Source organism: Perognathus longimembris, chromosome 8, assembly GCF_023159225.1.
Source record: "Perognathus longimembris pacificus isolate PPM17 chromosome 8, ASM2315922v1, whole genome shotgun sequence".
NCBI lineage: Eukaryota > Metazoa > Chordata > Mammalia > Rodentia > Heteromyidae > Perognathus > Perognathus longimembris.
In genome coordinates this window covers 16,711,988-16,784,076 of record NC_063168.1, presented here as the reverse complement: position 1 = coordinate 16,784,076, position 72,089 = coordinate 16,711,988, and positions in this window count along the sequence as shown.

The window sequence follows — 72,089 nt, the reverse complement described above, 5'->3', positions numbered from 1 at the left end:
TATTAGTACTATCTTTTTATTCTAAGTGTATACATCAGATCAGACATTGTTAAAAAATACCAGAATATATCTTTATGCTTACTAACTCATTTGTAAATTTTTTGGAATCATAAGGAGTAATTTATGGGAAGGTATTGCTGTTAGTATGGAAAATTCCCTTCACATATAAAGTGCTGCTAATGTTACCAGGCAAAATGATAATAATATCACTAATGATAAAATCAATAATACATGGTTTTTGTATTTAACCAAGAATTGCACTGTGTATTTTCTATCATGTTTAATATTTACAAAATCAAACTTTAGAGAACTCAGTTCACCAGGATCACAAAATAACAAGACCAGTAAACAAACTCAAGGAGTGTAATTATACAAAATTTATATCCAACATATTTCCTTCATGAAAATATAGCAGGTCAAACATTTGCCAAACTTGGGAAAATGTTGGATAGAGAAAAATTAAAGCATAACTGGGGCAACGAGTTTATGTTATCTATGGCATTTTAAGTTACATTTTGTAGTCAGAATTTGTTGTTGCTGTTGTCTTTAAAACTCTCAATTTTCAGTACTTTCACCATGGGCATGATTGCTGTGGAATGACAACTACTCATGTTGTTATTATTCTAAGGTCTGGAGGTACAGAGCGGATAGGATTCATAAGAATTATTTCTGGCTCTTACCGTTTCCCTGAGCTGGCAATTTTTTCCAAGTTTTTTTTTTTTTTTTTTTTTTTTTTTACTTTTTCCAATGTTTTTGTTATCTTTAAGCAGTTTTACAAAGGTGCTGCCATTCAACAAAGCAGTTAATGAAACTGCATCTTGGATCAATGTTGCCCCTTTCAACATTCCCACCCACTTCTCCCAAGCCACCTCTTTCCTCATTTTTCTTAAGTCTTAGGTTATGGGAATTTTTTGCCATTTAACAAAGCACCTTGATCTGTGGCAGTATCTTCACTTCCTTTGACCCACCTCTTCCTGCATATTTCTCAATCCTGTGGTCTATTTAATTTTAAAACACTGATAGAACCGATTGGGAAATTCTTGTCTCAATTATCCCCAGAAATCAATTAATCTCTTTCTTTCTATCTCTTCCTCTCTCTCTCTATCTCTCTCTCTGTCTCTCTGTGTCTCTGTGTCTCTTTGTCTCTATCTCTGTCTCTCTCTCCCCTCTCTCTTTTGATTGCTTTTTCACACACTATTTGATACCTGGAGACATTTGCTAGAGCACCCAGGAGCTGGTCAGAAGGACATCTTATAATTAAAAGGGTGGGAATTCTGTGGATTAAATAAATAAAACAAAATGTGTCAAACATTCAAGGACAACAGTGGTATTCAGGCACTTTTCGGATCAACAGTTCACCTGCTCTTCTTTTGGATGCCACTAGACAAAATCTGTGGAATTCTACAGGAGGTACCCACTAAACTTTATTCTTAGCCGTCTTATAAACTGTAAGATATTCCACAGTTTATGTGATTCCTTGTACTCCAGCTTCTCATGATGGATACACATGTGGATTCTGTAACTCGGGCCGATGGAGAAAATGAGATGAAGACTCACTTCCAAGTTTGTGAATCAAATTCAAAATTCTGCTTTTGCCAAGATACACAGTGCCTCCATGCGATGGTGCCATAGGGACTGTTTCTTCCCAAAGCCAGATAATAGATGGGAATCCAGCCTTAGCATCTGCAATTCAAATTATCCATTTAACACCATCTGGATAACATTCTATAATGTTCTCTGAGGCAAAAATATTCTTTTTTTTTTTCTTTGCCAGTCCTTGGCTTCAACTCAGGGCCTGAGCACTGCTTTTGGCTTCTTTTTGTTCAAGGCTAGCACTCTACCACTTAAGTGACATCACTAGTTGGCATTTTCTATATAGTGGTGCTGAGGAATCAAACATAAGGCTTCAAGTGTACAAGGCAAGAACTCTACCACTAGGTCATATTTCTAGCCTGCAAAATATTCTTATAAAATCATTTGTGTAAAAAAACAAACCCCAGCATTTCCTAGATGAAATGTCTTTTCTAGTGGAAGTTTGATCTCCTTCCCCCAAATAATAACGGTCAAACATTTTTGCTCTTTTTTCATTTAATTTATTTATGCTTATAATATTTTCATATTATATACACAGATGATATGTGTACATATATTTCATTTAAACACATTCATGCATTTTACCCCTTTACTCTACAAAATAGCATAGTATAATACATACATTTTTATCTAAATAATCATCTACCTCTTGGTCATCTTTTCCCCAAATAAGTCATAGAAAAAAATAGAAACATGTAATACCTTTAGAGAATTATTGAGGCTAAATGACCCTGATCATATAAGAGAAATTCAGGAACTCTCTACTGGAATGCACAGTGCAATTTTACCTGTTGCAAAATAGTCTTGCTTCATGTTTATCTTCATGTAGAAAATACAGAGAATACCAACTGGTAAAATTCTAAAAACTTAGCAACTATTTGAATAATGCCTTTATATTATATGGTGAAAAGTCAAATTCTGTTATCCCTAAGCCACATCCCTAAGCCATGTGTGTTTTGCTATTTTCACTGGATAAATATAAGTACTCTAAAAGAAAAACCTTGGGAAAAATTAACTGTTAAGCACTTTACTTTCTTGTCTCAAATCCAACAGCCTTTCAGATTTTGTTTCCATTTATTAGAACAGATTGAAATTGCTTATTGGAAATTCTTAGCATTCTTTTAAAAGCCCAGTGAGCAGTTATAATTGTGTTTTGTATATTAATTCTTCCAATGCCTGGAAAATATGCTAGAGTTACCAAATAACAGCAAACAGCCTGGTCATTTAATTATATCAAGTAAATCTAAGAAGTAAATCTAATAGAAGTAATCAATTTAAAATGAAATAACAAATCTTACAAGTAGGACAATCTATCCAATTAGTTAGATCTGCTTTTCCAAAACTCACATTTGACATTAATACACATAAATTCACCACCACCACATTCCAGTGATAGGCCTTATCAACATAATGTATGTTAACTTCAACATTACTAAAATTCTACCATGGTGTAAAATATCAGAGAATAAAGCATGACTATCCATTTAACATTAATGACAACTGTTTCCATCTGAAAAGGTAAATTATCCTGTTATTCTTTTTCACTTTCTCAAATGAGTAGTATCTAATCAATCATGAATAAACATCAGTGTAATACTTCATTTTTTTTCTTTTTTCCCTCCTTTACCAGTACTGTGGCTTTGAACTCAGAGCTATGCACTTGGCTTGCTCACTTATGGTTAGCACATTAACGCTTGAACCATGACTACATCCAATTTGTTCATTGTTAATTGAATGAAGTCTTGTATACTGTTCTGCCCTGGCTGGCTTAAAATCTTGATCTGGATCTCAGCATCTTGAGTAGCTAGGATTACAGATGGGAGCCACTGGAGTCTACTTAACATATCTTCACTACTGAGATGTCAATATATGTATTTACTTTCTCATGACTTGTTTCCTTTTACAGTAATAAAAGTAATGAAGAAAATATAAAAATATCTACTCACATACTACTTGTTGAATGGCAATTTCTCTTTACAATTTCATATATATTCTTATATGTATATATGCTCATATATAATTTACTGTTACATTAATATACTTGAATTTTAAAAAGCCATCATTTAAGTCAGGTGACATTCATAAACTCCCATCCACTTTATAGTCATCAGGATGAACATGATTGGTGGTTTGTTATACACAAAAATGACTATGTTTGTTGCTAAAACAAGCTATCAATTATACTAAACATAACTCTAAATGGAGTTACCAAGTTGTAGTTATTTTAGTTACTAGATGCTTTTATTAAAATCTAACAAGTGGTTTTCCTTAAAAAAAAGGTGGGGGAGGGGGGAAGCATTACACTCAATTTAACAAGCATATACCAATAAAACATTCAGCAACCAAGGCCACTACTAAAGTTGTTACCACACATCTATATCTATGAATCTATCTGTTCAATTAAATCAAAGTTAATTCATGAATGTGTAGTGTGTGTGTGTGTGTGTGTGTTTGTGTATCTGTGTGTGTATGTGTGTCTGTGGGGGGCATTTGAGTGAGTGTATTCTGCTTTCTTCATTGCTGATGTATAATCTACTTCTTATATATAATAGTGGTGTCTCTGAATTATACGTTTTTTGGAAGGGATGATGAACTGATAATCCTTTAATGTTAATATCTAAATGATGAGAAAAATCATTAAAAGATTACCAAGATATCTGATTAATAATTCATAGTTTAGGAATAGGTCTCTACATTGATGACAAAAAATGATTTTAAAAAAAGAACTACTGATCAATATGTTGAGCAAGATAAGCCTAGCTCAGAAAGACAACTGATATGTTTTATTACATGTAAAGAATCCAGAAATAATAGTCATGGCATCAGTGTAAAAAATGGGACTATTGGATTGGGTTAACTAGTGTAAGGAAAGAGGGTGAAGTGGAAGATGATAGAGGTGAATATGGTATAAGAATATATACATATAAATGTATATATGCATACATACAATAATCATTATACCATATTATATATTGTATTATATATAGGATATTATACATATATGCATTACATGTGCATAAAATATAATTACATGTATGTATAAAATGGTACATTGAAGCCCACTAAAAGTACAAATAAAGGGAGGAACTAGAAAGAGGAATAAGAGAATAATTGATTGGGTAAATTTGATCAAAGTAAATCCCAATATGTAAATGTTTAAAATATCACAATGAAACCCTTATATTAACATATGCTTATACCTAACAATTAACATATCCTGATGAAAACATCTTTTAAAAGAGTAGAAAATGATCAACAAATATGTTGATATAATTCTTCAAGAATTCCATTGGTTTCTATAAGCATTTGTATGCCACATTGCTGTCCAGGAAAAAAAATGGTTATCTTAGTATTTTTTCATTCGCACTAAGGAAAGATCAAGAGAAAGGTTTACAGCAATTGTGTATGCATGGTCACTATGATTATGAAGGTTAACTTCTGTAGCGTGAACAAAATTAAGAGTTACCTGAAGTCAGACTTTTGTTTGTCTATAGAGAAAAATAAGAGAAGTTCAGAAAATTTCTATTATTATTAATTTACTTGCCAGTCCTGGAGCGTGAACTTAGGGCCTGTGCACTGTCCCTGGCTTGTTTCTGCACAAGGCTAGTACTCTACCTCTTGAGCCACAGCACCCCTTCTAGCTTTTCCTATAAATGTGGTGCTGAGGAATAGAACTTGGGGCTTCATGTATATGAGGCAAGCACTCTACTGCTAGGCCATATTCCCAGCCCAAATTTCTATTATTTTGAAAATAGTTTATGACATAGGATGAGATAATGAGTGTATTCATCTTGGGATAGTTTATCTGTACCTTAATATTTTGTTTCTCTTTTGTGTGGGTAATGAGTTTAGCATTAAAATTTCATGTTGAAAGTGGAATAAAGAAAAATAATATGTATAAAACTAAGGGTAATTAGTTCAGTACTACACATGTTGGAGTTGAGATTCCAATTGGTGAGATACAGAATATACAATTGTGCATGTATTACTGGATCTCAGGGGAATATGCTATATCAGATTCAAGATTGTTAGTTATCATGAAATACATCTATTACAATGGACAAATCATTGAAATTTGTGCTTAGAAAACATATTTAAAATATAACTTTCAACTGCAGACAGTCCTGCAATTAGTAAGAAGTACTTTTATTGTCTATCATTATTCTCCATAAGGAAACCTTAGAAATCAGGCAGAAATTCAGTCAGTTGAAAAGAATGGCCCCAACACCAGGTTTCTATCTTTGAAGATTGTTGATGAATCTTCTACTTTAAGTTGTAGAAAAATAAAATAAGATCGATAAATTAAACTGTGGTGAACACAGTGTTACTTCCTAGAGTGCTGTTGAAAATGAAGAATTTATTTCTCTAGCAGATGGGATTGCTTCAGCAAGGCAGAATTCAGCTTTTCAATTTCTGCAAAGATTTCTCTGGTTGAACAAAATTCTTACTGAAACATTCCCTTTCTAAGATCTTTAGGCAATTACATACCTGTAGGATGAGGAGACCTAGACTGCTTTCATGAACTCAAGGTAATGGAGACCTGTCATTTTCAGTCATTCTACCGGGGCTGGCTGAGGAATCCAGTGAGCCTCCATCAGAAGCCAGTTTTTCAACATTCTTATTTTAAGTATCAACCAATCAGCTATCTATCTGTTATTAATCTATTGCAGGACTATGACATCAGGGCCTCACTGTTGTTTGGGACATAACCACATGAGCTTTGTTCCCTACTTTTATTTATTTATTTTTTTAGCTATTTTTCAAATAAGGTCTCACATTACTGGTATTTATTGAAATCCTCGTTACATTTCATTTTTACTTTAATTTTATTGTCAAGGTGATGTACAGAGGGGTTATGGTTACATATGTAAGGTAGTGAGTACATTTCTTGTCAAACATTTCTTACATAGGTAGAATGACTGGTAGATGCTACTACACTGATATTTTATTGGTTGAAGTAAAATCTCACCAACATTTTGCCTGGAGAGTCCTCTGCACATTTTCCTCTTAAGTAGCAAGTATTATAGGCTTGATCCACTTCCTCTAAATAGGGAAATCATAAGACAATATTTCTTTTTTTAAAGATGGTGTTAAAGCCATAGAATTCCCTTAAATCCTTGTAAGATTAATATTTTCAGTTGAGTATGATCACATTTGTTTCCTTATAAGTAGAAGAGAAAGTCTAACTTAAAATATATATATATCACAATATACAAAAGGATAAGAGAACTGTAACCATCAACAGGCACAACATTATCAACTCCAGAGAATTGTACAATGTAATTAATTAAGGTAGAACTATGGAAACAGTATACTAGAGAAAGAAGAAAATATAAACCTACAGTACTCTGTTTTCATCTAATATTTTCTCTGTAGAGAAGTAAGAGACAAAAGTTCAACAATCAGGGGACATGGAAAAGCTACAGTTGAGGTGATTATTTTTAGCTCTCCAGGATAGAATAAGACAAATATTTGTCCAAGTATGCAGTTTTAGTGCATGAGAGCACTGGAACTGCAGCGGACCCGGGAATAAGCTTGCTTCATATCCACTTGTGTGTTTAAGATCATAAAATAATGAAGGGCCTCAGGACTCAAAACAAATGAAAAGAAAGATATTCAGTGCTATAGGGAGGGAAATAAGTGAGATGGGATGAGGAAATAGGAGAATTTGAATATCTGAGGGCCAGCCAGATAATTGAGTCATGGCCTAAGCATAGAGAATTCGGGTGAGAACAGTATCTAGGGTATTTACATTTGTTGATCTAAATTCCCAGAGATAAATATGGTTCAGTACTGAAGGCTATAGTCTTACATATGTCAACTATCCTGAAATAATTCATGGAACAGGGTGAGAGTAGACATTAGAAAAATTGAGTTTGTTTTCAGTGATTTAAAATTATTTACTCATTTCTTTTTATTATTTAATAGTTGTACAAAGGAGTTTACATTCAACAAATTTGTTTATAAGTACAATGTGTCTTGATCAATATTATTCTTTTAATCATTCTTCCCTATCCCTCCCAATGTTACCTGTCCTCATTGTTCTTAATTTTGTAGGATATACATATTTTATGACAGTATTCTCTCCTTCTTTGTTTTATTCATCTGTCTCCCTATGCTAGAATCTACTCTACCCTACCTTATGAGTATACATTTCCTAGACTCATTTTATTGGACTGTGAGATAACCTTTCTAAGGATTTATGCCAACTGAAATCCTGCCTAAAAACACCATATTTTTGTTAATACATTTGTCTACACTTGCATACAGCCCCTAAGTATTTACTCGGTATTGATAAATTAGTTTTGGCTTCCACATATGAGAGAAAACATTCATTCTCTGTCTCTTTGGGCCTGTCTTACTTCACTTAACATGATTTTTCCCAGATCCATCCATTTCTTTGCAAATGATTGTGATATCATTCTTCCTCATGGGATGAATATACAGAATAGACAAGATAGGCTGATAGATTCCAGTGGTTAGTCATAGTCAGCCACACAAAAAGTTAGAAGCAGATATTATCATCAGCCTGTACATGCATACATGTACTACACATTCATAAATCCATACCTATAGCATTTTCAAACTAAAAAAACACACACACAACAACAAAATAGCTAATTCATGATCTGATCCAGAAGTACAGAGAGATAAGAAGTGTTTAAAATGACAGAACAGGCAGGAAATTTTTAAGTAAGACAAAATGAGAAAAACAATCTATTAAAAAGTTTAGAAATGAAATCTAACTTTAGTGTTGCAGACTAAAGATGAAGAAAATGAGAATAGCAAGAGGAAGCTGACATATGCGTAAAAGAAGCTATGAAAAACCCGATATTAGAAATACTTGTAAGGTACAACACTACTGGCTTGAATTTGAGTAATAATAAAAATAGTAGGTCTGTGATGCACAGTTTAGTTAACTGTCTTCCAAACATGGAATAGACCCTGGCATGACATTTATTATTCAAAAGTGTCAAAAATGAAGTGTATGGGCAATTATTGGAACCAGTACAGGAGAAATACCACTTAGATGGAAAACAGCAAGGCCAAAAGACAGGGGTGTCCAAGCTCACTGAAGCTCATATTATGACACTAATTTCCCAGATGCTGTGCATGGAGCTACTGGATTAATGTTTACCCTGCTGGGCTTCAATGTTGCTTAAGTTCCATCCTTCCTTCTTATTTTCCTGTTCCTGAAGGTAATATACTATTTACTTAAATTATTTAGTATCTGTCTCTGATGTTCTTTGAACACTTCTCTATTTCTATTCTTGACTTACTTTGGGTAAATTAATTATGAATTAATTGTTCTATATTCCCCTTGATCAATTAATTATTTACATGATTCTACTTTTTCTTTTAGTGTTTACCCTAAATATTAAAACAGTATACTTCATTTTTCAAGTGTAATACAAAGTGTCCCCTTACCCACTTTTCAAACAAAGAGGAAAGAAAATGTTTAAATCAGTCATTTGTCTGTTGATCTATATTCCATTATTGTCATGTACTTGCATTCTGTATATGTTCAGGACTCCCAGTAAATAATTCGTGTCCACATATCAATTGGACCCACATAGATAACCTTAATGTCTTTTTTTTAAATTTGATAAACATATAATGCTTGGGCAAATTAATGATGCTCAGTATGATAATTCAATATATGCATACAATCCCTATATACTTCTTACCTCTACTAATCAATATTCTACACTAAAGTAGAATTATTTTAGCTTCCACATATATGAAATTTGTATTCCTGCATCAAGTTAATTTCATTTAATATGAAGTCTCCAGGTCCATCCATTTTACTGGCAATAACAGGTTTTCATCCCTATTTATGATTGAGTGACATTTCATTCCTTTATCTGCTCATCTGTTAATAGACACATAGGCTGATTCTCTATGTTAGCACTTGTGAATGATGCCATGAGCAAAATGAGGATGCATATGTATCTTTGGTATGCTGATTTCATTCCTTTTGGATACATACTTAGAAATGGTACCGCTGGATGATATATTAGATCTGAATTTAGTGTTTTGAGATACCATCACATTGTTAATTATGAGTGTGCAAATTCACATCTCTCACCAGTTTTTACACTTTATTTATTTTTGCCAGTCCTGGGGCTTGAACTCAGGAACTGTGCACTGCCCCGGAGCTTCTTTGTGCTGAAGGCTAGCACTCTCCCACTTGAGCTCCTGTGACATTTCTGTATTTATCAGAGTAGTTTATTGAAGGTAATAGTCTCATGAACTTTTCTGTTTGGGCTGGCTTTGAACTACAATCCTCACAGCTCAGCCTCTTGATTAGCTAGGATTACAGGCATGAGCCCCTTGGTGCCCAGCTCCTGCACCAATACTTTATGAATCATTTTTCACAGGATTTTTTATTTTGTTGTGATAACTTTTCTAATTAGAGTGTAGTGATATGTCATTGTAATTTTTACATTTTTGATGGCTAATGATACTGAGCATATTTTCTTATAATGTTGACCATTTCCATTTCTTATTTTCAGATGTCTGTTCCATTCATTTGCCTATTTTATAGTTGTGTTATTTCTTTTTAGGTTGTTAAGAGTTTTGAGTTTCTTATTCTGGGTATGTCTTTTCACTTTGCTCATTTTTCTTTTGTCATGCAGAAGATTTATATATTGATAGAATCATTTGGTTTTTTTTTCTGTTGCCTGAGCTTTTGCAGTCATTTTTTAACTTGCATATACTGACGTCTTAAATTATTTCCCTTATGATTTCTTCTTCAAACTGTAAATTTAGGTCATTTATACATTTTGAGTTAATTTTTCGTGTGGTGGTAGATTGCGTGTGGATATGCAATTTTCTCACATTATTTACTGAAGATTCCTGCTTTTTTTTCAGTATATTTTGGTGCCTTTTTGAAACAGTTGGATATAGATGCAAGAATTAATTTCTGCAGTCAGGAGTGGTGGTTTACACTTAAAGTCATAGCTATGATAGTACACAATAATCATGGTCCAAAGCTGATCACAGGAAAAATGAAAATAATAAAAAATAATAAGTAAAAGATCCCATTAGCTAATACAGAACTATAACCAAAGCAAAAGTTTCAGGAAGTGTGGCTTTATTTAAGGGATGCAAAGCTGGTTCAATATACTCAAGTCAATTAATATAATTGAGCACATCAACAGAAGAAAGGACATGAACGACATGATCATCTGAACAGATACAGAAAAAGCATTTGACAAGATACCTCTTTATGTATGTATGTTTTTATTTATTTATCTATATGTTGTCAAAGTGATGTACAGAGGATTTACAATTTCATATATAGGACAGTGAGTTCAATTCTTGTTAAATTTTTTACCTCCTCCCTAATTTTTCTCCCACCCTCCCTCCTCCCCAATTTCCTCCCCCCATCCAAGTTGTACAGTTGGTTTACAGCATATTGTCTGATAAACATTGCTGTTGCATTGGTTCTCCTTTTACCCTTTGTTTCTCCATTTTGGTGTTCCCCTTCCCTTCCCTAGTTCAGAAGTTACAGGGACATCAGGGGTAAAACCATGGGGAAGAAAAACTAAAGAAAAAGCCATAATTTCACATGGTACATTGAAAATAACAACAATGATAAACCACTTATTTCCATAACTTGGAGTTCATTTTGCTTAGCATCATCTTATGTGATCATATGTACATAGCTACTGAGCTATTGTGATCTTCTGCTAGGACCATCCTAGACATGCACTAATTATTTCCAGTGAGGGAAACCATAAAGTCTATGTTTCTTTGGGTCTGGCTCCCTTCACTTAATATGATTTTTTTCAAGTCTTCGCATTTCCTTATGAAAAGGGAAATGTTCTTTCTGATAGAAGCATAGAATTCCCTCATGTATATGTATCACATTTTCTTGATCTGTTCATCTACTGAGGGGCATCTGGGTTGGTTCCATGGTTTAGTGATGGTAAGTTGTGCTGCAATGAACATAGTTTTCCTGGTAGCTTTGGTGGTCTTGCTTGTAATCCTTAGAGTTAATGACCAAAAGTGGGGTTGTTTTGTCATAGGAGAGTTATATATTTAGCCTACTGAAGAACTTTCACACTACTTTCCAGAGTCACACCCCTTTATGATAAAAGCTCTGGAGAAACTAGGAATCCATGGAACACTCCTTAATATAATGATGACTGTACATAACTAAACTACAGCCAGAAATATACTTACTTAATGTTGAAAAGTCAGATTTATTCCCTTAACAATCAGGTACTTAACAAGTAGGCACACTCTCTCCACTCCTCTTCAATAAGTTCTGGAAATCCTAAAAAGAGCAATAAGGCAAGAGATAAACACAAAAGGTTCCAAATAAGAAAAGAAGAATAAAAGTTTCCCTCTTCCCAGATGACATTATCCTGTATTTAAAGAATTTCATAGATTCTTCTCCCAAGTTACTTGAGGTGACCTGAAACTTTGGCAAAGTAGCAGGGTACAAAATTATCCCACAAAAAGGAGTAGCTTTTCTGTATGCCAACAATGAGAAAAGCAAGGCTGAAATCAGAAAAACAAATGTATTTGTAGTAGCTTCAAACAACAACAACAAAATCTTGGAATTAACTTAACAAAAGATATGGAGGCCTCTGTGATGAAATTAAAGCAGATTTAAGGAAATGGAAAAAACCTTCCATGCTCCTGGATTGGAAGGATTAACATTGTGAAAATGGCACTACTGTCCAAAGCTATCTATAAACTCAATGCAATACACATCAGAACCTCAAGAACATTCTTCAGTGATATAGAAAAAACAATCCAAAAATTCATATGGAATAATACAAGACCATGAATAGCAAAAATAATCCTTAGCAGAGGGATCAATGCTGAAAAAATACCAATACCAGAGTTCAGACACTATTATAAAGCCTTCGAAATCAAAACAGCTTGGGACTGGCACAAGAATAAGCCTGAGGTTCGATGGACTAGAAGGCCGAGAAGTGAACATCAAGATCTATAACCTTCCTCTAAAATAAGCTATCAAAAACTCAACAACCCAATCAATAAGTTGGCTAAAGACTTGGAGACTTCTCAGAGGAAGAAGTAAGAATGGCCAATTGACACATGAAGAAATGTTCAATACCTCTGTCCATAAAAGAAATGCAAATAAAAATAACACTGTGATTCCACCTCATGGTAGGGATGCAGCCAAAAGGAAACTCTTTCACACTGTTTGTAGAAATGTTACCATAGGCACGATATGGAATCAACACTAATGCCCCTCAGTGGACAAGTGGATTCAAGAAAATGTGAAGAAAATGTAAAGACTTGGATAAAGTAGAGCCAGAGCCAGAGCCAAAGAAACATAGGTTGCATGATTTCCCACATTTATGGTAGCTAGACTGTGCCTATAAGTCTACAAGTAAACACACTGAATGACTAATATATACGTGTATATGTATATATACACATATATGCACACATATGTATATATACACACACACATATACAACACACCTCATTGGACCATGATGAATTATATAGGACTCTAGACATTCATACACTGAGGCCAAAGAAGTATATGAATAGTAGTTGACAAAGGCTCAATAGCTTTGTCCATATGAATGTACAAAATAATATTTTATGGAATGAACTCCAAGAAATGGAAAGAAGAGGGTTTTTTTTTCATTTTAATTTCTGTTGTTGCTATTTTTGTTTTCCTTTCATTTTGTCTTGTTTGTCAGTTTGTATTTGGCAGGATAAGTGGAGGGACAGAGAAAAAGTGTAACAAAAGGTGAACAATTTCAGTAATGGTACAGTCCTATATGTAAAATGAACTGTATATCTTGTGGATATGGATAGGAGGGAAAAACTGTGAGACAGCAATGAAAGGAAGACATGGTTTATAAAGAAATGAACTATTGTACCTGATTTATGTAACTCTAACCCCTTATATATCACCACTACAATAACAATATAAATATGTAAATTAAAAATAAATTAAATATCAAAAGTAAAAGACAAACACTCCATTTTGATTTTCATTTTATGGGATGAGTGATGAATATTTGGTTTCAGTCTTCTACATATGAATCTAAGTTTTCCCAACACTGTTAAATAGCATATCCTTATGCCTAGATGTTTTCTTTGTTGTTGTTGTTAGCACCTTTGTCACAAATCAAATGCTAGCTTCATGGATTTATTTCTGGGTTCTCTGTTCCTTTCCACTGAGCTATGATGTTTAAATGCCACTGTCATGCAGATTTTATTACTATAGTTTCATAGTACCTACTATATAGCTCTAGCACTGTTGGTTTTTGATCGGGTTTATTTTTGCTATTAGGGTCTTTGGGCTTCCCTTCGATTTGGGGGATTACTTTTCTTACTAATATTATAAGAATGAAATAGGTAATTCAATGGATAATGCATGGGATACATAGATGACTTTTAGCTATAAAGCAGTTTAAACTTATTTTACAATTTAATGTTGTACTTTTTGATTCTATGGTATGGATTTATTTATTTATTTGACTTATAAAAAATATTTGTTTTCTGGGTTTCCAATGTATACATATTATAACTTTTATACGTTTTTTTTTTCTATTTTTATATTACTTCTGCACTTTAAATTAGCTTTACATGGTGGTCTACCAGCATATTCTTCTTTTTTTTTCTTTCAACTTTTTATTATTAAACTGATGTACAGAGAGGTTACAGTTTCATATGTTAGGCATTGGATACATTTCTTGTACTGTTTGTTACCTTGTCCCTAATACCCCCTCTCCCCTCCCCCTTACCCTTTCCCCCCCCTGAGGTGTTCAGTTCACTTACACCAAATAGTTTTGCAGTATTGCTTTTGTAGTTGTTTCTCTTTTTTTCCCTGTGTCTCTCAATTTTGGTATTCCCTTTCAATTTCCTAGTTCTATTACCAGTATACACGGTTTCCAATATACTCAGATAAGATTACAGAGATATAGTGTAGATACAACCACAGGAAGGTGATACAAGAACATCCTCAAGAGTAGAAACTACGGATACACATGGGACGTTGAAAGTAGTTACAACTGTGATATAACAATCATTTCCATAACATGGAGTTCATTTGACTTAGCATCATCTTATGTGATCATAAGGGTATAGCTAATGGGCTCTTGTGATCCTCTGCTGTGACTTGCCTAAACCTGTGCTAATTATTCCCAATAAGGGAGACCATAGAGTCCATGTTTCTTTGGGTCTGGCTCACTTCACTTAGTATAATATTTTCCAAGTCCTTACATTTCCTTACAAATGGGGCAATGTCATTCTTTCTGACAGAGGCATAAAATTCCATTGTGTATATGTACCACATTTTCCTGATCCATTTGTCTACAGAGGGGCATCTGGGTTGGTTCCAGATTCTCATTATGACAAATTGCTCTGCGATGAACATTGTAATGCTGGTGGCTTTACTGTGATTTTGTTTGTGGTCTATTGGATAGATACCCAAAAGTGGGGTTGCTGGGTCATAGGGGAGTTCTACATTTAGCCTTCTGAGGAATCTCCATACTGCTTTCCAGAGTGGCTGAACCAGTTTACATTCCCATCAACAATGAAGTAGGGTTCCCATTTGGCCACATCCCCTCCAACAATTGTTATTGTTAGTTTTCTTGATATATGACATTCTTACTGGGGTGAGATGGAATCTCAACGTTGTTTTGATTTGCATTTCTTTTATGGCCAGTGATGTAGAGCACTTTTTCATATGTCTATTGGCCATTCTCATTTCCTCATCAGAGAAGTCTCTTTGTAAGTCTTTAGCCCACTTGATGAGGGGGCTATTGGTTATTTGCAGTTTTGTTTTGGAGGAAGGTAATTGTTTTAGTTCTGCATATATTTTAGATATGAGGCCTTTGTCCATTGAATGGCCCATAAAGATCTTCTCCCAGTCTGTGGGCTTTCTGTTTATCTTGCGAGCTATGTCCTTTGCTGTGCAGAAGCTCTGCAGTTTGATGCAGTCCCATTTGTCCAACCTTTCTTTGATTTGTAGCCTTTCTGGGTCTTTGTTAAGGAAGTTCCGTCCTGCGCCAAGGAGCCCAAGTGTTTCTCCTACTCCTTCCTTTAGTGTTTTCAAGGTGTCTGTTTTGATTTCGAGGTCTTTAATCCATTTGGAATTGATTTTGGTGCAGGGTGATATATAAGGATCTAGTTTTAGTTTGTTGCATGTGTTGAGCCAGTTTTGCCAGCACAATTTGTTAAAGAGGCTATCTTTTTTCCAAACTATTGTTTTAGCACCTTTATCAAAGACTAAGTAGGTGTAGTTCTGTGGGCTCATTCCCGTGTCTTCAATTCTGTTCCATTGGTCTTCAGGCCTGTTCCAGTGCCAATACCAAGCTGATTTTATTACTATAGCTTTATAATACAACTTGAAGTTGGGTATTGTAATTCCTCCAGCATTGTTCTTTCTGCTTAGGATTGTTTTTGCTATTCTAGGTCTTTTATTGTTCCATATGAATTTCTGGATTGCTTCCTCTATTTCATCAAAAAATGGTGTTGGGATATTAATGGGTATTGCATTGAATTTGTAGATAGCCTTTGGCAATATTGCCATTTTGATTATATTAATCCTCCCAATCCAGGAGCCTGGGAGGTTTTTCCATTTCCTTAGTTCTGACTTAATTTCGTTTTTCAAGGTTTTAAAGTTCTCCTCAAAGAGGTCTTTCACTTCTTTGGTTAAGGTTATTCCTAGGTATTTTATGTTTTGGGGGGCTATTGCAAAGGGAATTGCTTTCCTGATTTAAGCCTTGATCTTCGGGTCGTTAGCATAGAGAAAGGCCGTTGATTTTTGAAGGTTTATTTTATATCCTGCAACTTTGCCAAAGTTTTGGATCAGCTCTAGTAGCTTGGGGGTAGAGTCTATGGGATTCTTTAGGTATAGGATCATGTCATCTGCGAAGAGAGAAATTTTAACTTCATCTTTTCCTACTTGGATCCCCTTTATATTTTCTTCTTGGCTGATTGCTCTGGCTAGGAATTCTAGTACTATGTTGGAGAGCAGGGGAGAGAGTGGACATGCCTTCCCTGTTCCTGATTTTAAAGAGAATGGCTTTAGTTTTTCACCATTTAGAGTTATGCTTGCTGTGGGTTTGTCATAAACTGCCTTGATTATATTCAGGAATGTTCCCTGGAATCCCAGTTTTTCCAGGGCTTTTAGCGTAAATCGGTGCTGGATTTTATCAAACGCTTTTTCCTCATCCAGAGATAAAACCATGTGGTTCTTTACCTTGCTCCGGTTGATGTGGTGGATTACATTAATTGACTTGCGTATATTAAACCAACTTTGCATCCCTGGGATGAATCCAGTTTGATCGTGGTGTAAGATTTTTTTGATAACCTGTTGAAGTCGATTGGCCAGAATTTTGTTGAGAATTTTTGCGTCTATGTTCATCAGGGAGATCGGTCTATAGTCCTTTTTTCGTGATGAGTCCCTGCCTGGTTTTGGGATGAGGGTTATACTGGTTTCATAGAATGAGTCTGGAAGTGAACGTTCTCTTTCAATTTCATTGAAGAGTTTGAGAAATATTGGTGTGAATTCTGCAGTGAATCTGTCTGGACCTGGGCTTTTCTTGGATGGGAGATCATTTATTGCCATTTCTATTTCAGTACTGGATATGGGTCTGTTTAGAAGGTTTAAATCTTCATGGTTTAGTTTGGGGATATGATTTTTTTCTAGGAAATTATCCATTTCTTCCAAGTTCTCGAATTTGTTGGCATAAAGGTTTGCAAAATAGTCCCTTATTATTTTCTGAATTTCGGTTATTTCTGTGGTGATGTTACCTGTTTTATCTCTTATCTTGTTTATTTGAGTGTGCTGCCTTTGTTTTTTGGTCAGGTTTGCCACAGCATATTCTTCTATATGTCATCAAAATCACTAAATCTTCTATGTGTTATCAAATTCATTAAATATTTTTGTGGTTATTTTTCTTTCTCTTCTTCCTCCTCCTCCTCCTCCTCCTCCTCCTCCTCCTCCTCCTCCTCCTCCTCCTCCTCCTCCTTCTCCTCCTCCTCCTCCTCTTCCTCCTCCTCCTCCTCCTCCTCCTCCTCCTCCTCCTCCTCCTCCTCCTCCTCCTCCTCCTCCTCCTCCTCCTTCTCCTCCTCCTCCTCCTCCTCCTCCTCCTCCTCCTCCTCTTAATCCTCCTTTCTTCTTCTTTTCTGATCCTGGGGCTTGAGCTCTGAGCCTGGCCACTGTCCCCCTAGCTTTTTCAAGTGCTCTACAACTTGAGCCACAGTGCCACTTTTGGCCTTTTTGAGTAATTTACTCAAGATATGAGTCTCACAGAATCTCCTGCCCAGGCTAGCTTCGAATGGCAGTTCTCAGATCTAGGTTCCTGAGTAGCTAGGATTACAGGCATGAGCCACTGGCACCGGACACTAATTCTTTTTAATTACAAAACTCATCTATTGAGTGATATTTCATCATTTATGTTTACTACTACAAATGATCTTCCTTTTGCTTGAATTCACCAGGATCATCTTCCCTGGAAGTTCCTGAGATCCTTTTCTTTGTTATCAAAATTACATAAGACCATTGAGAATGAGTACAATTCTGTGATGGCTAGCCCTAATTTTTTTTCTTTGTCAGCTTCTTTATACTTTACCATTTCTCTCTATGAGTCAAGGGAAAAAAAATCACTCTTAGCAATTAGCCTCATTTTTCTGAGTCTTCTCTCTCTTCAGCTGTTGACATGGCAAGTCCTAGCTTCTTTGATGACTCTTCAATGCCTTCAAACATTACATTTTCTATTTCTCAGCAAGAGGAATGGTTCGAATCAAAATAGTTTTCTTTGGAAGAGGCAATTTCTTTCTTATATGTCAGTATTCTTAGTGAACACCTTCACACTGAAACATTTTCTCCATCCATTAAAATCAGAAACAAAGCAATACATTTCCTTTCTGATTATTTTTGCAAGAAATCAAATTCTACCGTCTTATTTTCTGATACTCCTCAGTTCTTCTACTGACCCTATCGTGCTCACAGTCACTGGCTAATACTCTCAATTTCTTAAGAACTTAGTTCTAAATGAGTTTCTCTTGTTGAATTTTTGTTGCTGTTTTCCACTTTAGAATTATCTTCACATTGTAAATGTTTTAAAATTCATTTGTCAATGTGTCAATTCTTTGCTTACCTTTCTTTACAAAATATCCTAAGTTCAAGACAAACTAAAATTCTCTATCATAACAGATACCATGTGTTTTGTTGTTGTTGTTTTGTTTGTTTTGTGTCAGGCCTAGGGCTTGAATTAAGAGCCTGGATACTGTCCCTGTGCTTATTTATTACTAAAAGTTAGCATTCTACTACTTAAGTCACAGCTTCACTTTGGACTTTGTTCATGATTTATTGGGGATCAGAGTATCATGGGCTTTCCTGCCCTGGCTGGCTTTGAACCATGATCCTCAGATCTCAGCTTCCTGAAAAGCTAGGATTATAGATGTGAGCCACTAGCTCCCAGCTTGTCTTTCTTTTTATTTGGTGAACCCTTGAGAATGAATTGCAAACATAACCCTTCAACATCAGTTCTTGATCTCACATCTAAGAGCAGCATTTCCTCAAATGAACATAGCAGAGCTACTTGAGTCAGAGAACTTAACACTAATACAACAGTATTACCTAACAATTAGTCTGTTTCCTACCTTAACAAATTACTGCATTTCTACCTTTTATAGGACCTATTTTGTCAAGTCATCCAATCAACTACCATGTATTCTCCATTTATTGCTCATGACTATATAGTTTCGTTTACTTTTTAAAAATTCCTCAGCCTTTCATTTTTCACTTAATAATTGTCATTTTTTGATGAAAATGGACATGTATGTGTGTGATTGTATTCAAATTTTTCTCTTTTGTAGGAACATCGTAGTTTGGTAGGTAACATGTTACACAAGATTTGAAAGCTAGAAAATATTTATTGTGGACAGACAAAATGTGGCACAACATTTAGAACTAGGAATGAGCTAAAGACTTATTCTTGTTCAAGTTCCTTGCTACGAACAACAGGTATTAAACAGTTCATGTAGAGTCTCCTATTTTTTTTCTTTTTGCTAAGGTGAAACTATTTCTCAATAGTTGTTACTTTGATATAGCTAAGTTTAGATTTAGATTATAATCAGAAGATACACTTGGGTTTGATGGATCTACTGTTTTTCCAAACAAAAATTTCAGAACAGTAACTGATTATTTGTGCATATGGAAGAACTCTTATGCCAGAATTCAGTTTTAAAGGTATTTTCACATTTTTATACTGAAAATACAAAAAAAGAAGAAAGGTTATATATTAAAGTAGCCCCTCCCCAAATAAATAACTCCAAATGAGATAGATTGCAATACAAGTTGAGTGTAGTACCTTTCTTTATTGGATAATATGGACTCAAAGAAGAATACAAAATTATATTTTTGTAGAACATTCTGTTATTTGAGAAATAGAGAACAATCAGAGAGGGAGAGAGACAGTGAGATTTGCTAAAATTTACAAAAATGAGAATACTGGCATTAAATGCATTATCTAGGATTCTCAAGCAATTGTCTAGCTGAGAGATTCCTATAAAACAGAATGTGTTTGTAGCAATTGTAGAATTTATTCCTATTAGTATGAAGGGCATTGCTTTCATCTTCACAGAACAGCCTGTCACAGGGCTGTCTTTAACAGAACACCGGGTATTTTTTTGGCAGTAGGATAGAACACAGCAGAAAAGATTCACAACTGCTTTATTAAATCACCATTAGCTATATTTTTTTCTAGATGTTCAAGCATTTTCTTCTTAACATGGTCCCTATCATCAAGTTCTTTTCAGCTCAATGCCAAGTCTCTAGTGCAGCAGATCATTAGAAAAATTATTTTCCATCTGATTCCCCAAATGCAAACAAACAAAATCTTATCAGCCATATTTCTCATGGTGCTAATCTATTAGCACTATTGACTTTACTATAAAATGGGAATAATTCATGTCAGCTTATACTATCAAGTCAACACCAGTATAGCTTTGCCTGATACTTTTATAGTAGTTGAGGCTTTGTTAGGTTTACAAGATCAAACATTATATTTCAAAAAAAAATTTTTTTTTTTTTTTTGCCAGTCCTAGGGCTTGGATTCAGGGCCTGAGCACTGTCCCTGGCTTCTTTTTGCTCAAAGCTAGCACTCTGCCACTTAAGCCACAGCGCCACTTCTGGCCATTTTCTGTATATGTGGTGCTGGGGAATCGAACCCAGGGCCTCATGTATACGAGGCAGGCACTCTTGCCATTAGGCCATATCCCCAGCCCTATATTTCAAAATTTTATCTTCAGATATAAAAAGGAAAAAAATTGACCATTGAGCTCACATTGACACTGTGACAAATCCATGTTGGGATTTTATTCAGAGATTGGTATGCATGAGCAAGTTCCTTTCTTTTATTTATTTTTTTTTTGGCCAGTCCTGGGCCTTGGACTCAGGGCCTGAGCCACTGTCCCTGGCTTCTTTTTGCTCAAGGCTAGCACTCTGCCACTTGAGCCACAGCGCCGCTTCTGGCCGTTTTCTGTATATGTGGTGCTGGGGAATCGAACCTAGGGCCTCGTGTATCCGAGGCAGGCACTCTTGCCACTAGGCTATATCCCCAGTCCAAGTTCCTTTCTTAATAGTATTGCTTATTATAATGGTCAAGGATCTCATTGACATCTCTACACTCTGTTTGGTTTGCAGGGGAGCTTTGTAGTCCATCAGCAAAAGGCAAGAGATGTGCTATATAGTTTTTAGGTGTGTCACCCTGGACAGGGACTTTAAAATCATTGGTCCTTGTGTTTTGTAAATGTTTGTTTTTAAAGGGATGAAATTTTATTTTCCTGAAAGCAAGGGTCTAGGTATTTTGAAAGTTCTTCCATTAGTCATATTCCATTATCAAATATAATAATAGATAGACTGTTTACATGAAGGTCCATTGGGAATAGGGAAAGATGCTTAGTATGTACTAGTCTGAGAGGGATACATTCACATGTCTCTAAAAATACCATAAAATATCTCTCTCTTCAATATACTTAATATAAGGCGGATACTTGATTTAAAACTATTGGTTTAAATTATCTCTCCATTACATGTCAAGTTAGAATGTTTAGCTGTTAACAATTTAACCACTTGACATAGGAATTCCAAAGATAACCATAATCATATTTTGCTTATTTATTATTTTTATTTTTATTTGGTCAGTCCTGGGCCTTAAACTCAGGGCCTGAGCACTGTCCCTGGCTTCTTTTTGCTCAAGGCTAGCACTCTGCCACTTGAGCCACAGCACCACTTCTGGTCGTTTTCTGTATTTGTGGTGCTGGGGAATTGAACCCAGGGCCTCATGTATACAAGGCAAGCATTCTTGCCACTAGGCCATATCCCCAGCCCAACCATAATCATATTTTAAACACACTTCTGGGGCAATGTAGAGGCAATAGTCATGAAAAAAAAATCATTGGAATGTTCCGTGATATGAGAGTAAATAATGAACTGAGAACAGGAGACAAGACAAAGGAAACTGTGACTTCTTGAATAGTTGTGCTTCTTTTTACTTAGTTCAACTGCATATGACTTTAAGACCATCACAGGAAAGACAAAGTTTTTACATCTTTCTGGACTTAAATAAATAAAATGGTCTTCGTGAATTAAGGAATTTACAACCCGATGCTTACTGCACGCTGGAATGAAGTTACAAAATCTTATACTTCATCTAAGAATTTCAATAATCCCAGTGGAAATCTTTATCATTTCAGTCAGTGATAGAAGCTTCTAAAAAGTTATCCCATAAAAGTCAACTGTAAATGGCAATTCAGCTTTATGATACAGCAAAGCTGTACTGATATCTCATATAACCTCATATAATTAGGCATAATAGGAATGATGTAAGTATCACTATGAGGATAAAATGGCACATTCATCTATCAGAAGAACTTGGAAAACATTACAGAAAAAGAGCCTCAATGCCCAATATTCCATAAGTGCAATCACCTGCTATCACCCAATCTATCCCTTAACCTTGTAGTTTCTATTTCCAACATCTTTCATCTACTTACTTACACCTCTTTGCGAATAATCTGCCGTCATCCAATCTCTCACATTTAATCTGCATCTGGGAGACAGGCACTTAGCAGCTGCTCATGCCTCCACCCAACCTGCAGGCAATCCCAGCTCAGTCTGATAAATTCTCAGTGGTTCATTTACAAGAAGCTAATTAAAAGTCTCACATCATGAATGTTGGCTTGCTTCTAGTGTTTTATAATTAAGAATGCTGGATAAAAGATGCACTTGCTCAAACAAAGAGGATGCTTGAAGATGATCTCAGATCTTCAATAGCGTCACTGGTCACTCTGTCAGTATAAACCACTCTAATTTATTTAATCCCTTAGTTCATGGTTTTCCTTAGGGTCAAGAAACAAGCTTTCAAATGTGCATTTTTCCAATAAACTTTAATTCTTTCCTAGAATTCCACTTAACTATGTTCTTGGTAAGTTTGTCTGGACAGATTTAGTGACATTTTCCCATTGGCTACTTCAAGAGCACTTTGTGCTTGTGTTTGGCAACTACTGGCACATAATTATGATTGTAGTATGTTGTTTGTACTCCAAAATACTTCAGATTTCTTATAATGTGCCACAGACTAAATACTGTGTTGCATGATTTTCCTATTCTGTGGGAAAAAAAGACAAGACTAAAACATTTTATTTATATGTGTGTGTGTGTAATTTGTATATGTAGTATATGTGTGTAATTGTATATGTGTAATTTTCACAAACACACATTAATGTTTACATATCTGAAATATGGATTTTACTTTTGGGGGAAATTTTAAGAACATATCCTCTAACAATTATTGCAATTATTTGTCAGCCATTATTAAGCATGCAATAGATACCATATAATATGGTAGGAGCTTAAACTACTCAATCAGTAAATATAAATATACAGATGGAGTCTATTCCACTATATGTCAATATCATATGCATTATAAAGAGTGATTTAGGCATAACTCATAGAGATATATTTTAAGGAGAAGAATTTGTGATACTAGCATACATGTATTTTGTGTACACATTGCTTTTTATATATTAATTAGTTCATCAGCACACCACTGACAGGAGAGTTATAGATTAGCTTGCCTGCAACAGGCACTATGCACATATTTTTTTGGTTTTTGTTTTCTTAAGATTCCCTTTCACTTCTTTCTAGCTTCCCATATAGTAAACACTTTTTATTTTCTTCAGCTTATTGATTAGGAAGCTGAGGAACAGGGACATTAAGAGAATTTCTATTGCACAGAACTGTAGAGGGACAGAGTGACAATTTGTATGTAAATTTAAATTGGTGCCCTTGGCCACCAGGAAATAGTACCTTTTGCTCAGAGATGACCAAATCCTAATGGGAGCATTGCAACTCAATCTTTTGTTAAATTGTCCAATTATAATCACACCATATTCACTTAGTGTAAGAGTTTCCTCTTTGTCCCAGCTCTGCTGGATTATAGTCAGTTACAATCTCATGGTCTGAGTGAAGCTTTTTATGCATTCTGACTTTTAGTATTTTACCGTCTGGATTGTTCTAACACTTACCTTGAGAATTAAACCATTTAACTCAAAGTATTACATGTTCTATTATATATGTGCATACAGTGCTCATTATTGTTTGTTGTTTTCATTCACCGGTATGTAGAGTTTAATTAATTGACTATGAATCTTTCTATGGTTAGGTAAAAGTAAGGAAAACTATTATTACAACACTTAAATACCCACATGCAAATGGCTCATGCTTATAATTCTAGCCACTCAGTAGGTTGAGACCTGCAAATTGAGATTCAAACAGGCAAATGAATGTGTGAGACTTGTATTTCCCCTTAACCAGCAACAAGAAAATGTGACGATATGGCTCAAGTGGTAGAGAACTAGCTGTGAGCAAAAATGCTAAGTGAGAATATAAGGCCCTGAGCTGATGCCATGGTTCCAGACGTTAAATAACAACAGAATTGTATTGATGCATGCTTTATTTCAGCCTATGAGTTAGTTCAATGGTAAGCTGTCCTACAATTTCATATATATATATAATATATAATATATATAATATAATATATATGTAGAAGATCTGGACTTAAAACCCATGACACTGTGCAATTACATAAAATTTCTATGTGATTCCATGAGTCTTAAAAATCCAAATACATGTTACCACAAACTCAGAATTTATAAAGCTCTAGAGAATTTCTATTTTAATATTCTATTAAATTTAGTTTCAGATTAATTTATTCACTACAGTTTTTGTCTTCCCATGTTAATCAGCTAGAAGTAGTAATCTTTTCAAGAATGAAAATCTGGAATATTTGCTTAGGGCTAATACTGGTAGCTGCCAGCTTATTATTCCACTGGCAGATTCACATGAGGACTTGGATTCAACTATAAGAACAGGAAAATAAGAGTTTCAAAGGCTATTTTCTAGTCTTTAGTCTCTATCTTCTATTTTCAGAAGGTGGTCTCTATGTTACATCAAATAAGAACTATTTTTTTCCATTTAGAATATTTTCTATTCCATCAAAGCTCTTTTTCAAGTACTTCAAAAGCTTTGTCATAATTTTATACATTATGCATTTAATTGTGCTCAAGATTATATAATAAAATATACCTTTTGTCAATTTCCAACAGAGAAAACTATTAGAAGTTTGTGTCCAGATAGAAGTTGGTTGGTATGAATTGACTATTTTTCAGTTATAAAATTCATGCTTAGCAATTCCTAGTAGCTCTGTTGAAATGCTTTGTTGTTGTTTGGCTTGATATTCAAAGAAGAAAAAAATAATTTAATGTAAATGTTTTAATAATCAAGGCATTTCATTACCTAAAAAGACCTTCAAATACTCCAGTTGTTATCCAGTTATCTAACTTGCACGGTGAATATCTGAGCTCATGAATGTGGAGAAGAAAGTCTGATGTTAGGATGAGAGAAAAGGTGTAAAGAAATATTCTGTTCATAATTGGGTATACAAAGCTTATAGTGGAGAGACAGACTTCTTGGGCCACGGGGCTACTGGAAGTCACTGGACATAATGGATTGGAAAACCTTTATATGGGATATACAAGGGCATGATATAAATTGGACACGGTGGTCCAGCTGCAATACCAGCTCTAGGGAAAGTAGAGGCAGGAGAATGTTGACATTACAGCCTAGGTCAGCCTAGGTTATGAAAATCTGTCTGAAATTGCTGGATTCTCCCCCCCCCCCCCACTTTTTGGGTTTCTTTGTTTTTAAAATCACAACATACCTTAACTTTTATTCACTTAGTCACAAGGTTGATCTTATGTTTTGAGCTTGATTTGGTATAGTAAAATTTCTTCACTGTTTGCCAGTACTACAGGCCTCTAGAAAATGTTACAGAAGCCCAGGTCTTGCCCAAACCACAAAAGAGCAACTTTAACTCACATCTGCTTCTTATTGATGCCAGTGCCATCTGGTGCCCCTCTGAATATCTTTTAGACAGTGCAGGCATGCTATATCTCAGGAAAAAGAGGGGCTAAATTATTAGGTAAATTGGTCAGAATTAATATTACCCTGATTAGGACTGAACTTAATCTACTTTTGCCATTCTCATTTTGGTTCTTTTCAAAATCCAATTAACTTATACAGATGATTAGCATTTGCTAGTCTCTGATTTTACAGCCTGCAAATTTCTGTCACCATAACCTTCTCTTTCATTTTCATGATGTTAATCCAAATATTACAGAGAGATTTGACAAAAAGTATTTGAATATTGCTGGTTTAGCATCTTAAAATTGTATGTGTGACTCTCATTAACTATGTTTTCAGAAGACAAACAGCATCCTGAAACAGGCATGTAAATGGAGGCAAAAGCCAGGGCCAGAGGTGATGACTTGAGGCACATAGAAACCGTAAGGCCTCATTATTTTAATTGTTTACAACAAGCAAACTCGTCACTTACACTGAAGTATAATTATGCTTCTTTCTGGAAGGAACCAAGCCATGTTATGGGATTCAAAATTGACTTTATTGTTTAAAATTCTTGAAAACACATCATGGCCTGTGTCTCACACTTCCAAACTAGTGCAATCCCATAATATGCATACCAAAAATGAAAGAATAATTGACAGTGCCCTGCAGTCTGGGAAAGCTATTATGATGACATGGGGTTGTTAGTTCAGAGTGAAGTCTATAGTCTAAAATTTCATTGTTTACTGGGCTAACACTGAAGACACTAGCAAACTTCCAAACTGTGTCAGCTAGACAGGAAACTAGCAGATCCCAAAATCTATTGGAAACCACAACTCCCTTAAAAAGTTCCAAGAGAATGTCAGGTCTTAGGGTCTTAGTTTATGTTTTGTAATGCTTTCCCAACCACAAGAAGCTCAAAGAAGGAGAGACAAATCTCAAAAATTCACCAAGAAGGAAATGTTCAAGAATATTCCAAAGAAAACAACAATAACAAAATAAGTAGGATGGAAGGTGACAAATATCTGGGGAATATAATTTGCTTCCAAGAAAGTTCATCTCTCTTGTCCTCATGCTTAGCAATAAGTAAAGCTCTTTTCTGCAGAGTTCATAAGTCTGTCTTCATGTCTGTTCTTAGTCCAAATTCCTGCTACTTTGTTGTTAAGGTGAAGTACAGAGGGGTTACAGTTACATATATTAGGTAGTGACTATGTGTTTTTTGTCAAACTTGTTATCCCCTCCCTCATTGTTCTACCATCTACCCTCCTCCCCAATTCCCACACCCCGGAGTTGTACCATTAGTTTACAACATATTGTCTTGTAAGTACTGCTGTTGCATTGATTTGCCTTTTCCCCTTTCTCTCACCATTTCAGTGTTCCCCTTCCCGTCCCTAATCCAGACAGACATAAACCTGATTTCAAGATTTTACCCTGGGAATATGCAAATGTATACAAGTCATAGAAAAGTAGCATTTTATACGTGGTGTCACAGAGATGTCTTGAGCCTGTTCTTCAATTTGTCTATCCTATTATGCAGAAATCAGCTCACACAACCCCTGTGCACTGGATGACTGACCAAGTGGAAGGTCAGGATTGATTGGACCAAAGCTGGGTATTTGGCTAATGCTGAGTGAAAGACATTTTTCCCTCTTAGGAATTTGAAATCTGAACACACACAACCCCATTAGTTTCTAGAAACAAAGCTGAAATCAAGAAAAATGTATCGGGAGAAAATATGTATGTAAGAATTAAAAATCATATGAATAGGTATAGGGAGAAATTCTGACATACAGTCCCTAGCAAGAATCTTATATTATTGAAAAAATAATTGCTTTCCCTATAGTTCAAATGAGTTTAAGTGGATTTCTAACCCTTGAAACTGAAAGACCCCCAACTGAAATAAGGCTGTGGTGTTAATTAGGCTCAGGCCCCTTCTTATATAGATGAAGAAATGTACCTGAGGAAGAAAAAAGCACACTTCAGAGAAACTCAGGGAATTATCTCCTATTGTTGGTAAGGCTCTATTGAGAGCTTATCATTGAGTTAGGATTGAATGAACTTCTTTATGCCTTTAGCAAAGGCTACCTGAGAAATACATTTTGCATAATAGATGTGCATAGAATAAAATATCTACAACTTAGAATGGTGATGTATTGTAGTCAATGAATAATCACGACCTGTTACAATCAATTCTTTTCTCTTTGTGGGTACACTTCCCTCAACCTAAACCCACTCATGGTATCTATCCTTGCACTACTTAGTGCAGTGAATTGCATAGGAGGTTTATCAGTAGTAGCATTTGGTACTAACTCTAATATGTAGACAGATTACTGTTGATTTGAGCAAACCAGCTCCCATAGAAAATTAAGAGGTTTTCATTACTTTACACAGAAATATTTACTGCAACCTCCTCAGTTGCATCATTTGTACATTCCACACCTGTATAAACCTTAAAGGAATTATTATACAATGTATTTTCCTTATGAATTGATGTAGGTTTATTGCAGCAATCAAATTAATTTTTATTTGCATCATTAGAGAGATACACACAATCTACTGAATGATGTGATCCTTCACATTATGAGAATTTACTTTCACTGATAGATTTTTGGAATTCAAACAACCCACAAATATTTTTTGGAATTTTTTTTTTTGGAATTCAAACAACACACAAATTTTTAAGATGTCAATGGCAAAATTTCTCTACCCCAGTTCTTTCATGATTTCCTTTTTACAAAGTTTACCCTTATCCTTAAGGGGTACATTGTAAGACTGTCAGTCAATGCTGAAATAGCAGCAAATTTTATATGTTCAATATTTTGTTCACTATTTATTCTTAAAATAAAATTTAAATTTAGGTAACAGTAAAATTTAAAATAATAAAATATAACTATTATGACAATATAGTATAGTGAAAAATAAAAGCAATATAGTGTGCAAAATCTCTCTCTTTCACCCTTCCTCATCCCATCTCTACTTCTTTTCCTCCTTTCCTCATTCTCTCTTTCCTTCCCTTCATGTTATAATACTGTACTCAATGTTCTTGTCATGATGTGAGTCTATGTGAAGAATGAGACTCATTGTTTTCTGGCACAGCACACTGCCATTCATCATGCTGTTTATTGTCCATGTCTTTCATCCACAAATTTAATGACAGAAAACAATTAGGGGTGGGAGTGTTTTGGGTTTTTTGTTTGCTTTGTAATTATGTAATTAGGAAAGTTGTTGACCAGGTGATATTTCAGCTGAAGTCTATAAAAAGGAATAACTCATCTTTTCAAAGATGGAACATGAATACTTACCTCTTCTTTCTACCAGGAAGTGAAACACAGAATGAGGAAGACTCAGCTCATCTCAGGGAGAGATGGTGATCATGTGAGGATACTACAATGCAATGAACTTTGCATTCTATTGCAGTATGGTCACATGTTTATTTACAACAATATTGTTATGGTAATATACACCAGCTTTGGTGAAATATATTGAAGATATAGTAGAATTTTGTTGTCATGTATGGATGGAAGAGAAATAATTTTTGTCAATTCATAGCCAACCAGAAAAATTTTACTGTTATTGAAACAATTCATATATAAAACAATGGTGACAATTCATAACAAAACCTATCATTCCAGTCTACGGTTTATTAACGAAATAGATGATCTGATATAGACATTCATATATAATAAAGACAGATCAAGATGTGTAAGTCATTACAAAGCTAGAATTAATTTCATTTTTAGTACATAAAAGGAGAGAAAAGATCTACTAACTGCTTAACTGGGAACGGTACCAACAGAACTTGCTTTTATGTTCTTATGTTCTCCAGTTGATTTTCCATCCTAGTTTTATTTTGCAAATTATGATCTCTATATCAAAACAGTAGTAAAAAGTAGGCATAGTGACCTACACCTGTGTAATCTCAGTAAATAGGAGTCTGAGACAAAAATTCATGAGTTCAAGGATAGCTTTGGCTACATTTCAAAAATATCTCATAGAAGAGGAAGGCTAAGCTGGGAGTCAATAGCAAATACAATTTCATATGTTATCCGTAAATTCAGATTTGTTGATTCCAGTTCTAATTTTCATGGCCTTTTATTGATCTTTATTAAAAAAAAAACAAAAAATGTAATGAAAAGTATTGACTTGGGGGGGGGAAGGTGATAAACTAGAATGAAACCCACACATAAGAATAAATCTAAAAATACTTAAGGAGGTACATCAGTGACCACAGGTCAGAAAGCCAGGCCTGCATGAAGGAGGCTGGCACTGACTTCTGTTTCCTCAGTGGAGGAGGCTAGGGGGTTGGCAGCTCTACAGTCACTGAAGGAGACAGAACGTCTCTTTCTTTGATTTCATTAGAAAATAAAGCACTTGTGGGAACTAGAAAAAAAATTAAAAAGCCAACTAACAAAAATAATAGTATTTTCTTAAAGGACACAACTTCTACATTCCACATAGATACTACAACCAGAAGAGACTAGCCCTATCAGCTTGGGATGGGCCTAGATCTCTATATCAAATTGGCTTTAACAATAACTTCAGAATTTCCATTCCTGCTTTGTTACTAAAACAATTAAATGTGCACCTGCAAAACATAAATGTGACCTAAACAGTCACATTGGTAAAAGGCGATGATCAACTTTTAAGATAAACAATGATAAGTGAGGCTGAAAATAATTATAGGTCAATATATCAAACACTAAAGAATATAGGCCCAGTGCCAGTGGCTCATGCCTTAATCCTACCTACTCAGGAGGCTGAAATCTGAAGATCATGGTTGGAAGACTCCCCAGGCAAGAAAATTAATGAGACTCTTATCTCTAATAAACTACCCAAATGAAGACAGAAATGCATTTCTGGTGCAAGTGGTAGAGTGATAGCATTGAGCAAAAACAATACCAAGACCCTAATTTCAAGCCTAGGATAAGCTCGATGAAAGAAAGAGAGAAACAGAGAAAGAAAAGAAAGAAAGAAAGAGAGAGAGAGAGAGAGAAAGAGAGAGAAGGAGGGAGGAAGGGAGGAGGGAGGGAGGGAGGGAGGGAGGAAGGGAGGAAGGGAGGGAGGAAAGAAAAAAACAAAGAAAGAAAGAAAGAAAAAGAAAAGAAGAAAGGAAATATGGAAGGAAGAAAGAAAGATAAATATAAGCTGATCCTATCTATATAAAATCTAGAACATCTTTCTCCAGCAGAATTAGTTGATCAACCAAACATTTTATAACAAAATTTTCAAATTAGGAAGAAGGAGGAGTACTTGGGAAAGAAAGTGGACCTTTGAAAGTCGACCTCGAAAGGGTCATAGAATTAGACATGGAAAACAAATAGCAATTATTCAGAAATTTGGTGTCAGGTCTATTATATGCATGTATTGCTTATATCATTTTGAATAGGAGGGAAATAAGCCTCCAAGTGTCCAAAAAAATTAGATCAGCACTTAGCCACTAAGTGGTAAAACTAGGTTTTGAACTTGGTTCGACTCTCTACTACTTTTCATTTCCATCAACAAATTTTTGTTAACAACTTTTTTGGTAACAAAAACAACTAACTGGCAGTAGGACCTTTATAGTAGCTTGTGGAAGTTGTTTTAAAATTGAGAAAATATGTTTTTCCAAGTGTCACAGCAAGATGCCTCTGAACTGATCTAGAAAGCCAAATACTTTCTGTAAACAAGTTTCCTCTTCATTCATTTGAATTGCAATGAAGGGAACAAGTTTCCTGCAGCCTGCTACTTATCCATGTCTGGTTATTTATCAACAGAGTAATGGGATTATTAGCAAATTACTTTTCCCCCCCAACTTGATCCATTTGACTTCTTCCATTTGTTTATATTGTAAGGAAAATAATTTAATACATGTTAATGAATTCTAAATTTGCATAAATCATCTCCCTGTGTGATTTATAATCCTGAATTAAATATAACCCAAAATACCCACATGCAAAGAAAGCCTATTATATGTGTAGGGCTAATTCTAATAATCATGCAATTTATACATTGAAAAATTGAAAAGCTTAGTTGACCTCAAGTCACTCAGAAAGGAACCCTTTCTCTTAATTTTTCCCTCCTAATCAGACTGTCAATTACATAAATTAAGTATACTGCTATCTTGTATTATTTTTAGGAATGCATTAATGTAGGATAAGTAATTAAAATCCCTCACAAATAAATAAAAATTCACTAATTTATTTATTTATACATACAACAACATATTTTATGATGGCATAGTAAATGCCAAACACTGTTCTGGAGTCAAGTAGAATAAAATATTTTAAAAAAATTATATAGCACATTGCTCTCCAGGAAAAAGAAATTAATGAATATGCAGTATGCTATTTATTGCCTAATTTCTGTGTTGTTTTTTTTTCTTTTTAGGAAATAGCAGATAGTTATTTCTAGATTTTATTTTACATTCTCACAAGTATCCTATGACATAAGAACTACTATATTATTGAATATACGGGCCAGGGAACCTAGGCACAGAATGACTGTGCAGTATACATAGAGTTTCAGGAATTCAATTTGTATGCAGCATATCACAAAATATCTTCTAGGTGAAGTTGCATCAATAATAGTAACATTAACACCTCACTTTCATCATTGATATTCTCCCAAGATGCCTTTTTTTTGTGTATAGAATAAAACACAATGTGTTTGTAAAAGAAGTTAGTCTGATTTCTGTGGTAGTTTATTCTTCAAGCATTCTAGCGCAGTCATGTGCTCATGTGTTTTGAACACTAATGATTACTAAAAAGAAGTATTCAAAGAAACATCAGTAGGGTAAAAGAAGATTCTGGGCCTGATATTGGTAGGAAATGGACAAGCATATGGAACTTGTCATCAAAAGGAGAACATGATGTCCTGACAGTATCAGTAAGAACAGCTATTAGATGAAAGAAGAAATAAAATGTAAATACTGTCTCTCTGAATCAAAGTTTTACAAATGAAACAATATGGTGTGTATGTACATAATAAGTAAAATTATTGAGTTACTCTCAAACTACAATCAAAACATTTTTTAATGTTTTATAGTCTTTGGAAAAGAAATTGGTTTTGCTTTCAGAGAGATAGCTAAAAATATAAAAAAAACTTCTGAAGATTTTTTTTTTATTTTCCACTATTTTCAGAGAATTCTTTATTCTGTTTCAACAATAGACTGACACATGTCAAGTAACAGTGTAGCAGCAGACAATGGTAGAGACCATCCTTTTAAGAAAGCTTCTAATGTAAGACCTGTACTCCTCACAAATACACAAAAAGTACTAACAATGTACATAGACTCAGATGCAAAAAAAAAGAAGGAAAATATGAGCTTCCCCATGATTAAAATGATGATAATAATGGTGAAGAAAAAGATAATATCAGAGAACAACAATACCACCACCAGCACAAATATGTTCTTTTTCCAACTGAAGACAATTTTTAAAAGCTAGGTTAAACATGGTTTTTATTATTTTTCTGACAGGTTTAACAGAATAGTATTAAATTACTAAGCCCATATTGAGAAGAGAGCTACTTCCCAGTAGTGTGACAACATATGAAGCCATCATCTTTGAAGTTATTGAAAAATCTGGAAAATAAAGTTGAGAGTCTGCTTCATGTTTTTTTTTTTTTTTGGCCAGTCCTGGGCCTTGGACTCCGGGCCTGAGCACTGTCCCTGGCTTCTTCCCGCTCAAGGCTAGCACTCTGCCACTTGAGCCACAGCGCCGCTTCTGGCCGTTTTCTGTATATGTGGTGCTGGGGAATCGAACCTAGGGCCTTGTGTATCCGAGGCAGGCACTCTTGCCACTAGGCTATATCCCCAGCCCTGCTTCATGTTTTTGATGGTCAACTGGGATTTGGTGACAAAAGTAAGAGATCTAGATCTGACTACTGAAATCTGAATACATCCATGGCATTTAGCCTCCAAAGGGACACTCAAAAATTTTAAGGACTTGAAAGGAAATCTGCAACTGTATGACTTCTCATCAGTACTATGTCATTTTCATAAGCAGGACAAACTTCAAGGACTTATACAAAGTTAAAATGATCTTTCACTAGAAAAAGCAAGGGAAGGTTAAAAAAATCATCTAACACACGAAACATTTATTTTGATGTTTTTATTTAAAAATATTTTATTGTAAAGTTAATGGACAAAAGGGTTAAAGTTACCTGAGTCAAGTAATAGTTTATTTCCTAGACAGGGTTACCTCCTCCCCATTCTCCCCGTGTTTTCACCTTTTGACTTACATACCCCCAAATTTGTCTAGTTCATTTCCAGGATAGTGTCTGATGGGTTTCACTGATAAATTGGTTCATCCTTTGTCCTGCCATTTATGTGCTTCCCTTTCCCCTCCCCAAATCAGATAAACTTATATAAAAGAAAAAGATGACAAGACATGTAAAGAGAAAATAAAACACATGGAGTCCCAGGCACATAAGCATGAAGAAAATAGTCAAGGTTGCTATATTTGTATCATCAGTTGTGCAGCTCAAAAATAATATTTATTTCAAATATGAATATACACACAGGCTTAAACATTGAACAGAAAACCAAAGCTAGTTTTGAAAATTCAACTAAAATTTATTGAAAATATTACAAATAAAGTAAATGAATAAACAAAACTGAATTGGAAGTTAAATGAGATAGTTTAACAACAGACTACACACAAAGAAAAACAAAAGCCTCTTACAGTATGTTTGTATCCAGTCCCTTTAAGCCCCAAAGACAGGACAGTGATAGATACACACACACACACACACACACACACACACACACACACACACACACAAAAGATTTTGAGGACAACATTAAATAAAACTTTTAGGATTAAATGAAGGACCATCATTATTTAGAGATCATATATTCAATTATGCAGGAAATCCAATTGAATCTACAGATGAAACTACAATCATTCAGTGCAGTCTTGCTCGCAAAATCAATACAGAAAACCAAGTTCTGTTGTATACTGGCTATTATCAGAATAGAAAGAATTATAGCAAAGAAATATGTTTACCCAAGGCAAAAACCCTGAAAATATAAAATTGATTTCATTAAAATAGGATTATAGTATCAGGTACTAATATAAACATTTCATTTGTGAAATCAGCTCTAGGGAAATAAAGTTCTTCCATGATTACAGAAACACATTAGTTAAAATTCTATCGGTAGAAACACATAGAACTTCTGATACTTAACAAAGAGAATGAGAAAAATTTGTTTATATATCCATAAACTTAACAAATATCAATTTTAACTAAACTGACATTGATAATTTTAGCTAAAAAGAAATGTGGAGTTTAGAAAATATAGCCAGTTCCTATGAAAACAATTGAAATCTTTTTAAGTTATATTTTCAATTTTTAAAGATATAACCATTTCAAAAACACCTTAAAATGATTGATACTTAAAAGAAATAAAATCTGATATTCTGAACTAACTACAAAGCAAGAAATACATTCAAACAAACTGTGGATAAGGAAACTCAAAGATTCTGAGCTCAAAATAGTCTTAATTGAATTATCATGGAAGACAAAAATGAAATCTAAAACTAAAGAAACCTTGTGCAAGCCTTATGCAAATAAAGAGAAAGAATAACTAAAATATATAATTGGCATTAAGGCATCTATCCTAATTCTTCAAAATATTTTGAGATAATTAAGATTTCACCAAGAAGGTAGATCCTCATCTCATATACATGGTGTGCACCTTACCCATTATCACAGCAAGACACTGTTACAACTCATATTTTTAGGCTCACCCATTATCACTCAGGAAATGATTTACATTAAGGTAAATCACTGCTGTTGTACATTCTCTGAGTGTTGACAAGTATCCAGTTTATAGATAGGCCAGACTTGATCCACTACCCTATAACTTCTCTGTGTGCAGCATGTCTGGTCTTTACTCACCAACCATCTACATGATCATCTCCACAGTTCTGTCTTTAGGAAATGCAATGCACTTGGAATCATATAGATACGACTTTGATATTGCATTCTAGAATTTTTTGTTATTTAATTTAATTTATTTATTTTTGACTTAACGATGTTGGATCTCATGGAAAGGATCTCTCCCTTGTCTTTTTTGCTTCAGTTCTTTTCCAGATAGAGTCTATTATTTTTGCCTAATTCCAGTTTAGGACTGTGGTTTGCTTAACTCTACCTTCCTTGCAGCTGAGATTGCATGAACAAAACCATGCCCAAATTATTGATTGATTGGACCTTGCTAAGCTTTTCAATGCCTGTCTTATAACCCTGAGGTTACTGAACTCTATCACCCATGTAGATAAGATTCTAGATGTAATTGGTTTCTTGGTGATTTGCCATTGAAAATAATGATCCATCATCCCCTAAAGTGGGAGTTACATTCCAGAGAGCGCTATGATAGTAAAAATCCATCCTCAAAGTTGTATATATATATCACATATATGTTATATAGAACATATATATAACACATATATACAACATATATACCTTATAAAATACATCTCTTGTCATATATATATACCTTACAAAACCTTGCACTCTCCTATAAACATTACCCACTCTCTTAATACCTTTCCAACACCGTATAAACACTTCATGTGCTCTTAAACACTTTCTATGTGCTTAAACATATATAATTTTAATAACATATAAAATTCTATATGGGCACTCATCAGGGAAATATACTATATCTTGAATGATGAAGATCATGGATTATGTACCTGTTCAGTGCTGATTCTGATGAAGGTCATGCTGATGAGATGATTGGACTGAAGAGCCAAGAAGGCATCACTTCATCAAGTGCTACATCAGGTGGTACAGTATCTTCACCCTGGGCCTTAACTTATTTTACCACTAAAGTCCTGGGCATAACTAATTCAAGTGATGAACATAGTTATAGGGAGTTGTCAGCTCTTCTTCTTCTTCTTCTTCTTCTTCTTCTTCTTCTTCTTCTTCTTCTTCTTCCTCTTCTTCCTCCTCCTCCTCCTCCTCCTCCTCCTCCTCCTCCTCCTCCTCCTCCTCTGCTTCCTCTTCCTCCTCCTCTTCCTCTATATCTTCTTTTTAAATTTAATTTTATTGTCAAAGTGATATACAAAGGATTTACAGTGACATACGTAAGGTAGTGAATACATTTCTTGTCAAAATTGTTACCGCCTCCCTCATTTTTCTCCCACCTTCCCCCCTCTCCAAATCCCAACCAAGTTATTCAGTTAGTTTACAACAGATTGTCTTGTGAGTATCACTGTTGTATTGGTTCACCCTTTGTCCACTCACCATTTTGATATTTGTCTTCCCTTCCCTAGTTCAGATAAATGTATATACAATACTCAGGGTACCAAAATCAAATACAATGAAAAAAGGGGCTAAACTACAGAGAATAAAATCACAAGAATAAAGAAATAGTTTCACATAGTACATTAAAATAACAACACTGAAAAACCACTTGTTTCCATAGCTTGGTGTTCATTGCACTTAGTACCATCTTATATGATCATACATACATATATAGTCATTGAGCTATTGTGAATCTCCGCTAGGACTATCCTAGATATGTACTAATTATTACCAAAGAGGGAAAACATAGCTTGCAAGATAACTAAAAAGCCTAGAGATTGGGGGAAGATCTCCACTGGACATACAACAGACAAGGGCTTCATATCTACAATATACTTAAAATTAAAAAAGTAAGTTCCCCCAAAACAAATCCTCAAAGAAACAACTGGCCATTAATAAGTGGGCTAAAGACTTAAAGAGAGATTTAGCTCTGTACAAATTCAGAAGTATCAAAACCATTCCCTGCATTCTCTCAGACCACAATGGAATAAAATTAGAGCTCAACTCAAACAGCCACTGCAGAAAATCCTACAATACATGGAGACTAAACAACACACTGCTGAACTATCAGTGGGTCATTGAAGAAATTAAAAAGGAAATTCAAATGTTTATGGAATTCAACCAAGATGAGGACACAAAGCACCTGCTCCTTTGGGACATAGCAAAGGCAGTATTCAGAGAGAAATTTATATCTCTCAGTGTCTACATCAACAAACTGGAGAAACAGCAACTCAACAACTTAAGGAAGCTCCTTAATCTCCTCGAAAGAGAACAAGAAGCCAAACCCCAAGTCAATAGGCAGAAGCAAATAATTAAAATCAAATCAGAATTAAATGAATTCGAGACAAAAAAAGACATCAAAAGAATCAACAAAACAAAGAGTTGGTTCTTTGAAAAAATTAACAAGATAGACAGATCCCCTAGCAAACTGGACCAAAAAACAAAAGCAGCAAACCCAGATAAACAAGACCAGAGATGAAACAGGTAACATCACCATAGAAACAACCAAAATTCAGAATACAATAAGGGACTATTTTGCAAACCTTTATGCCAACAAACTAGATAACCTGGAAGAAATGGAGGATTTCCTAGACAAAAAATTGATATCCCCAAACTCAACCATGAAAATTTAAACCTTCTGAGCAGACCAATATCCAGCATTGGAATAGAAATGGCAATAAGTGATCTCCCATCCAAGAAAAGCCCAGGTCCAGATGGATTCACAGCAGAATTCTACAAGGCCTTCAAAACAGAATTCACACCAATATTTCTCAAACTCTTCAATGAAATTGAAAGAGAACGTTCACTACCAGACACATTCTATGAAGCCAGTACAAAACCCAGGCATGAAGCCATCCCAAAACCAGGCAAGGACTCATCACAGAAAGAGAACTATACACCGATTTCCCTGATGAACACAGATGCAAAAATTCTCAACATAATTCTGGTCAATTGAATGCAACAGGTCATCAAAAATCATACACCATGATCAAACTGGATTCATCCCAGGGATGCAAAGTTGGTTCAATAAACGCAAGTCAATTAATGTAATCCACCACATCAACTGGAGCAAGGTAAAGAACCACATGGTTATATCTCTGGATGCGGTAAAGGCATTCGATAAAATCCAGCCCCCATTTATGCTAAAAGCCCTGGAAAAACTGTGATTCCAGGGAACATTCCTGAATATAATCAAGGCAGTTTATGACAAACCAACAATGAGCATAATTCTAAATGGTGAAAAACTAAAGCCATTCCCTTTAAAATCAGGAACAAGACAGGGATGTCCACTCTCTCCCCTGCTCTTCAACATAGTACTAGAATTCCTAGCCAGAGAAATTAGGCAAGAAGAAAACATAAAAGGAATCCAAATAGGAAAAGATGAAGTTAAACATTCTCTCTTCGCAGATGACATGATCTTATACCTAAAAAGAACCCCATTGACTCTACTACCTAGCTACTAAAGCTGATCCAAAACTTTGGCAAAGTTGCAGGATATAAAATAAACCCTCAAAAATCAATGGCATTTCTATATGCTAATGGCCCGAATGCTGAGGCTGAAATCAGGAAAGCAACTCCTTTTGCAATAGCCTCAAAAAACATAAAATACCTAGGAATAACCTTAACGAAAGAAGTGAAAGACCTCTATGATGAGAACTTTAAAAAGATGGAAAACGAAATTAAGGCAGAACTAAGGAAATGGAAAAACCTCCCAGGCTCCTGGATTGGGAGGATTAATATAATCAAAATGGCAGTATTGCCAAAGGCTATCTACAAATTCAATGCAATACCTATTAATATCCCAACACCATTTTTTAATGAAATAGAGGAAGCAATCCAGAAATTTATATGGAACAATAAAAGACCCAGAATAGCAAAAACAATCCTAAGCAGAAAGAACAGTGCTAGAGGAATTACAATACCCAACTTCAAGCTGTATTATAAAGTTATAGTAATAAAAACAGCTTGGTATTGGCACCAGAAAAGGCCTGAAGACCAATGGAACAGAATTAAAAGACCCAGAAATGAACCCACAGAAATATGCCTTCTTAATCTTTGATAAAGGAGCTAAAAAAATAGTCTGGAAGAAAGACAGCCTCTTTAACAAATGGTGCTGGCAAACTGGTTCAACACATGCAACAAACTAAAACTAGATCCTTATATATCACCCTGCACCAAAACCAATTCCAAATGGATCAAAGACCTCGAAATCAAAACAGACACCCTGAAAACACTAAAGGAAAGAGTAGGAGAAACACTTGGGCTCCTTGGCACAGGATGGAATTTCCTTAACAAAGACCCAGAAATGCAACAAATGAAAGAAAGGATGGACAATGGGACTGTGTCAAATTGCAGAGCTTCTACAGGGCAAAGGACATAGCTCGCAAGATAAACAGAAAGCCCACAGATTGGGAAATAATCTTTACTGACCTTACAACAGACAAAGGTCTCATATCTAAAATATATGCAGAACTAAAAAAAATTACATTCCTCCAAAACAAAACCACAAAGAACCAATAGCCCCCTCATCAAGTGGGCTAGAGACTTAAAAAGAGACTTCTCTGATGAGGAAATGAGAATGGCCAAGAGACATATTAAAAATTGCTCTACATCACTGGCCATGAAAGAAATGCAAATCAAAACAACATTGAGATCCTAAATCAAGAAAACTAACAATGACATATGTTGGAGGGGATGGAGCCAATAGGGAACCATACTTCATTGTTGGTGGGAATGTAAAATGGTTCAGCCACTCTGGAAAGCAGTATGGAGATTCTGCAGAAGGCTAAACATAGAGCTCCCCTATGACCCAGCAGCCACACTTTTGGGCATCTACCCAAAAGACCACAAACAAGAACACACTAAAGCCACCAGCACTACAATGTTCATCACAGCACAATTTGTCATAGCTAGAATTTGGAACCAACCCATATGCCCCTCAGTAGACGAATGGATCAGGAAAATGTGGTACATATGCACAAAGGAATTTTATGCCTCTATCAGAAAGAATGACATTGCCCCATTTGTAAGGAAATGGAAGGACTTGGAAAAAATTATACTAAGTGAAGTGAGCCAGACCCAAAGAAACATGGACTCTATGGTCTCCCTCAAAGGGAATAATTAGTACAGGTTTAGGCTAGTCACAGCACAGGATCACAAGAGCCCAATACCTATACCCTTATGAACACAAAAGATGATGCTAAGTGAAATGAACTCCATGTTATGCAAACGACTGTTACATCACTGTTGTAATTAGTTTCAACATGCTACTTGAAACCTTAGCTTCTATTATTTATGATCCTCTTGTATGCCCTTCCTGTGGTCGTACCTTTACTATCTCTGTATCTTATCTGAGTACATTGGAAACCGTGTATACAGGTATTACAACTAGGAAACTGTAAGGGAATACCAAAATCGAGAGACACCAGGTAAAGAAGACAAACAATTACAAAAGCAATACTTGCAAAACTGTTTAGTGTAAGTCTACTGAACAACTCATGGGGGAAAAGAAAGGGGGGGGGAATGAGGGAGGAGGTAACAAACAGTACAAGTAATGTGTCCAATGCCTAAAGTATGAAACTGTAACCATCTGTATATCAGTTTGACAATTAAAAAAGAATAAAGTAAAATAAAATAAAAAGAGAGAGACTTCTCTGAAGAGGAAATGAGAATGGACAATAGACACATGAAGACATGATCAACATCATTGGCCATAAAATAAATGCAAATCAAAACAACATTCAGATTCCAGTTCAGCCCAATAAGAATGGGCATTACTAAGAAAACTAATAACAACAGATGTTGTGGGTGATGTGGTGAATGGGACTGTTACTACTTTTCCTTCTGAGTGAGAATATTTTTGTAAACTGACATCCTATGAAATGCAATGAATGAAGCATCTGGGAGTCCCATTCTTCAGTCCCATTATTCAAAGAAGTTGCTTGGCAATTCTGACCTTGGTTGGAAGACAACTGTGTGGTAGGCCAACTGCCTTCTCCTATCCAGCCTGTAGTTTGCTTGTTCCTTATATTCTTCACTTACTGACTTTGTCTCATCCACATGAACATTTTATAGCCCATTTCTTCAGTGATTGACTAGAACATGTCATTCACACACTCCTTGGCTCTGGCTTTATTCCCAGAGGCAGCTTCTCTATGTAGAGAAACACTCTTGGGTCCAAAGCGTCTATTTGATTTGTCAAACCAGTCCTGGCCTGCACTGATTGGGATTGATCCTGTGAGAAAAGCACTTGATGGTCCCACTTCTGCATCTTTATTCCATCTCCATTGTGAATGTCTTGCTCTCTGCACAACCATCATAAAATCTCTTGCCCTTGTCTGGAGATGTGGGTATCCAGTGAGACATTCTTCTTGCAGTGATTCATTCACAGGGCCAATGCAGACTCCATCCTCACAATGGCCTTATTGCAGGAAGTGACACCCTCTTTACAGTCTTATTAAAAGTTACCATTGCAGTAGACCTAATATTCCTCTGTCTTTCTTTATCTGGCAAACAGTAGACTTCGTTATCTCACAATGGCCGCCTACAAGTACATAGCTTTTGCCTTCCTTTAGCATGTCAAGAAGTCTCACCTTTTCTCCTCTCTTCCCTTCCTCTTCCCTTCCCTTCCCTTCCCTTCCCTTCCCTTCCCTTCCCTTCCCTTCCCTTCCCTTCCCTTCCCTTCCCTCTCCCTTCCCTTCCCTTCCCTTCCCTTCCCTTCCCTTCCCTTCCCTTCCCTTCCCTTCCTCTCCCTTCCCTTCCTTCTCCTTTCTTCCCTTCCTCTCCCCTCTCTCCTTTTCCTTCCTTTCCCTTTCTTCCCTTCCTCTCCCCTCCCTACCTTCCCTTCCTTTCCCCTTTTGCTCTCCCTCCCTCCCTCCCTCCCTCCCTCCCTCCCTCCCTCCCTCTTCCCCTCCCTCCCTCCCTCCCTCCCTCCCTCCCTCCCTCCCTTCCTTCCTTCCTTCCTTCCTTCCTTCCTTCCTTCCTTCCTTCCTTCCTTCCTTCCTTCCTTCTTTCCTTCCTTTCTTTCTGGCAAGTCCTAGGGCTTGGACTCTGATCCTGGGCACTGTCCCTGGCTTCTTTTTTGCTCAAGACTAGTATTCTACTGCTTGAGCCACAGCACCAACTTCTGACTTTTTCTGTTTATGTGGTGCTGAGGAATTGAAGCCAGGGCTTCAGGCATGCTTGATGAGTACTCTACCACTAAGCCACATTCCCAACCATCACCTGTGGAAGAATTATTCATTTTTTGCATTCCTTACTAAATGTTTAATTTTACTATATATTCTTCCTGAATGTTTCTTCTGTAAAACCTCATAACTTTCCATTTTTATATATTTATATAGATACTCTATGTCTCATAGGATTTGGGTCACAGATTTTTTTTAAAGTGGAACTTACATGAAAGCTTCCAAAGTACTTTTCATTGATTCTTAAAGGAGGTAGATAATTGTTTGGGTTAATTTTCCAAGATTTCATTCTCTCAAGAAAGGTGGGAAAGATAGTGTAATCCCCCCCCCACCCAAATCACTGGAGTTTCATTTTTTTCCTCTCTAGTATTTGCATAGCTTTTTAGAATAACCCCTTAGCTTAGATCTGTAGATTCAGTCATAGAACTCACTATTGGATCCAAACCTAAAAATTCAGCAACACAAAATTGTGGAGGCAATCAAGCTTAAATGACTTAGCAGTACGGACATTTATTTATTTTTCCTATAACTCAAGAAAAAAAAGAGGGGCTGGGAATATGGCCCAGTGGCAAGAGCGCTTGTCTCATATACATGAAGCCCTGGGTTCGATTCCCCAGCACCACATATACAGGAAGTGGCGCTGTGGCTCAAGTGGCAGAGAGCTAGCCTTGAGCAAAAAGAAGCCAGGGACAGTGCTCAGGCCCTGAGTCCAAGGTCCAGGACTGGCCAAAAAAAAAAAAAAAAAAGAAGAAGAAAAAGAAAGAAAGAAAGAAAACTTTAGCAACACTGAAACTGTCCGAAATCATTTACTGTAAAGAATAAAAGAAAGGTCCCAAAAGATCACGTAATGTAATTATGATTGCAGGTTAACAGAGACACGTCAGTTTTGCATTGGGTTAGATGAGAGATGTTGAGGGGAGATCAGTGATTGGTGAAAGACTTTAAGACAGAAAAAGAAAGAAAGGGATTTTGATAGGCATGATCTTATGTACAACAATATGGAGGTTATAAAGGAGGATATTATTTAATGATTGATGTGCTTCAAAGGCAAAGCATTTAAACCACATGAATTAAAATGGTCTTTCATTTACTTATTTTCTTTAAGGAGTCATACAAAGGAGTTGTCATTTAACAAAAAAGTATATGAGTACAATAATCTTGATCAATATTACCCCTTTCAACATTCTCATCTATCCCTTCCTTGCCTACTCCTTCCCTCAGTTTCTTAATTTGGTAAGACAGATATTGGATGTTTTACTGTATTTACCCCTCTTTTCTCCTTCATTTGTTTACCATTTCCTGTTGACACCATTCACCCCTTTCTAGTACTTTCTAACTCATGTTTTATTTTGCTGAACTTTGATTTTGCCTTTCTGAGACATTGCACTATTTGAGATCTCACTTAAATCTATCTTATTTCTATTAATATATTTGTACATATTTGCACAACAGTCAATAAGCTAATATGACAGCCTATGGAATGGGAGGAAACTGCTTTTTCCAGCTATACATCAGACAATAGTTTAATAGTCAGGATATACAGATAACAGTAAAAATAAAACTTTCAAAAGACCAACAAACCACCTATTAATGTGTTAATGAGCTAAAACCATCTTCTAAGAAGAAGAAGTAAAAATGGCCAAATACATATGAAGGAATGATCAACATATCTGGCCATAAAAGAAATTCAAATCAACAACATTAAGATCCCACCTCATTCCTGTTAGAATGGCCGTTATCAATATAGTAAATGATAACAGATGCTGGTGAGAATATGGCCAAAAGGGAACTGTTGGTGGGAATGCAAACTTGTTTAACCACTTGATTAAAAAAAAAAAAAACAACAACAGTGTGGGGATTCTTTAAAAAAAATTAAACAACATAAAACTAACCTATGAACCAACTATTCTACTCCTGAGCATTTACTCAAAAGAACTGTATTTTAAAAAATACAAGTTACATTATCAGATTTATAAAATTGTAAATCTATGCTAGGGATGTACTGTTAGTCATTATTGCCACATAAAACAACATGAAATTAAGTCATCAGGTATGAAATATAAGTATCTGTGAACATTATCTACATCCAGGTTGTAATGACCATCCTGCAAACAGATCTTCATTTTACTGAAAGCAGTGTGTGCCATGATGCCCCATTGAGTGGTTCTAGGATTGGAATGTTCTGTCTGCTGACATAACACAGCATGTGCACAGAATAGAACAAGATGAAAGTACTACCAGTACATAACAGGTGTAAAGCCAGGACTTGGAAAGTGCAGAAGCTTGGGATCAAATCCTAACTCTAACATTTGTAACCATTATGACATGACAACTCTTTGATTTGATTGTCTAAGCTGTAGCTCACTGTATAGCAATGAAAATTAGAATTAATATAATGTAGTGATTAGCCCGAGTACTTGAGTCAAATAAACTTTTGTATGATTTAGAAATATTCATTTCCCTTTATATATTTTTCAAAATAGCATTGTATTACTATATTTTCCATGAACAGGTAAAATTCAGAGAAAATGATTGTTCAATAGTGTAAAATTAAAATAATTAAGTAAATACTCTAATCAACATTTCCCCACGGATATTGTGGCTTGAAGTCTCAGAATTTATGAAAATGATCACTGGAATCATTTAAGCTTCACCAGACTTACGATGGTAACTTTAAAAAAGAATATACTTTTTTCTAATATATTCTACATATTTTATATTCTTTTTTCTTTTCCTGCCAATAATGATCTTTCTATTGTTCTTTAATAGTTTTCTTCTTCTAAATTTTTCTTGATTTCCTTTCTTCAACAATTTCTCTTGTGGAATCTGACTGACACTCATACTTAGTATAATAATGTTGAAAAAGGGGGAGGTTTTGTTCAATTTGTTTATTATTTTGGTGTTCACACTCTGCTAATTTTTAGACTACCGTGCGATATTTAAAAACCAGCTCCTGGTTCATCAAGGACATACTCATTGAATCGATGTTTTCTAAGTGAGTTGTTATAGAATACGTTTAAAATCTCCCAAGGAAGGTGAGGATTCAATTAGTTCAAAAACATTGACATATTGTTGGTACTGTGGAACACTCCTCCAGTCCTAGTACTCAGGAGGCTGAGGTGAGAACATTGAGAAATAGAGGCCAACCTGGTTACATAGTGAAATTACATTTTAAAGCATCAAATAATATTGACAATGTCTGCATTTCTGTTTAAACTACATGTATTAGGATGGATTTAGTTATATTTTTAAGATTCTTTTCAAATAAAAGCTTCTCAAATATCAGCTGTTTGAAGGAACAAAAAGAAAATCTGAGACTGCACTAGCCAGATTGTTTTCAAACACACCTATGAGGGAAACTTCTTAAGGCTCTGTAGTATTTTTGACATTTAGCCTGAGGAGTCTACTTCACTGGAAAAACTCTACTTTTATTTCTTATATATAAGCCTTCTGCAAATTATATCAATCTAGTTGTAGGGGAATCTTAGTCTTTTTCTCGGGATTGGCCTTTTGTTTTCTAAAAGTGTAACACCTGAATCCAGTTGAAAATCCAATCAACTTTTTGAAAATGTGCCATATAGAAATTGATCTGGTTATTCATTCATAATGTCTATTCAGGTGTTTGATACTCTCATTCTTTCTTGTGTTGTTTGAAACAATCTTGTAATTCTGAGAACAAAACAACACTGAAATAGGGGGGAGATGTCAAGAGTCAATGATAGGAATCAACTATTGGACATCTTGACTGCATTTGAGATTGCCTCATCATAGGTTATAACCGTGGGCTTCCAAGGCTAGGTAGTGAGGCTAGAACCCTTGAGGGTGTCCCTCCTGGAGTTTGCATTGATGTGAGAGTAATTTTTCTTATTTGAAACCAAATTGACAGTAATCACTTCCCAGAAATCAATTGGAGAATATCCTGTCATGCCATCACAAATCTTTCAAATATCTACACTTCCAACACTTTCCATGACTGGTACTAGGAACTTCTAAAAGAAAAGACAGCTATTTTATGTCATTGTAGGGGTGAATTATTAGTAAGTAATTTATGTAGACTCGGATAATAAAGGTTTTATTAGGTTATTTAAACTAGCATTGAGCTCATTGAAAGGATTTTTACCCTTTTCATCTTGTAAGTAAGATATTTAGCTAATAGGCATGAAACTTCATAACAAGTTTAATTGCCAGAGATGTTACCTTTGCCACCATCATCACGTTGGTTTAGAGGGTATTCATAGGGCAGTGAATCATAGGGAGTCAGTGACTGATGAGTCAGGACTTGAATACAAAGCTTTAACCCATTCCTACTGTGCAAAGCTAAGCCATAGAAGCCAATTGTCTGAGCTGTCAAAACTGCCTATTTTTGTAAATAAATTTTGTCTAGCCATGTATTAGCCCAGTTTCAGATGGGAAATAATTACTGCATAGAGAAATAAGTATTTAAATGTATGTCCTTATTGACGTTCTATGAGAGAAAGTACTCGGAGCTAGTTTCTGTGACCTCTAATATTCCCAAGCCTTCTTTGACTCTAAGTTTAATTTTAGAAACTTTATGATTAAAGTTTCTCAAATTGAGTCATTCACCATGTGTGTGAGGGGAGGGGTATGTGCTGATCCAGAGCTTGAATTCAAGGCCAGGGTATTGATGCTGAGCTTTTTTTGGTTAATTTAGCACTCTACCACTTGAGCCACAGCAGCACTTCTGCCCTCTTCTGAGTGGTTGATTGGAGATAAGATCTCATGGACTTTTCTGCCCATGCTGTCTTCAAAACGCAATCTTCAGATCTCAGCCTCCTGAGTAAGGCAAGATTACAGGCACAAGCCAGCAACACTCAGATCAAGATCACATTAATTTGTCTATGTAAGCACCAGGCTGAAATGTATTGGATCATTCCCACCTGAGAAGGGAGTGTAGGGAAGCCATCCTGCTAGTGGGGGCTACCTGGATTCTAGCAATAAAGTCCAGACTGAAACTGATTAAGGGCACAGTATTTATCCTTTATCCCTTAAACAGTCACTGACTTAGAGGCATTTTTCTTTCCATTGCCTCTGTTCACAAATTGTCTGGGAAGATATGAGAATTAAGAATAGAATATCTTAGTAATTAATCATCAAGTAACATCTGGAAATTTATAAGAGATTTACTTGAAAAATGTTGCCAGTTACCTTCATGGTTTACTGGCTGGTTATAAGAGAACACTTCTACTTCAGAAGAGCAATATTGATTTTACTATATTCCCTTTTAAGACTTCATTTTTGTTGTTTTACGTGAGATTTAAATTTTAACCTGGCATATAAAATATAATCTAATTTAAGGGTTTAATGTCATTACATTAAGATAATTTGCTTCTTCTTAGTTGAATTTTTCCACTCATCTTAAATTGCTGAATCACTTAATGGTATATATTTTAATTTCCAGTAAAACTCCCATATATTTCAGTAGTTTATTTTCTGAATTATTAGAAAATGACTGTACAATCTTATATACTGACATATAGATGTGCACTTTTAGTACCACTCTACAAGCATCTATCACTGTACATTTAAATTATAGGAATCTGTTCCCAATGTCTAGCACTAATTATTAACTTTTAAGATAATAAGAAAAAATAGATACCTGGATGATGGATGGTTTGCTTTAATAATGTATCATTATTAAAACTTAGATAAGAATTTATGCATATCATTTAGTTACATAACTAAATAAAATTACTCCTTTACTCTCTAGCCCTTTGCCAAACCCTTTGTGATCATATCATTGTCAGCTCAAATTTTCATATTGTATTCATAATTAAGTAGGTTCCTATTTTATAAAAGAAAAACTTTTTTCCCAAATTTTTATTATCAAACTGATGTACAGAGAGGTTACAGTTTCATACGTTAGGCATTGGATACATTTCTTGTACTGTTTCTTACCTTGTCCCTCATACCCCCCTCCCCCCTCTCCCTTACCATTTCCCCCCTGAGGTGTTCAGTTCACTTACACCAAACAGTTTTGCAAGTATTGCTTTTGTAGTTGTTTGTCTTTTTTTACCCTGTGTCTCTCAATTTTGGTATTCCCTTTCAATTTCTTAGTTCCAACACCAGTATACACGGTATCCAATATACTCAGATAAGATTACAGAGATAGTGTAGGTACAACCACAGGAAGGTGATACAAGAACATCATCAATAATAGAAGCTACAGATACACATGGGATGTTGAAAATAGTTACAACTGTGATATAACAATTGTCTCCATAACATGGAGTTCATTTCACTTAGCATCATCTTAGGTGTTCATAAGGATATAGCTATTGGGCCTTGTGATGCTCTGCTATGACTTGCCTAAACCTGTACTAATTATTCCCAATAAGGGAGACCATAGAGTCCATGTTTCTTTGGGTCTGGCTCACTTCACATAGTATAATTTTTTTCCAAGTCCTCCCATTTCCTTACAAATGGGACAATGTCATTCTTTCTGATAGAGGCATAAAATTCCATGGTGTATATGTATCACATTTTCCTGATCCATTTGTCTACTGAGGGGCATCTGTGTTGGTTCCAGATTTTCGCTATGACAAATTGTGCTGTGGTGAACATTGTTGTGCTGGTGGCATTACTGTGATTTTGTTTAAAAGAAAAACTTTTTAAGTAGTGTACAAAGGAGTTTCAATTTCAACAAAGTAATACATGAATACAATGATTTTTCTATAACTATTTCATTTGAATGTGATATGAATTTGGTAAGTGAATTAATAGCATAGTGTTCAAAAGAGATATATTCATTCAAGGAAAAATTCCTCTGTATTTTTAAAGTGCAATAAGCAGATATTTGAAAGTGGCCATATATATGTCAGCCTATAGGATTTCTTGTTGTTTGTTTTGTTTTGTTTTGCCAGTCCTAGATACTGTTCCTGAGCTTTCTTAAAGTTCAATGCTAGAGTTTTACCACTTGAGGCACAGCTCCACTCCAATAAAAGATAAAAGTCCATGTTTCTTTTGGTCTGACTCACTTCATTTAGTATAATTTTTTCCAAGTCCTTCCATTTTCTTACAAATGGGGCAATGTCATTCTTTCTGATAGAGGCATAATATTCCATTGAGTAGATGTACCACATTTTCCAAAGAAACATGGGCTCTATGGTCTCCCTTATTGGGAATAATTAGTACAGGTTTAGGCAAGTCACAGCAGTGGATCACAAGAGCCCAATAGCTATGCCCTTATGAACACATAAGATGATGCTAAATGAAATGAACTCCATGTTATGGAAATGATTGTTATATCACAGTTGTAACTACTTTCAACGTCCCATGTGTTTCTGTAGCTTTTATTATTGACGATGTTCTTGTATCACCTTCCTGTGGTTGTACCTACACTATCTCTAATCTTATCTGAGTATATTGGAAACCTTGTATACTGGTATTAGAACTAGGAAATTGAAAGGGAATACCAAAATTGAGAGACACATGGTAAAAAAAAAAAAGACAAACAACTACAAAAGCAATACTTGCAAAACTTTTTGGTGTAAGTGAACTGAACACCTCATGGGGAAAGGGAAAGGGGTATGAGGGAGGGGGGTATGAGGGACGAGGTAACAAACAGTACAAGTAATGTATCCAATGCCTAACGTATGAAACTGTAACCTCTCTGTACATCAGTTTGATAATAAAAATTTGAAAAAAAAAGAAAAAGAAAAAGATAAAAGTCTCACAGACTTTCCTGCTCATGCTGGATTCAAACCAGGATACTCAGATTTCAGTGTCCTGAGGAGCTAAGAGTACAGACATAATCTACCTGTGTTTAGCACCATAGGTTCTTATTTTCATTTCTTTATTGTCAAAGGGATGTACAGAGGTATCACAGTTTCATACATAAGGCAGTGAGTACGTTTCTTGTCCAACTTGTTATTTCCGCCCTCATTTTCCCCCATTCCCTCCTCTTCAATTCCCTCTTCCCCAGATGAGTGGTACAGTTGGTTTAGACCATATAGTTTTGTAAGTATTACTGTTGCATTCTTTTGTCTTTTTATCCTTTGTCTCTCAATTTTGGCATCCCATTTCCCTTCCCTAGTTCCAATACATGTATATACAATATCCAGGGTACTAAAATCAGTTAGAGTGATATCAGGGGTAAGACCACAGGAAAGAAAGACAAAAGAAAAAAGGCATAATTTCACATGGTATGTTGAAAATAACAACAACAATGATAAACCACTTGTTTCCATAACTTGGAGTTTATTTCATTTTGCATTATGTTATGTGTTCATCTGGGCATAGCTATTGAGCTATTGTAATCTTCTGTTAAGACTATCCTAGACATGTACTAATTATTCCCAATGAGGGAAACCATAAAGCATAGAGTCCATATTTCTTTGGGTCTGGCTCACTTCACTTAGTATGATTTTTTTCCCCAATTCCTTACATTTCCTTACAAATGGGGCAATGCCATTCTTTCTGATAGAAGCATAGAATTCCATTGTATATATGTACCACATTTTTGTGATCCAATCGTCTAATGTGGAACCTCTGGGTTGGTTCCCTAGTTTACTGATGACAAATTGCGCTGCAATGTGCATAGTTGTAGTGGTGGCTTTGGTGTGGTCTTGCTTGTAATCTTTTGGGTAAATGCCCAAAAGTCGCACTGGTGGGTCATAGGGGAGGAATTTCAACACTAAACTTCAAGCTGTATTACAACGCTGTAGTGATAAAAGCAGCTTGTTATTGGTACAAGATCAGGCCTGAGGATGAATGAAACAGAACTGAAGACCAAGAAATGAAACACAGACCTATGGATACTTATAAAGGAGCTAAAAAGAATAGGATGGAAGAAAGACAGCATCTTCAACAAATGATGCTGGCAAAACTGGTTCAACACCGGTAGCAAACTAAAGCTAGATCCTTATATATTACCTTGCACCAGAATCAATTCCAAATGCATCAAATACCTGGAGGTAAAATCAGATACCCTGAAAACATCACAAGAAGGAGTAGGAGAAACCCTTCAGCTCCTTGACACAGAAGAAACTTTCTTAATAAAGTCTCAGGAACATAACAAATCAAAGAAAAGTTACACAAATGGAATTATATCAAACTGTAGAGCTTCTGCATGGCAAAGGAGATAGCATGCATTCAGTTTTGTGTGTCTCCTTTAAACAAGTGATCTGTTCAGTTAGGAAACATAAGACCTAGCTTAAGTATACTTTTAAATTTAACTAAAAAACACTGGAAATGTGATCTAACTTCTTAATAAAATTTTAAGTGAAGAAAACACTCTTCTTCAAAGTCCTCTGAAATTCACTTCAGCCAGAGTAGCAAGAGCTTGCAGCAATGGGGGCACTTCAATAGTAATAGCACCTCATCTTTGCAACTCTGTGTTCCAAAGTAGCAGTCAGCCATATGAGAACACAGATGCTCTATGTTCATGGAATAGTTTCCTTCCTGCCCATCCTAGTTGCTGCATTTCGAAGTTGACCACTCTATGTATTCTCTCACAACTGCTGGTATGGCCTAGAGTAAAGCTAAGAGCTGAAATTCACTAAAATGAACTGCCATTGTTTTTCCAAGCTTCCTCCTCTACAGGCCACAAATCTTCAATTATCTACACATTTCTGAGATAATTATAGTAAACAAATTCTTCCAATGTAATTTTTATCTAGGTAGGGAGACAGATTCATGATGCTTCATGATATACCAAGTCCCCATAATTTCTAGTATCTTCTCCCCACCATACCCTTTGCTATGGAATCATACATACTTTATTACTACTTGTTAATTAAAAAAACTGTTATTTGCTACCCCAAATAATTTATCTGAAGTCCATGATATGCTTGTATTGCCATGTATTTTTATGCAGAAAATAAAGTTTATATGTGCTTCCATAAATTTTCCTTCAGCACAATGAAGTAAAGGCCTCTCATAGTACATAGAAGCAAGTTGCAGCTCTATTACAATCTCTGTTTAAAAGCTTGTATAAATCATGCACTCTTTCAGTACAATTTTTGTGAAATGTAAAATTAGTAAGTAGTTTATACTTCATCAGTTTCAAATGGGAAATTCCAGCAACTTGAGATTTTATCTTTCCTACTAATCAGTCCCTTTTCCCATATCTAAAATATTTTCCTCTCTCTAACTCCCTTGCTCTCTCTCCTTTACTCTCTGTCTTGTCTATGAATAATTTCTGTTATGTTAATTATTATTCTGTGGTAGTAATCATGTTATTGAAATGCTCTGGTTTTCAGTTTCCTTAGATATAAAAATAGATTATTAGAGTGTTTTATTATATAGTAGTTGGAAATAATTAACTAAGTTTGGAAAAAAAGTTTAACATATTACTTTTAACTCTAAAATGGACTGGAACTTTCACTTGATCCTGGAGAAAGAATGTTTCCTTCTTTTAGTCCTTTGAGTTCAATGATGTACATTACTGAATTTCAAACACATCCTCAAAGCAACTGCATGTTGAATTATAGTTAAATGAACACATTTAATATAATCATATTTAAAAATTCCCAAAGAAAAATGGAAAACACATGCTTCTTGTGGGTACTAAAGAGAAAAAAGTCTCAGAGAAGGAAGGAAAAAATGGAGTCAAATAATGACAATTTTCCATGTAGTCAGCGAGAACTTTCAGAACAAACTTTCGATAAACTCTTAATTCCCAGTTTGTTTTCTAAAATATTTCCTCTCTTCCATCAATTTCAACCACATTTCTTGGAGCTCAGACTTACCAACCTTCTATGTTACAATTTTGCCTTTGTACCTTTATATATGACCTTTTGTACATGGCCAACTAATTTCTACTCTGACATAATGTACCTGACCTGATTTTTTATGCTTTTAAGTCTTTGCTTCATGGACACTGATGTTACTTACAACATCTCTTCAAAATGTCACTGTGTTCATTGTGGATAAGTTCGTCTATATAATGTATGTCCCATGTGAAGTTGCTGTACTTATTCATATGTGCCTCCTTATCTTCTACTTTCCTGATTTCTCAGTTTCTTTGGTTCTACATCAGCATAATTTACTTACTATTCCATTTACTTGACTGAATTCTCAATTCTCTGTCCTGTTCTCTGTCAGTATGTCTGTCTCTCTGTCTGCCTGCCTCTGTGACTATCTGTGTCACTGTCTGTGTCTCTATGTCTGTCTGTGAGTCTCTCATTTAAGTTCAGAGTCTTAGGCTTTCTAGACAAGTGTTCTCAGGCTGAAATACACTTCTAGCCCTTTTGTACACTAGTGTATTTGGGAAGAGGCTGTTGCTAAACATGACCAGGTACATGACTAGACTGTGATCTTCTTATTTTAGGCTTCATTCATAGGGTGACAGTTTCTGCCACTGATACGGTACATATTGAACTTTTTGCCTGGGTTGGCCTGCAACCAAGATCTTCATGAATTCAAATTCCTTCTTAGTTTAAATGACAGCTATATGCTTCCATGCTTAGTTATTGGTTAAGAAGAAGTCTTTCATCTTTTCTTCCCCAAGGCTGATCTTGGATTCAATATTCCCAAGTAACTAGGATTACAGATATAAGCCACTGATGCCTAGCTTTCAATCATGTATTTTTCCCTTGGCTCAATCCCACTGTCACCCTTGAAGGCCCAGGGATAAGCAAGGTGTACTATTCAATAACATACCTACTTGACTTAAATGCACTCTGTAATTTAGAATTGCCAGTAATTTAACTTAATGAGACAGTAAAAAATACAACCTCAAAGTCTTTCTATATGTTCCCAATGGGAAACATGTGGATGAATAAAATGGTGCTTCAAATAGGAAAATATCAATGCCCAGTAATTTCAAATTCTCACCCTCCTCTAATCCTCCATTGTTGTTCAACCACATTCTTTTTATCCCACTTCACAGCAAGTTTATCCACATAAACCAATTAAAATATGCATTCCAATCTGTAGCTGCACAATCTAGGAACAATGTAATATGTATTACTGATTTTGTTTACTTTCAATTTCATTTGTAAAACATTCTTTCATGTATTCTTAAATGCAAGGAATTGTGGGATAAAAGCTATAAAAGGAGGCTTCACATAGTATTACTTGACTTAACAGATACTTGCCTTTGTCAGCTACCTGCAGTAGATCTACAAACACATAGGAAACAATTTCCACATTATTGGCAGCATTCCATAACACAAGTATGCCCGTTTTATTTTCCCATACATGAATAGTAAAGACTGGAAGTGATGTAATTAATAAAGTTTTGCATTGCTAGTTGCTTTGAATTGTACCATCTGGAGCAAAAAATTGCCAACACCAAGAATTAACCTTTGTGTGTGAGAATTATTACTCAAAAAAGGAGGAAACTGGCATATAATTTTGACAAAGTATTGAATGCAACAAAGATGATGCACATCATTTTGGAAACAACACATTTTTTTCTGCATCAAGAATAGGTAATTATGTTAATAACTTTTCCTCTTTTCTTGTACAAAAATCTTATTATTTCATTAATAATAATAAATTCAGAAGAAAATAAAGTCATTAATAATGAACAAACTAGGGCTCAAAATTCTGAAAAGATGGGGCTGGGGATATGGCCTAGTGGCAAGAGTGCTTGCCTCGTATACATGAGGCCCTGGGTTTGATTCCCCAGCACCACATACACAGAAAATGGCCAGAAGGGGCGCTGTGACTCAAGTGGCAGAGTGCTAGCCTTGAGCAAAAAGAAGCCAGGGACAGTGCTCAGGCCCTGAGACCAAGGCCCAGGACTGGCAAAAAAAAAAAAAAAAAAAAAATTCTGAAAAGTTGCAATGTTCATCTCAAGTTACTCTCATAGTTTATATTGTCAAAGGTCACATATGATAAAAGAATAAGTAACATTTACTTATGTTCAGATTACGGCTCAAGTAATTTTTAAGTAAAGAAAAATTGCATTAGATTCTTTCTTTCACAAAGTGCTTTTCCCTACCACTCTTTCATCTCCTTATTTGCAAATCTATTTTACTAAGATACAGATTATGTTGAAATTCATACCTTAGTGTACCTTTGAGAAAATCATGTGGATGAAGACCAAATTAGAAAGGTACACATAGATATTATATGTTCACAAAAGTAATGCCAGGTAGAAAACTAAAGTAATAGTTACCTATAACTGATTGATAATATAAATTACCAGCTTTATTTGTTGCTATTTTCTTTATAAAGAGGATTCAGTTCTCAAGCTGACTAAAGTCTTATTTTACAGAAATCTCTATTTTTGACATGTATTTGATGCTATAGCTTATTGGAACACAGCAAAGTTATTAATGAAAAAGTAACTACAGTTACCAAGACACCATTTCAATAGTAAGTTACGATAAAAAGGATAAATGACAATATCTTAAAATTTCTTAAATGTCAGTGTTTAATGTATTTAGTGAAGGCTTTAGCTTTCTTTTCATGTTGATGCTTTAAAAGTATGACTCTCTTCAGACTCTTGTTCTGATATTAAGAAAATTCTGTGCTAAGATTCACTCTAAATATGGTGTCTAAAATTAGATTAAATGATCTAACAATTGTGTACTTTGCTAAAGAGGGACAACTTATGAGTATACACATATACTCACTTCACACACACACACACACACACACACACACACACTGAATGTTCATAGTTCCTTTATTCAAATTACTAGTACTTGGAAGCAATTCAAATACCTTTCATTGGTGAATAAGCTGATAAAGTCAGAAAATTGTTATTTGGTGCTCTGAATTAGATATTAATCCATAATACCAAAATGCATATGCAACTATTGATAATACCATCAGATTTTTATTTTACTATCTTTATTTGCATAAGGTTTTTTTATTGTTATCTTTAAGTATGTATAAGGCATACAGTGAATTCTATGGTCTTTTACTTTTAGGGTTCATTTTTGTCTCCTAAAAGAAGATATACTCATCCCTTACTATATTATAGTTCACTTGTTGTGGCTTCACTGACTGTATCCCAGGTCAAAAAAAGGTGAACTTCTCAACATGTTAAAGGAAGGCAAATCTATGTGACTGTAGGCTGCCATTAAGGGGGTCAACAAATTTACTGTTTGCTACATAAAGAAAGATGAGAAGAATATTATGTCTACTGCAATGATGACTTTTAACAAGATTGCAAAGAGTGTGGACACACACACAATAAAGCCATTTTAAGGATGGAGTCTGTGTTAGCCCTGTGGATAAATGGATACCAGAACCTCCTGGTGAAGGCCAAGAAACTTTATGATGGTTTTGCAGAAAGCAAGGACATTTGCTACGGTAATGAGGATGAAGACAAGAACAATGATATGGAAGTGGGACCACTGAGTGCTTGTCTCATCAGTGCTTGTCCCATTCTGTGCCAGTCAGGGATGGACTGAAAAATTTCAAAGACACATTGGACCCAAGTTTCTCTTCATGGAGAAGCTGCCTCTTCAGATATAGCTGGAGCCAAAGAACACATTAATAGCACATTCAAATTCATCATTGAGGAAAGGGATGATGAGTCTGAAGAAGTTTTTAATACAGGTAAGACAAAATCAGCAAGTGAAGAAGAGAATGAGGAACAGGATGAACCAGAAGTTGGAGGAAAGAAGGTGGTTGACCTAACGCTGGCCTTGCAACCAAAGTCAGAATGGCCAAAGAACTCCAGTGAGTGGCTGACAGATGGGACCCCCAGCTGCTTTGTTCTTTGCACTTTGTAAATACAATTGGGAATGGCATGTCAGTTTATAACAAACCTTCTTTCTCAAAACATAAAGCAGCATCAGCAACTCTCTGTCTATATTCAAGGAGGACCTTGGACAAGGAGGCCAGTTATGCCCATGACTTTAGGGGAAAAAGAAGTTATGGCCTTGGGTGAAGATACTACACGACCTGATGAAGAGATGCCTTTGGAAGAGCTGTAATGCTCTTCTTGCCTGTGCAGTACATTCACCTCATCGTCATCACCTTTGTCACCATCTGTATTGAAGAGTGACATAATTCATGATTTTCATTATTCAAGGTGTAGTATACTTTACGGGTGAGTATACATATATCATTTTATATGTTGTTAAAAGTACATAGGTTTAAGCATGTTGAAAGTATTCAAGAACATATGAAGTGTTTATAAGAATGTAGGAAATATTACTAAGATAGTGGGAAAGGTTTGTAGGAGAGTGGGAAGGGTTTACAAAGCCTTAAATATATACAAATAAATATAATGCTGCTACTTCACAGATTTTTCAGCTATCATGGGGGTCTCGGGAATGTAACTTCCACCATAGGTGAGAGGTCACTACACATCAACATTTGTTACATTTTCCAAACACAGCTCAAAGTAAAATTTGTATCAATAAATACAAATCCTATTAGACAATAAGTAATAAAACTTAGTGAACTGATATCTGAAAAATATTTTAAATTAAAAATAAATTCCAAGGAAGGTAACATGAAAATCAAGCTGGAATCATAATATGGAGTGTGGGGAGAGAGGGAAATGGAGAGAGAGAGAGAGAAACTAACAATGGAAGTAAGAAATAAATCTGCAATTTCTGTTTACTAACAAATGTAGAAGAATATTTTCTAAAAACCTTTTATCTAAAAACCATGTATCTGAATGTAGAACGTGAACTGTGGGAAAGCACTAGGGGTCCACAAACTAAGAATAAGCTGAAATCAGAGCAGTAGCCTAAATTATGAAGTTTAGAGGTCCCAAAGCATAGCCATTACCAAGAAACACAGAGTTCTAGGTCTAATGGATCCTGCAGAGAAGAAAAAAGCAAACATCTTGAGTCCTGAAACTGAGGGTGTGTTGGTTGGAACTTTAAAGGAACTTTTAAGTAGAGACTAGGTGTAACATGCACAGAGAAGGTACAGTAACAGTAGTGCACAACCACAGTCCCAGCACTTGAGGTTGGAGGCAGCCTGAGAACTAGTTGCAGGTCAGTCTGGGCCACAAATCAAGACTGTCACAAAATCATGGCTTCCTCCAAAGAAGAAAAGCATTCACATACAAATGCTTCAAACAAACAAAAAATTATCTGTCCACATGGCTCTGTGTGGAAGAAAAGTACCTTTGTCAGTTGTAACTATATTTAGCCTCTCATTTAAGTTTGTGGCATAATAAAGGAATGCCAGGTTTAATAACATACTAAAGTATAAAAGAAATCAATGCAATCTCCTGGCAGAGATCAACAATCACCAATGAGCTGCAAGATGTTTCTGGATCAAGATTTAAAAAAGCAAACAAACAAACAACCATAAGAAATGAAAAAACAAGCAGTCATGGGAAAGTGCCAGAAGAAAACTGAAACTGAAACATGCCCTCAGAGAGTCAGATATTACTGGAATTATTCCACAGGAAATGTTGAGACAAAAATGAACACAGTAAGCTTAAAATGGTTAGAAAACTGTACTTGCAAGGCAAATCTTTGGCTGGCTGGAACCCTGTCCTATTACTTTACCATATCAAGCATGAATACAACTTGTATTGAAACTTCTGCTGTTTTCCTGGATCTGTAATTCTTATAAGTGCTCCAAATAACCTACCTGTATAGTCTCCAGTCAACACCTAGAGTGTTGTCATTTCTAATCACCCTACCTGGTGCTTATACAGATTATTAAATCCATATAAGACTTCTTTTGTGTTTCCTAACATAAGAATACACTGCCTCTTGAGTTTGATCCTGTTGTTCGTGTATGTATACTTAGCAGCATTCACTTGAATTTCTTCACACTGTTAAACAACTCCAGTGTATAAATGTGTCTGTTTTGTTTGATGAGCATCTAGACCCCTGTCATTGTTTTCTTTTATTTTTTACCTATGCTGTCATAGTTTGTTTCTAAGAATTATGCCTATCCTAAGCAACTAGTAGAGCAAAAACTCTTGGGAATTCCTTTCTTGGATTTATACAGTCCTCAGTGCACACACATTTTCCATCTTGATGATTTTGAGTCATTTCATTGTGATGTCATGATCATAAGTGTGATTGTTGATGTTTTCAGAGGATTATAAAACCCTAGACGGACATTTAAGATTGTATAAATGGGTGACATATTTAAAATATGTTATGATATGAGAAAATATTAATAAGTAATATGACCAAGCAATAAACAAAATGAAAAGGATAATGGAGATTTAAAGCATCTGCTTAGCAAATGGAAGTTACAGAATTCACTAGAGCAACAGACCTTTAGCAAAGTTTCATATATGACACATGAAAAATAGTATATATATATTTTTTGGGGGGGGGCAGTCCTAGGCCGTGAACTCAGGGCCTGAGCACTGTCCCTGGCTTCTTTTTTGCTCAAGGCTAGCACTCTGCCACTTGAGCCACAGCGCCACTTCTGGCCATTTTCTGTATATGTGGTGCTGAGGAATCAAACCCAGGGCCTTATGTATACGAGGCAAGCACGCTTGCCACTAAGCCATATTCCCAGCCCCGAAAAATAGTATATTGACAGATAAATCTAAAGAAAATAAACCCAAATTTTCAATAATATAAAGATGATAAAGAATCTAAGAACAAAATGTGCAAGTTTTTGATTGCCTTATAAGGAAACTATAACTTCAGTACACACACACACACACACACACACACGCACACAGAATTCATCTTTACAAGTGATAACTAAGGCAGAAAAATATCTTAGCTGTGGCATGTAGATCTCAGTTTCCTTGTCAAATTAATAGAAGGGCTCATTCTCAACAAAGGATACTGGAAGATTACGTATTTGTAGTTTCAAACTGATGAAACAAAAGGGTCAGTCTAGAATTGTAGAAACTTCCTTTCAAAGATAAAGGAGAAACTTATAAGTTGTTTAAAGCTGTGATGAGGGCTAGGATTATGGCCAAGTGGCAAGAGTGCTTGCCCTGTATACATGAAGCACTGAGTTCAACTCCTCAGCACCACATATATAGAAAACAGCCAGAAGTAGTACTGTGGCTCAAGTGGTAGAGTGCTAGCCTTGAGCAAAAAGAAGCCAAGGATAGTGCTCAGGCCCTGAGCTCAAGCCCCAGGACTGGCAAATATAAATAAATAAATAAATAGATAGATAGATAGATAGATAGATAGATAGATAGATAGATAGATAAATAAATAAATAAAGCTGTGATGAATTAGTTCACCACATATCTTTCCACACTAAGGGAATTTCAAAAGAAGTTTTCAAGACAAAACTTATAAAGAAGGAATTTTAGCAGCTATGAAGAAATGTGAGAAAAGGAGCTGTAAACTCAGAAACAGAGCTAAGCAAATATGGAAGTTATAAAATGTCAATAATTTATTTATATTATAGAAAGTTAAAAAAGCAGAGGTAATGTACTAGATAATAAAAGAATTAAGGAAATATTTTTTAGCATTTTCTGAACAAAAGCTATCAGCATCTAAATATCATATGTATATATATGATAATATATGGAAAAAGCCAATTTAATTTAAAATAGGAAATAGATGAAGGTAAATTTTCTAATGAAATGAATTATTTTTTATTATTTATGGAATGCTATAAAAAGAAACTGGTAATGCATAAAAATGGATTAATGTCCATTTATAGGAATGCATCATAGATTAAACATAAAAATAATATAAAGAGAGTTAGGACTTCAAAGTAATATCAATAAACATAAAAATGAAGGTTTATTTTTGCTTTACAGAGAAAGTGCAAATTGAAAAGTTGGTTCTTCACTTATCAACAATTAACTTGGACACTATTGGGACTAATCTATTAAATTTTAATTACAAAATGTAATTGCAACTTTAATAGAGAAATACACAAATGTGTGAAATACACATATCTTCAAAATTTTATACAAAATTCAATGGTTAATAGTTGACTTTTGAAGCCAGTGGGATAAATTAAAGACTGTTCTGTCACAAAACACAGATTTATAGTTTATTTTGTTATACAATTTAAAAACACCTGGACCATCACTGCATAAACAGAAATTCCAAAATTCTAGAAAAGCATTAATTTAAAAATACTAAGATTACTTACCCCTGAAAAATCACAAGCCGTGAACCAAAAGCATTTTAAGTTAAAAGTAAGAAAATGATATTTGCAACACTAATGAATTTTGAACAATAGCATCCTGAATAATTGATAAGAGGAAAATGAGGAAAAATATCAGCCAAACATTTTAAAAGTAAAAATCTTTGAATAAGACTACTATAATAAAAATATAAATGAATGATTTATAGACATTTGAAATAAACCCACAACTGACGAATAAGTAGAATAAAAATTAAAATAGAGGGCTGGGGATATAGCCTAGTGGCAAGAGTGCCTGCCTCGGATACACGAGGCCCTAGGTTCGATTCCCCAGCACCACATATACAGAAAACGGCCAGAAGCGGCGCTGTGGCTCAAGAGGCAGAGTGCTAGCCTTGAGCGGGAAGAAGCCAGGGACAGTGCTCAGGCCCTGAGTCCAAGGCCCAGGACTGGCCAAAAAAAAAAAAAAAAAAAATTAAAATAGAATATAATTTTAAACTTATTAATTTTACAAAAACTTGAGTTCTACTTACTATAGACAACAATGTGGAACAATGAAAATTTTAATATGCTGCTTATAAAAAGAAAATGAAATTAATTATAACTACTGTAGGGAAAACATTTGACATTATATCTTCAAATTAAACATTTTCAAGTACTGTAGGAGGCATGCACTATTCATCAATAAAATTAAGTGTCCAAAAGTTTATTTTCAGAACACTAGGTAATATGATATAGACATACTTCAATGAAATATGTATACAAAATATTAAAGATAAATAAAATAAATTCTATCATTGTATATACAATAAAGAAATGAAAATATTAAATAAAAAGTAAAAACACATAGCATAATATATTTTTCTATCATCTATATATAAACATTTAAGAATCATAGAGGCTGGGAATATGGCCTAGCGACAAGAGTGCTTGTGTCCTATACATGAAGCCCTGGGTTCGATTCCTCAGCACCACATATACAGAAAATGGCCAGAAGTGGTGCTGTGGCTCAAGTGGTAGACTGCTAGCCTCGAGCAAAAAGAAGCCAGGGACAGTGCTCAGGCCCTGAGTCCAAGGCCCAGGACTGTCCAAAACAAAAACAAAAACAAACAAACAAACAAAAAGAATCATAGAAATGTAAGACTTATACACATGATGAAGAAAACATTTATGAAATTGAGAATCTTAGTTACTTATATTGTGCTACATGGAAATTGAAGCCATTGTGACAGATTCACATGAATGGTCAAGTTCACTGGTATTTTTTTTTTTTTTGCCTACTTAATGTGATGGGGGTTGATGCAATTATTCACTTTAGTAGCTCTTTAAGACAAGATTCTGCCTTAAAGAATTATTTTTCCTGATATTTCTTACTTAAATATTTATATACATATATATAGAAAACTCCACATGTTTCACTGTTGTTGATTTCATTAATTCTATAATATCTTTTCTAAGATATCATTAATTTGATTAATTCTAAGGTACATTTCACTTTTAACATTCCTTTCAATTGTGATAAGTTGCAGTTAGTGAAAAGTTAGAGTTGGATTAGAGTTTAATAGACAGCATCTTCATAATAAGCTAACTGATTTAGATTCAACAAAATACAATGTTAACATTTATTAAGGTCTTTCTCTATACCAGGCACTCCTTTTAAAGCCTTCGATTAAGATGTCATTTTGTTAGCTACCAGTTCAAATGACTGCAAAATGAAACTACTTGGATTTAAAATCATCTAATTCTGCCAGGTGCCTGTGGCTATTGACTGTAACACTAGATACTCAGGAGGCTGAGATCTGAGGATGAAAGTTTGAAGCCGGTCTAAGCACAAAATGGAGCTGTGATTCAAGTAGTAGAGCACTAGCCTTAAGGAAAGAAATAGCACTCAGGCCCTGAGCTCAAGTCTCAGCTTTGACATACCATATCATCATCATCATCATCATCATCATCATCATCATCATCATATTTCATAGCCCAATCTTGCTTGTTTTAAGACCTGTTTCTTTGAACTAAGCTAAGCCATGGTATTTTTTTTAAACCATTAGCAGAAGGCTAGGTGTTCTTTTGCCACTGAGAATTAAAGTCAAATTTAAAGAACTTAAATAAAATGATAACATTCCAGATGCTCATATTTCCAGTCTTTCTTTAATTTTTGATAACTTCAATCAAAAATAATTGGTAGCTCACTGTTTACTCACAAGGCCTTTACACAGGCTACCAAACACTGTACCACATGAGGCCCGTCCACAATCCGTCTTGTTTTTTCGACAAATTCTCACTAACTCTGCCTAAGACAGGTTCAAACTACAGACCTTGTTGCTTCCACCTCCACAACAGCTAGAATTACAGTCTTGAGTCACCTTGTCCAGCTACATATTCTCCTGCACTTTGTCAAAATTTTCATCATCCCTAGGTTCTTCATCCTTCTTTCACACCCCTCCAACTAGTTTCCCCATTGCTGTTCATGACCACAAAGGCTCTGAAAGTTCAAATGTATGAAAGAGTTTTGGAAGCAAATTCCACAAACACAAATACATATCACTTTTCTAAGAACCATAAGCTTTGCAAGTCTATTTCTCAACCCACCAAATTCAAACTCCATGAATAAGTTTCATAAACTCATTAATCACAGACATCACATACCAATCACAATCCTTCACCTTGTCTTCATACTGAATCATAATTTTCAGAGGAATGAAGGTATTATGTCATTTTACAAATGTTCCTGTTAATTTGTATCTTCATACAAACTAAGAAAATACTTATTTGGTTCGGTTATTTGGAGGCAGATCTCTTAGTATCTGTAATGCCATAACATCAAACACAGTCCCAATAACCAAGCTGTACTGGACACCTGGAATTGTTCTCGGGGATAATTAGAATTTTTTGTATTACTTATTGCTTTCATCACCTCTTTACAGTTCCAGTTTTCTCTGTTTTGTTGCTTCAGGGCACATAAATAGCCTTTTGCATCCCTGGTAAAGATGGATGAGTCACAAACAGTGTCAAAGAAAGTTGGCTCTTCGACATTTTTTGCACCCTGAGTTCAATAGTCTCTGACTTCAAGGCATTTTTCTTTTAAATAAAAGTATCACAAACCTTTTGTTGTTGTTGTTCATGAGGCTTAAACTCTGGGCCTGAGCTGGTCATTAGCTCAAGGCTAGTGCTCTACCACTTGGAGCCAGAGAGCCACTTCTGGCTTTCTGGTGGCAAATTGGAGATAAGAGTCTCATGAGAACTTTCCTGCACAAGCTCGCTTAGAACTGAGGTTCTCATATCTCAGCCTCCTGAGTAGCTGGGATTACAGGTGTGAGCCACAGGTACCTGGCTCATTATCACAAACTTCTAATAGTATTTAATAATTATGGAAGTATTTATTTCCTTCAAATATGTTTTGCTTTAAGAATTCACAGCTCAGAAATACAAAGACAATTTTACATTTTATATTGCCATGTCCGAAGTTAGTGTTACACATGGCAATGGAATTCACAGAAAGACTCTCACTGGAACTCATTCTGCAAAATGGAATCTTTCTTACTTTAGAGTATTTCATAAATGAATGCATGACAGTTTCCATACTCAAACTCCACACAGTAGATTGTGCTAAATTTCATTAACCTGAAAGTCTCTATTAGGTGGAACTCTGCTGAACCTTTAGTTTCAAATCAAATCAATTTGAATGTAATCAAGTTGGGAGTTTGATCTGACCTTGATGTCAAGCAAGATTTTTTCAAATTGGTTGAGAAATGGCACTTTCAAGAGCCAAATTCATTTTCAAGCTTTAAAAATATATGCCTTTTCTCTAATTTAACTATTTACCTCAAATCAAGCTAATAAAATCTAGCAATATTCTTATTCTATTAAATTGATAAATTCAAATGTCAGGTTGTGTTTTAAAACTTTAGTTCTGACTTCCAGCCCTAAAATATTGGAGACTTAGGAAAATGGTCAAATAGAAAAGAATATTATTTGTTGAGTAAAATGAAAATGGATTTACAAAGAAATCTACAGCTTTTAGTATGTCTAAACAAAAAGGAAACAAATAAGAATGTTACATACAACAGTAATTAAGAATTTAGGGCACAAATTGCCAAGGTCTGTCTGTCTGTCTGTCTGTCTGTCTCTCTCTCTCTCGTTCTTTCTCTCTCTGTATATGTATGTGTGTGTGTGTCAGTATGTGTATGTACATATATCTATCAATTAGTATGTAGTAAATCTCTTAATAGTCTTTACAGATGAATAGATTAGAAGAATAGACTTTCAAATGTAAAGTGAATCAAATTATGTATGTTTCCTCCATGGTATAAATATAACTGTTATTGTTGTTTCTCTTTAATCAAATCAGGTTCAATACATTCTACAGTTGTGAGGGAAACTGAAACCATCAATTATAGGCTTCTATCAAGAAAGCCCATGATTTGAATTAAGGTATGAAAGGTTTAATATTGTCATATTACTTGCAGGCTTCCTCTTATTACAGTCTCAACTTCTTATAAGTGAATCTTTATGAAAACAACTAATATTTTCTTGTTTTCCCTTTAATATTTTTATTTTATTCAGTCACAGTGCTTTTGTGCATTTACTTTTGGTGGCACTGGGGTTTAAACTCCAGAGCTTCATACTTGCTATGCAGGTGCTTTACTGCTTAAATCCCATCTTCAAACTGCTAAAATTAAGGTTTGAAATAGGTCTTGCCATTTGCCTCAGCCACAATCATTCTGGCCATTTTTTTTGTTTGTTTGTTTTTTCTTCAAAGATGGTGGTCTAGAGTTCAAAACCCAGGACTGGCAATAAATAAATAAATAAAATGAGGGCATCAACTTTAAATTTGGAAAGTATGGCAATGCATTAAAAAAATGTTACTGCAAGTTCTGGTTTTGCATGAAGCAATAAACACTATGTAAACTTACCTTCTTTATTGGAGATTTTCTTTATAAGAGCATATATGATAATTTTCTTGTGTTTGTTGCTTTTCAGATTTCTTAGAATATTTAAAATACTTGTTTATTTTAACTTTTTTTTTCTCTTCGTCCCGGGGCTTGAAGTTTGGGTGCTGTCCTTGAGCTTTTGTGTTCAAAGCTATTGCTTTTAACTGCTGTGAGCCATGGTGCAACTTCTGGTTTTCTGGTGGTTAATTGGACTTTCCAGCCCAGGATGGCTTTTTAGCATGATTCTCAGGTCTCATCCTCCTGAGTAGCTAGGATTACAGGTGTGAACCACTAGAGCCCAACTTGTTTTTACTTTAACTGCTTAAAAGTTGCATGAGACAAATGTTTATTTGTTTTATATTAGTGTCCCAGTGATATTAATTTCTATTTTATGTATATACACATATACATGTATGCATAGATATGTGTATATACGTATATATGAATGTATATATATTCATATATTTATATATGAATGTAGTATAATAAAATCACTAAAGAGGGAGTTGTTTGGAAAATGGGGTAAAGAATGGAACATATTGGAGAGATGCATTTTCCCAAAATATACTGTGCATATACAAGAATATCACAACGAAACTTTCATTTTACAAATCTATGTGAACTCAAAAACTAAAGAAATGTGTTTTAAATTATATGTATATAATTTGTGTGTTTGTGTGTGTGTTTATACTGTCTTGAACTCAGGGCCTGGCCAATGTCCCTTAGCTTTAGCTTTTATAGCTCAAAACAAGTAAATAAAAATAGTCCACCCTTAAAAAAAAAAAAAAAAGATGGCAGTCTAGCACAGTACTTTCTTGGGCTAGCCTGGAACACTATACTCCCAATCTCAATTTTGTACATAGCAAGGGGAACAGATGTGTCTTATTTTAAATATGCAAGTCACTTGGGTCATTTATTTGTTCGATTACTACCGTGTGAATTTAATGAAATTCATATCATGCTCATACTTATTTTTATCTTCCTTTAATTTATATATTCCACCTAGACATAATGACAATTTATAGGAATACCGAGATAAATTTTGGCCTTTATCTAACTAATATATATATATATGTTATATATATGTTATATATATATATATGTTAGCCAATGCAGTAAAACTGATAACATTTTACATTTAACACATTAGTTATATTTTTTCCTTCTTTTTTTTTTTTGTTTTGTTTTGTTTTGTTTTGCCAGTCCTGGCGCTTAGACTCAGGGCCTGTGCACTGTCCTTGGCTTCTGTTTGCTCAAGGTTAGCACTCTGCCACTTGAGCCACAGCGCCACTTCTGGCCATTTTCTGTATATGTGGTGCTGGGGAATTGAACCCAGGGCTTCAGGTATACAAGGCGAGCAATTTACCACTAGGCCAAAATCACAGCCCATCTTTTTTTTCCTTGTTAAACTATTTGATTCTGCCGTTCGTAGGAGTCTTACTTATATTTTACTTTAATTTGTATAAAATCTATTCCATTTTAAAGTAAATTCTTACTTCTTCTTACTATCATTGACACTGGGCTTACTATTGCACAGAATGAGAAACCTTATTATGTTAGTCATTGTCTTGTGTATTCACTGTCAAATCATGATTGGATAATATTTCCACTGATTTATTAATCTGCATAAATTCCCTTTCAGAAAGATAAGCAAAGGTTTGTGTGGGGGAAAAACATTTTCATGTGTTTATTTTCCATGTATGTTAACATAAAATAATATGCATAATTTCTTGCAGCAATAGCTCGTCTCTTCCTTGTTTAGAAATGTAGCAACTCAAAGTTCTTCAATGGAACATTCACATAAGAATAGGCAAAGTTAAGGGTCAAATAAGCTCCTTTGTTTTGACATATATAAATATATCAAATATATATGATGTGTATGTATATATGTATACCACAAATGCACACACATCTGGACACACACATATATTTATATGTGTGTGCTTGTGAACATATATTTAAGAGAAAGGGAAAGTTACTAAAATGACTCACAGAAGTCAATGAAGTCATTATTGTTTATAATATGGGAAGAACACCAATTACACACAGTTAAGGGAAGAAGAGAATAAGTGAAACCCAGGAGATTTCTGAATGCTGAATTAATGCTGAGTTCGCCATCATTTGTTTGTGACAATTCACCCATCAAGGAAACTCAGCAGAGCCTTGACATTCAATTTTTTATGGAAGTCAGTTATGCACACATTATCAACTGGTTGCCATATGCAGTTGATTTCAATCTTCAGGACAACTGATACCACATATTCTAAAACCCTGACTTTAAATCACTTACTTTTAATTTTGTTTATTTATTTAAAAGTATTTATTAAGCAGAAGGGTTACAGTAACATAAATCAGGCAAAGAATACATTTCCTTTTGGACAAAACTTCTCTCCTCACTCTCTTGCAAGTTTTAAAACAATATTTTGTATTGTCAGGTAACAAAATCCAGGGTTTTCCATGTGCTACTAAATGCTATATTACTGAGCTGCATCCACTGATACAATTCACATCTTTCTGTGGAATAGCCAGCGCCATTCTGTATCACTGTTAGTATCCATTTCAGCACATATTTGTGCCATTCTGTATCACTGTTAGTATCCATTTCAGCACATATTTGTGGACTGAGAAAAAAGGCCCTATTTTTTAATCTTTTGTGCTACCTTATTTTTATTTAATACATCTGCTACCCTCTGGTAATTGGCCAATAACTTTTAAATTAAAACTAATCTGTTTATTTGGTACTATACCTATTACAGAATTTATATAACACATAGAAATAGTATAATAATGCTTAAGCGTAACATTTGGAGAAACCATTGTAGGTAGGGATAATTTTAAGTAAATAATTAATCTGGACGATCAATTCATAAGAAATATTCTCTTATTATGTCCTTTGATACACCATTATCAAAGAACATAATACACTTATGCTAAATGTGTACTGAATTATTTAACATAGATATTAGCTGTTCGCTAATTGAATTCAGTTATTATTTTAGCATACATATTGTACATTGCTGCTAACCCTCAGGAGTATTTAGGTAAATTTATCAATATATTTGATTGTCAATATTGGTATTATAATCATATTAGTAATGCCTATGTGTCACACTATACCCTCTTAGTATGACTGATGTAAACTGGAAAATTAGACTAGAGTCCTACTCTAATATTAGGTCTTGCCTTTTCAAGAATCTAGTTTAATCAATAAAAGAAATTGAATTTTTACTAAGACATCTTTTGAGGCCTATTTAATATTGGAGGCATTTCATTGAATGGCCCATATGTTTAACACTCTGCTGCCTTTCCTTGTTTTCCTGTTTATATCTAAATATTTTATTGCAAGGGTGGGAGGAAGTCCTGGGGCTTCAACTCAAGGGCTGGGCACTGTCTCTGAAATTCTTTACTCAAGGCTAGCACTCTACCACTTCAGCCACTTGTGTGGTTAGTTGGAGAAGAGAGTCTCAAGGATTTTGGTGCTTGAGCTGGCTTCCAACTCTATCCTTAGTTCTGCTGAGTACCTATGATTACAGGTGTGAGCTACCAGCACCTGGTCTATCCAAATATTTTAACTTCAGTAGGTATATCAATGTCATGTACTATGGAGGCTCAGAGTACCAGTAAGAATAAATTGTTTAGTAAGTATCTCCCCTTCAGTCCATGGCTATTATTCATATGAGATAATAATATTACATTAAATTAGGTTTATTTGAATTACAATAGGGACATTATTTATCAAGAGGCAATATAGGGCATTTCACTGTATACATGATTTTACCAGAAAGCATCCAAGTAAAGCCCAATCCATCAAGCCATTAGGAATTCTTATATAAAAACTTTAGAATTCAGTTGTTGATTCAACTAGAATTCATATTTGTTACATAAGGCCTAGAACAAATACATCAGGTAAGATGGGAGTAATTAAAATCAATATAAGGAAAAAGGGAAAACATATAATCATATCAGTATCCTTCTCTAGTAAGAATTTTATAATCATACCAGCATCCTCTCCTCATTAATCACTCTGATTTCTTGGGAAAATGGAGGGATTTATTTATAAGGGCACCCCCACTACCTCTTCTCACATTGAGTATGAGCATATCCTCATGAAAGAATTTAAATCAATTTCTCCTGTCTTAATCACTTCCAGTTTTTATAATAACTGCTTTTACATTAATTTCACTGGCTCAAACGACTCCTCTGAGGAAGGAAATGTGGTTTTTTTTGTGTTAAGGAGCTATGAATCAGCCATTCAAATTAGTACCATCTGTTCCTTTCTTACCTTTCATAGCACTCTGTGTATTTGCATCTACCATTTACCTAATGTTATATATCTATATCTATACCTGTCACATATATAACCCCATATAATGTATATATATGTAAACATACACACATACATATACATGTATATATAAACATATATGTATATATACAAATACAGGGGGCTGGGGATTTAGCTCAGTGGAAGAGTGCCTGCCTGGCAAGTGCAAGGCCCTGAGTTCGGTCCTCAACTCTGGGTGGAGAAAAGCTATATACAAATATGTGCTATATGCATAGGTATAAATATATGGATATACATGTACATATACACATTCATGTGGTGTTACTTCATGAATTGCTATTTTTCTTTCCAGAAAAGTGATTATGATTGAATTTAACAGGTTTTGAATTTGTATGTATAGGATGATTTCTCTGGCTGTCATAAAAGCATACTTCTCAGGTATATGATTTCTCATCCTCTGGGCAACCAGTAAAGATATATTTCTTCTTTATAGTTTAGTTTTCAGGGCATTTATGCATTTTTGTATTCTATTCTCATTTCAAGATTTTGAAAGTAACAGAGAATGTAACATCACATATAGTTAATAAATAAAAAATAAAACTTAGGGCTGGGAATATGGCCTAGTGGTAGAGTGCTTACCTAGCATGCATGAAGCCCTGGGTACGATTCGTCAGCACCACATATATAGAAAACAGCCAGAAGTGATGCTGTGGCTCAACTGGTAGAGTGCTAGCCTTGAGCAAAAAGAAGCCAGGGACAGTGCTCAGGCCCTGAGTTCAAGCCCCAGGACTGGCAAAATAAATAAATAAACCGTAAAGATGCTAGATAATATGTTCCGAATAATTCAACCAAAGAAGGTGAAATAAACTTAAAATGTGAACTTATTTTATTTTGTGGGTTTATATCACGAACCTTTCTAAACTAAATCCTTTTGGAAAACAACGTCTAGA